We start from the raw sequence: 72,089 nt of genomic DNA on the forward strand, positions 1-72,089 counted from the left end.
ATCCACTCGGCACAATTTAAAACGAGACTCGTCCGACAGGACAACATGTTTCCACTCATAAATAGTCCGGTTCCGGTGTTGAGAGGCCGAGACGAGGAGTAAAGCTTCGTGTCATGTAGTCATCAAGGGTACACGAGTGGGCCTTCGGTTCCGAAAGTCCATATCGATGATGTTTCGCTGAATGGTTCGCACTCTGACACTTGTTGATGTCTCAGCATTGAAATCTGCAGCAACTTACAGACGTCGTGTTACGACTCAAACTGTGCGCAATAGGTTGCATGATACGCAACTTCACTCCCGACTTCCATGGCGAGGTCAATCTTTGCAACCACGACACCATGCACCGCAGTACAGATGGGCCCAACAACTTCTGTCACGGTGAACGATTTTCTTCCCTCGTCGTTGGTCCGGTTCTTGCAGGATCTTTTTCCAGCCGCAGCGATATCGGAGATTTGATGTTTTACCAGATCCCTGATATTCACGGTACACTCGTGAAATGGTCGTACGGAAAGTCCCCATTTCATCGCTATCCCGGAGATGCTCGAGCGCCGACTATAACACCACGTTCAAACTCAGTTAAATCTTCATAACCTACCACTGTAGCAGCAGTAAATGATCTAACAACTGCTCCAGACACTTGTTGTCTTATATAGGCGTTGTCGATCGCAGCGCCGTATCTGCTTGTTTTCACATCTTTGTATTTGAATAAGCACGCCTATACCAGTTTCTTTGGCGCTTCAGTGTAAATGCACAATGAGACGAACAAAAATGGCCTATTGAAAGACAATAATTATATTATTTATGATGATAACTACATTATTTATGATGGTTCTCTGGACATTTCGGAGGGCGGAACGTGATTCTTAATAGGATGCCAACGTTGATAGGTTCTTGTGTTATAATGTTACTCCACTAGCGCTGTTGACAACTGCTGCAGTATGTTTTCCAAACGCATCCCACACGTGCTCGATGGTTAGTAAACGGGCGGGCCCGACCAGTGACCGAATGTCCATTCACTCGAAGAGATCTTCCACCTGCGCATTTCGATACGGTAACGGACTGTCATTCATAAAAAACGAGTCAGGGACGAGCACATCCCTGAAAAGATGAACATGGGGAAGCATTCCAATGGCACAATAACGTTGGTCGGTGAGTGTGCCATGTTCAAATAGTTCTAGGACAGTACGCCTATGCACTTGGAGTAATGCTCTGAGCAATATCAGTCGCCTGGGTTTCACTCGGCACTCTTCGCCATGCTTCCAGTTTCCGGATGATTCCTCCCCGTGTGAAGTCATACAAATGTTGCATTAGAGGCAGGGTGTAATGAAGAACACCACCACAGCGTTCCGTAAGTGCTCGCTAACTGACGCACACTGCCTTTTCCCGTTCTTTCATTTGCATCGTCCAACAAGGCCACCCCCTTTTGGTACAGTAGTAACGCTGACCTCAGGCCATGTGACGTACAGTTCTCTGTGTACAACTGGGAAATCTCTGGCAACATGCTCCCACACTCTCTTTCATTTCCACCTCGTTAATATGTTATGTTACTTTATCGGTTCGTCTTTAAGTGTCTCAGAGGAGTGGACATCACCCCTAAGTCTCAGAATGTTCCTCCAACACTACAAGAGAATTGAAACCGCTTGTGTACGAAAATCACAGGAGATGATTCAAATAGTACGTTTCAGTGGTCCCAGTGGTTCCATGCAGAAATTCGCAGCAGCATAGAGTGAACGTAGACTTGTGACACAACCGAACACGAGAAGAGACAAAGGCAGAATTGCACTACATATGAGCAAATATTTATACACACACAAAAAAAGTTTTGCATTACCCCATTTCCCAGAGCAGCTGAAGATAGACGTTGACTGTGGATATTGTATCACAGACACAGTCCATTTGACTGTTCAGAGATGTCACTAAACCCACCTAAAGATGTAAACAACCATGCATGAGCAGCGCCGATTTGACGGAGGGGGCCGACAGCCGATCAGTTCCAGTCATTCCAACTGGAAGGAGGTTCACGGCTCGTGTGCTCTGTAGTTCAACCACGCCTAGACGGTCAGTACCGCGGTTCGATGACATCCGCATTGTTACTTTGTGCCAGGAAAGGTTCTCGACGAGGGAAGTGTCCAGGCGTCTCGGAGTGAACCAAAGCGATGTTGTTCGGACATGGAGGAGGTACAGAGAGACAGGAACTGTCGATGACATGCCTCGCTCAAGCCATCCAAGGGCTACTACTGCAGTGGATGACCGCTACCTACGTATTATCGCTCGGAGGAACCCTGACAGCAACGCCACCATGTTGAATAATGCTTTTCGTTTATCCACAGGACGTCGTGTTACGACTCAAACTGTGCGCAATAGGTTGCATGATACGCAACTTCACTCCCGACTTCCATGGCGAGGTCCATCTTTGCAACCACGACACCATGCACCGCAGTACAGATGGGCCCAACAACATGCCGAATGGACCGCTCAGGATTGGCTTCAAAATGCTTCAAATGGCTCTGAGCAATATGGAACTTAACACCTGAGGCCATCAGTCCCCTAGAACGTAGAACTACTTAAATCTAACTAACCTAAGGATACCACACACATGCATGCCCGCGGCAGGATTCGAACCTGCGACCGTAGCAGTCGCGCGGTTCCGGACTGAAGCGCCTAGAACCGCTCGGCCACCGCGGCCGGCCACGATTGGCATCACGTTCTCTTCACCGATGAGTGTCACATATGCCTTCAACCAGACAATCGTCGCAGACGTGTTTGGAGGCAACCCGGTCAGGATGAACGCCTTAGACACACTGTCCAGCTAGTGCAGCAAGATGTAAGTTTCCTGCTGTTTTGGGGTGACATTATGTGGGGCCGACGTACGCCGCTGGTGGTCACGGAAAGCGCCGTAACGGCTGTACGATACGCGAATGCCATCGTCCGACCGATAGTGCAACGATATCGGCAGCATATTGGCAAGGCATTCGTCTTCATGGACGACGATTCGCGGCCCCATCGTGCACATCTTGTGAATGACGTCCTTCAGATTAACCTCATCGCTCGACTAGAATGGCCAGACATGAACCCTATCGACATGTCTGGGATAGACTGAAAAGGGCTGTCTATCGACGACGTGACCCACCAACCCCTCTGACGGATATTCGCCGAATCGCCGTTGAGGAGTGGGACAATCTGGACCAACAGTGCGTTGATGAACTTGTGGACAGTATGCCATGACGAATACAAGCATGCATCGGTGCAAGAGGACGTGCTACTAGGTGTTAGAGGTACCGGTGTGTTCAAAAAACTAGACCACCACCTCTGAAGGTCTCTAGAAGAAGAAAGAGATTGAAATACATCCAAGTAATAACTGAAGACGTAGGGTGCAAATGGAGAAGACAGGAAGACGTTGACACAGGAGAGGAATACATGATGCGTCATATCGAATCTTTCAGAAGATTGATGGCTACAAAAAAAATCTACGATTCAAAACAAGAAACTTCATCAGATTCTCTGTAAGCCCTACACAATCCAACTATTCAATGAAGAACGTTTATGAACTGATTGACAGCATTGGAGATAGATCAGCAAGATTTACATCCCTAAGCGTTGTGCACAAAAAATTCCTGTGAATATTGAAAGAAGTAACTCACTACAGCATAAGAAGTTAAGTAACACGGAAGTCCAAGAAATATTGGATTTTATGGCTCTAACATTAGCCCACAATTACTTCATCAACAATAGGAATTCTACATTCAGAGTGATGGGTTAGCAATGGGCAGTAACATAGCTGGTCGGCTTGCAGTCATCTATACTAAATTAGAAATCAGATTTTTTTTAAGTGAGCCAAATGGTCATGACAAATGCATTTATTAAAAATGTTATGTTGATGGGACCTTCGGACAATAATGATGCAGTCACTGAAATAGAGAGCTTAGCCAAGGAACTTAATAATTTACATCCGAAAACACCGAACACAATATGGAATTAATTTTTTCCATTTAAACGTTACATGTCACAACAGCAAACATAGATTCAAAATTTAGAAGAAGCACCTCAGGTCGGAAGACACAAATAACACACCGTCACACCCAAATCAACATAAATTAACGTTCTTTATATCAGCACTGCGCTGTATAAAGAAAACTCAAACTAAACATTTTAGATACAGTAGCCTACAACAGCTCCTATGACGCATCCACAGTTGACGAATTAGAAGAAAAATTGAAAACAATCAGATACCCCATCAACACACAACTCCTCAAAACAGAAGATACTGAATAAGTCTCCATACTTTTCTCAGTAACATGCAGTATTAACTTGCAAAGCTTTTTAAACCACACGAAATTGAAACAGCTTCACACAAACAACGAAATACGAAACAAAACAGTTCACAACTCTAAACTAGCCAATCTGATATATATATATATATATATATGAAACTTTTAAATCCGCTACAAAAAGCATATTGATCCACTCCATTTAAAACAAACGAAATAAATACAGTTTTCCTGCCCACCTAGCACAGAAATCCAACCTCCACATCCCACACGCTGTAGAAAAGAGGATAAAAACGACCGTCTGGAACAATTATAGCTTTTCACTCATAGATCAACCCACACCAACTTAATTGAACAAACTGCCTTAACAAACAACCCGTTCATTCGGAACTTTTAAAAATCTTTATCGTTTCAAAACAACACTTACTTTGAATTCAAATATGCAAAACTAAACCACACACACACACACACACACACATCAATACATATACAGCCCAAATAACATTAACATTAAATTAATTCATCAATATGCTAAGCTCTGATATCTAGCTCATAATCAATTTATGTTAAGCAAGATTAAACATGTTAAATGTAATGTCAGTACCAAAAGCTGTAGAAGAAATGTTTACGTGAAGTCTAGTTTTATAGGCCTTGTAAGTTTGTGTAGTGCTGTGTAATCACCATAACTGTAAAATATGAATTACAATTTCCGAAGTGATTTGTGCATGAAGATTTAACCCGCGGCTGCTAATGTCTGTAATTAAAGCCTTCCAGTCGATCTTATGATGCAAATAATTCCTGATACCTCGCCATAAGCAATGCTTACTTCCTTCATTTTCTTTTGTCTGGCCCCAGCATGAAAAAAGTAATTGCTAAAACTATTTACCATCTGTTTCGCTAGGTGACATGAAATCAGTCGTCATATAATAAAAACTGAATCATCACAAGAGGCTACAAGTTGCAGTTATTTCTGAAAACCTTTGTCATTTGATTTCATTTCACTCATTCCATTACACGTTTTTTACATTTGTAGATGTTCATTTTACAGCCTCTTGTCAAGCTTTAAAAATAATTCCTTAAATGGTCTTTCAAGGCCTTTGCTACCTATGACAGAATTACAGTGTCGACAGCAAACCTCAAAGTTTTTATTTCCTCTCTTAGAATTTTGATTCCCTTCCCAATATTTTTTCTTTTACTGTATACTCATTGTACATATTGAAGAATATCGGGGATAGCCTGCAATCATGTCCAATTTCCCTCGCAATTTTTGTTGCCCTTCTGTGTCCTTCGACCCTTATAACTGAAGTCTGGTTTCTGCAACTTCTCAGTTGTTGCTACCCTTTCATATCGCTCGACTCTTGTAACTTCAATCTGGTTCCTGTATAAGTTGTGAACAACCTTTCGCTCCCTGTATTTTAGCCCTGCTACCATCAAAATTTCAGTTTCTAGTCAATATTGTCAAAAACAACGACAGTTATAGTGGTTAACGTCTGCCATCGCTTCAGTTGTTATAAGTGTGGACACATATTGCGCCTCCTGACGATCTCGATGCTGTCATGCTCATTGCGAGGAGTTCGGCTTGCAGTCCGATAGCGTACAAACTCACATTACTTTCCGAAAGGACGGCTTGGCGGTAGGCATTAGCCCCTATAATGTCGGCACTCTGTAGCGTCGTTACAGGACGTTTCGAGTATTGGATTCAATTCATACCTCTCCGTCTACAGTTCTTCAAAGTTTGTCAGGATCATTTCGTTACACTCTGTATATGCCATCACTTTTTACCGCCAAACGAGCAGTTGTCATTGTAATTGGTTTTGTATTTAACTGGCTGGAATTGATGCTATGTGACTATCTTTCAGTTTTCTTCCATTTTGCACTACCATTAAAATGAAGCTAGCTGTAATAGTAGAGGACTCGCTTCAAATGGCTTTGTGGTCCTAAAATATGTCACAGTATCTTCTGTATTTGTTTGTGTACGGCCTTTCAGAAACAATTGTTTCCTCAAAAAGTTTCTACACATAAATGTGACGAGCAGACGTTACTTAACACAGAGCGCCTGTCACAGAATCATCTTCATCTACGATGTACCAAGACTAGACACTATTGCTCTGCTTGCCATCCGTCAAATGTGCTCGGTTGTTGAGCCGTGTCGCGAACTGACTTATCGCGCCAGGTTTTCGTGTACGCTTATCTTTGCCCTGAGGGCGAGTGCGTCCGCGGGCTGCTTCTGAGAGGTCTCTGACGAGACCACTCTCTCGCAGACAGTTTGTTGAGGAGGTTGCGGTGCACTGGTCAGCTGTAAAACTCGTGCGGCGAGCGGAGCATCGTGGCAGAGTGGTCTTTCCCAACACAGCCTAAGGCCTGGTGCTGCAAACCACCGTCTGCGGCGCAGTTCTACTCTAAGTGCCGCCATGGGACTGCAAGTTGCATGTTAACGTCTCTCCTTTAGTACCCTGTTACAGACCTGAAGTGCTTGTTTACACTTACATTTAGCAGTGCAGCAGCGCTGTTGTGACTGCAATTGCGACACGTTATACCAGTCGAGTGTCTTTCAAGGTGCAGTACCTTGGGTAACGTTCGTTAACTGGGCTGACCTCTGAGAGAAGCCGAAACACGCTACTTATCATCTTACAATTAAAATAATTTTATTTGTTTGACAAGTTGGGAAAACTTACTTCTAATTCCATGCTAACTGTTTATTGCGTTGGTCTTTCGTTGGCACAAGTGTGTAAAGACAAACGATCTTACGTTCAATAAAATTTGTCTCTGTGAACAGCTTGCAGTTTGGTGTGACTTTTAACGCACCGCTTGTGTTCAAGTGGTCATCTTTAAGGAGTTGCCCAGCCCGAGCTCTCTAAGTATTAATGAGATTGTTTATTTAAGACAGGTAGTGCGGGTCTTGCAACCAAAAAGATTTCTTCTAAATGAACCAACATTGCATTAACTTATTGTAGCTCTCTGTTATACCACCTAGTACCAGGAATGTCTTTACTAATCCTCTGCCGGCCGCGGTGGCCAAGTGCTGTCTGTAATAAAAAAAACTGAGTCAAAGAATCAACGATCATCTTGAACGGATGTCTTGTGACGTCCACCTAGACCAAACGCAACGTACTATATCGAACAAAATGGAGAAAAAAAGGGGATCTAGGCGCTTTAGTATGGAACTGCGCGAGTACTACGGTCGCAGGTTCGAATCCTGCCTCGGGCATGGATGTATGTGATGTCCTTAGGTTAGTTAGATTTAAGTAGTTCTAAGTTCTAGGGGACTGATGACCACCGATGTTAAGTCCCATATGGCTCAGAGCCATTTGAACCCTCTATCATATTATAAAACAGAGTGGTATTGAAGAAAGGCGTGCAGACCATCACTAGATCTAATCCCCAGAGTCTGAGTGTCAGCTGTTTGTTACCACGCAGTATTGCAAGAGTTAATTTTATTGTATTTATAATAACAGTATTGTGTATGTTTTACTACCAGTTGATTTGGGCTACATGACAGCGTTCTTTTGGAGTGCCCCCGCGTTGTATCGCCCGATGCGAACTGTTTACAATACCATACCATACGATTGCTCAGATTATTTTATAAAAATGTCACCTTCTAATTTCGTATTACAGTTAGTCTAAACGTAAATGTTTCACCTTCAAGCTCCTTCATACAGATGTCGTATACGTCTTTCCCTAACACGTTCTTTAAATTGATTTAAATGTCACCTGATGTGGCCAGTTAAGGTTCAGTTGGGTGTCACTGTGAGTTTCTGTTCATTATTTCATGCACCGCTAAAAGCTGTTAATTATTTGATTTTGTTTAATCCCGTACCGTTAAGATTATGTAATTTTACTCTCAAATGCTCATTGATGTAAATAATATTTGATAAATTTCATCAAAACTAAATCTTTGCCTTACAGTGCTCTTAATTTATAAATTGGTAACTATACCCTTTGGTTCTTAAGCCATACTTTTAAGCTTGCTGGTTTATGTGGAATCTTGTGATCTTAATGAACTGTAATTCAAATGTACACTAACGAATGATGTTCAGTCCTCATTTGCCGAGGCCTTCCTTGTCTTTCCTAGACGACCGGAGTGACCGAGCGGTTCCAGGCGCTTCAGTCTGGAACCGCACGACCGCTACGGTCGCAGGTTCGAATCCTGCCTCGGGTATGGATGTGTGTGATGTCCTTAGGTTAGTTAGGTTTAAGTAATTCTAAGTTCTAGGCGACTGATGACCTCAGAAGTTAAGTCCCATAATGCTCTGAGCCATTTGTCTTTCCTAGTACAGGCGTATTGTAACATTTCAGTTGTATTTTATTTTACATTACTTCGCGAAACGCAGGTTTATTCTTGAGTATACTATCGAATGAGATCATACGATGAGCAAGCAGCTTTTACGTTGAACGTCATGTACGTGAAAAGCACTCTTAGCAGTCTATTTGCAAACAAGTGTACGTGCATCTGGGCATGACTTCATGCTACGAATATAGATCTTTAAAACGTAGGCGTATGCAGTGCCAGCGAAGAGCTGACACCGCTACGAGGTGCAGATGACTCCTGCGCTTGCAGTGCACGGCCAACAAGGACGTGGACGGTTGAACTGTCACTGCTATTGAGACAGAGCGATTCCTCGCCAGGCTGGCTCACCCACACACGCTTGTCTCTTCACAGTCCGTATCGCCCTCCCAACAGAGAATGGAAATTATGGTACGTGTCGACGATATTTATATATCGTGTCGCTTCCAGGTGCCGTCTGCTTTTGTCTGTACTTCGAGTGTGACAAATGGGACCCACCTTTTGTTTGCTGTTCTATACTTGAGGTGAGGTAACCTTCATGAAAACAAGAAGCCTGTTGTAGGTGGTCTCGGAATACCATAGCTGCTCTGTAATAAGGAGGTTGCGAGATCGAGTCCGTTCCGGGCGTGGGTGATGCTCTTACTGCATCATTATACGTGGTTTGGCAAGTCTGGCAAATTTCCGTAAAAGAGTGGAACATTTTTTGTCCCTTCTGGTTGGTAAGCTTGATTATACGAAGGATAGTACAAAGAATTTCAAAGGTTTGCGCCGTACAGACCATTGCTGACAGCCGTCTGAACTGGTCAGTCTGTCGAGAGCGATTAGAAATTAAGAAATCTCAACTGACTATGTACATAACACAAAAATGGTTCAAATGGCTCTGAGCACTATGAGACTTAACATCTGAGGTCATCAGTCCCCTAGAACTTAGAACTACTTAAATCTAACTAACCTAAGGAGACCACACACATCCATGCTCGAGGCAGGATTCGAACCTGCGACCGTAGCAGTCGCGCGGTTCCGGACTGAAGCGCCTAGAACCGCTTGGCAACTCCGGCCGGCACCTAACAGCATAAAATTTAAATACACAAATTAAATAAATTGATAATAAATAAAATCGTACATTGCTATCAGTTAAAATTGCAACAGCACGAACACGGAAAGCAACAAAAGTCAATTTACCACTTGAATGAAATTTTAAAAATAAGTAAGATTAACGTTATACGCATTCTGTTAATAACGAAACATAGCGCAGATTTTTTCTCATTCAGAAATCGCATTTGATTGTTATTTTTTTGGGAAGATCTTGGTACGCCTCGGGCTGGAGGGAGAAACGCCTACCAGAACATGTCGGAATTCGACTACGATTAGGGCCTGTAGACAGTGGTTAACGTGCCGTGAGGCTGTTGGCATTGGTCGGTAGCCCACGACTGCCACGGGAATATGAAATCATTGGGTTCAGGCGGGTCACTCTCAACGCCGTGCAGGATCTCAAAGCCAGGCGCGACTAGCGGACTGACATATAGCTCAATCGACCGTGCAGGATCGTACAAGCACATCACGTACCCTGAGCGAAGCCAACGGTCTTGCCTTGTTGAATACGCCCATTCTCGCCAGGTTGCAGAAGTTAAACTCCGTTGGGCGTTCTAGTACTTGGACGGTTAACCGCCTTGGGTCAACGCCTCGTGCTATTGGCAGCTTTCCTCAAAGGAAAGCGTCAAAGGGAGGAGGGGTATTGGCGTAAAGTTCCTGATCACCGGACTTTGGGCCAATTTCCTGGATTTAACTCCAGTCCTGTATGCAGTGAAGGCATCGGATAGACACATTTAGCTCAGGGAGGATAGCCCATGTGCCGGTACCGAGCTCTAGCGGAAACATGACGCCACCATACAAGTAACCATAAAAGTCACCTACACCTAAAAACACTACTTTCACACTTCGGAAAGGAAAGCTGCCATTATGCGTGAAGGATAGAGAAACTTTTGCAAACAGGTTGCCCTTTGGGGCTTCCCAGCCAATAGTGCAGCACTACTTTGCTTTGTCTTACGTACCTCGTCCCCAGCAGGACAAGTATGTACATGATCAGCGTGACAATATCTGGGGCACCATTGTTGGGCCTTCACTTGACGTGGCAGCGGAGAGAGATGCTTCCCCACTGTGTTGCGCCCAACAACAACACTGGACGCAGGAGCGGCACGCCTCATATTGTCAACAGAGGCCCAGTTCGGCGTACAGCACCACTTTGGACGAATCAGTGTCTGGAGGCTCCGGGGAGAGCGAGCGTTGCCACATTAAATTTTTCGGACCAGCACCTGGGGTGTCAGAATGAAATGCCGGAGGGAACAGAATGCCATCATCTCTGGTTCGTATAGCCGGTAACTTGAGTAGCAGACGTGACGTGTTAAGGCCGGTGGGAGTGTCCTATCTTCAAGATCGCTATTACATGTCTTGTAGAACAAGATAACGCAAGACCATATGTTGCCCTTGCTGTCCTGACCTACTCCGTTACAGAGGGTACTTTAATTCTACTGTTGGTCTGACCAATACATTCCACAACTCTTTCACCCACTGAAAACATTTGGCCATTAGTTGCCGAGGGACCTTCACCAACTAGCAGCCACTAAAACTGATGATCTTTGGTGCAGACTTAAGGCAACGTGGATCACGCACCCGTATCTGTCATCCAAGCTCACTAGAGCCATTATAGCTGCGAAAGATGGCAGCTTTGTCTACTAAATTTCTATCCCTTTGCACCACCAAATCTTCAAATTTAGTAATGTATTCTTCCTACTATACTGCACACGACTGAACTTTCTATCCTTCTTTGTGTCGCACTGGTCAGCAGTGTATACAGAGTGGTCGACATGCCTAAAATACAATGCTGTTTGAGCCCCACATGGCTCAACATAGCTTATGGAGGGTTTGGCTCCCAGTTCGGGGTTTAGCGATGACTTCAGAAAGATGCTCCTCATAAGCCAATGTCGTATTCATCTACATACAATGCACAACATTCTTCCAAAATTCACATTTGTTTGGCTGGGGGTTCATATAATCGTTTTCAGATTACACCGCCGTATAAAAATATGAAGTATCCAAAATGAGAGGAGGAAAAAAATTGGAACTTAACGGGTTGACAACGTTTGCGATGTTATTGCAATTAAAAAACCGAGCGACGTTCGCAAGGAAAATGACAACCTGAACCCACTTACCGGAATGACATTCCACTCCCTGTGGCCCAGATGCAAACACTGATGCAGTTATAAATGGCGTCATAAAGCCGTCGTATCCTCTCCAATTACCACTTTCGTAATTGGTCCTTGACATCCTGGACTGGGACCAAGCTGACAACTAGCCTTGTCGTACACATGTTCTACAGGGGCAGATCTTTGGCTCGGAAGTACCTCAACATCGCGCAGAAACGTTCCATCTATGGATGAACATTGTCCTGTTGAAAAATGTGACCTTGATACTGTCGCTTTATAGGAAACACAGGAGGACACAGGACCGTTGTAATGTCAGTAATCGCTCATTCACGTCAAGCTGTGATCTGAAGCCATACCCGATGGTTATCCACACCATGACGCAAGGAGTAATGTCGCTGTACCTCTCCATACCATTCGAAGAATGTAGTCTCTACCCAGGTCGCCATTATACTCGTCGATGATGGTCCCCCGCGGTGGTGCAGAACCACTATTCGTCGTGTCGTTTGTCAGCAGCACCCCTTCAAATGCAGCCACTTGAATGGCGATGTTAGAGGTTGTCACACATGTGACGGTAATTCCCTGCTCCGGCAGCTGCTAGGCTCCGGCTAGTGGTGCGGGATGACATAGAATGTAGTTCGCGGCTGTGAAGGGGCTACGAAGTGCTTGGTGCACAATACGGCGATTCTCCCTTGTGGTGGTCAGACGTGGTCGACCAGAATCCATAGGACGAGTCTGCCTTCCCTCACATTCCCGTACAGTCCAACAGCGGGGCAGCTGTCGCATCCAAACGCCCCGCAAATTTGATACTGCGTGATTCGTCCAGTTGGCCAAATGGAGACCCACGGTGAGGCCCCTTTCAAACTGTCTGAGGTGCTGATAACGCTGTCTCACACAAGTGCACGGCGTCTTCGTGTCCTTCACCATGATCACTCGCTATCTGATGCTCTTCACGCCTCTTACGTGCCCTACCAGGCTAGGTAGTAACACTAAACACAAATAACTGCAACTCTAAACATTGACTTATCCACGTGTAGGACGTTGCACGAACACCCGACCGTGCCTTCTGGGTATTTCACCTGTTTTTTCAGGCAGAGTACTTCAACATCGTTCCTCACTTGAATATCGCGTAGGATTAATGAAAATTGTGTGGTTTCTCTCTTATTGTATCATGGGCGCCATTTCTCCCCAAGTAGATGGGAGATCACAAAGTATTTTGACGTTTGGAGGAGAGAGTTGTTGTTTCGTGAAAAGATCTTGCCCGAAAAAAAACCACCAATCATACATTGGATGCCACCGTAAGTCGCTTACCATATCAGGGACACTCTCTCCTCTGTTTTGCAATGATACGAAACGAGACGCAGGTTGATAAAACAGTAATGAAATTGCCAAGCAACCGGTTTTGAATACTTGTTTTGAATGCTTGTTGATATCAGTGCCTTCCAATTTTAATTGTATATTACAGGTATGTTCCTACCAATTGTTATGTTCATACGCAGGTGTAGTTGTGATTTTCTGTTGTATACTCTCTCATCGTTATGTGAAATTTTTAACTTCTAGCACTGAGGATGGTCACTAAGTGACCGAAAATCGATTTTGCCGATAATAAAACAAAAAAATACAGCCTATTCTGATTCTCCTTCCAATACTATCCACTATTTGGTCGTGGTGCACAGAACACTCCATGGAGTCGCCAATCAATTTCTTAAAGTTGCAGTAATTCGGAGGAAAAAGAAACAAGAATAATGTGAGGCAGACAATTGTATACACAGTGCACGCAGATGTAGATTGTCTGGGCAGTATACGAAGTCAGAAATTGTGACGAATTATTCGGGGAGGGGGAAACAGACGATGCGGAAAGCGCCGGTGCAGGCCGGTTGGAGGGAGTAAACACGGAGCGCCGGTAGCAGGGCTAGCCGGGCAGCGAGCGGCGTGCAGCGCAGCGCGGGCCGTGCACAGCGGCCGCGCCGCCCGGGGCAAGGTCGCGCAAGGACAGCCGTTGCCCCGCGAGTGACGTCACGGCCTTTCTCCGGCGCTGCGCGGCGGCCAGCGTGTTTCGAAACGATTATGGGCGTCGTTCCCACACGGCGAGTGTATCCAGCCGGCCGTACAATGGCCGGCAGCAATGCGGGCGGGTGGGCAAGGACGTTGGCAGAAACCGCGGGGACGCCGTGCAGCGAACGCGAGAGGTTCTCGCCGCTGCGCACCGCGGCAGCCCTGGCGCAGACTGATGATTCTTGCTCTACTGCGGAGAGGAAAACTTTTCGGACTCAGACTTTTCGTCCATATTTCTCGACATCGCAGTTCACGTCCTTATTCTATTTACGAACAGTCGGCTAATTTGGAGACAGATCTTAGAATTAGGATTTGAGCTTCGAGCCACGTTGTTACTGACCAAATCATAATTCCAGGACACGAAAAAGGTCTCAATTTAAGTCTCATCTTTTTTTGTGGAAATTTATGAAGCAGACCTACTGAAAGCAAAGTGACCGTATCTCTGCGTGCAGCTATCTACACTACTGGCCATTTAAATTGCTACACCAAGAAGAAACGCAGATGATAAAGCCCCTGGAGGCAGACAATTGCATACACAGTGCACGCAGATGCCTACATCCATACCCGAGGCAGGATTCGAACCTGCGACCGTAGCAGTCGCTCGGTTCCGGACTGAAGCGCCTAGAACCGCTCGGCTACCGCGGCCGGCCGGCACCCCATACCATCAAGCCGGGTGATACGCCAGTATGGCGATGACGAATACACGCTTCCAATCTGCGTTCACCGCGATGTTGCCAAACACGGATGCGACCATCATGATGCTGTAAACAGAACCTGGATTCATCCGAAAAAATGAAGTTTTGCCATTCGTGCACCCAGGTTCGTCGTTGAGTACACCATAGCAGGCGCTCCTGTCTGTGATTCGGCGTCAAGGGTAACTGCAGCCGTGGTCTCCGAGCTGATAGTCCATGCTGCTGCAAACGTCATAGAACTGTTCGTGCAGATGGTTGTTGTCTTGCAAGCGTCACCCTCTGTTGACTCAGGGATCGATACGTATCTGCACGATCGGTTACAGCCACGCGGATGAGATGCCTGTCATCTCGACTACTAGTGATACGAGGCCGTTGGGATCCAGCACGGCGTTCCGTATTACCCTCCTGAACCCACCGATTCCATATTCTGCTAACTGTCATTGGATCTCGACCAACGCGAGCAGCAATGTCGAGATACGGTAAACCGCAATCGCGATAGGCTACAATCCGACCTTTAACAAAGTCGGAAACGTGATGATACGCATTTCCCCTCCTTACACGATGCATCACAACAACGTTTCACCAGGCAGCGCCGGTCAACTGCTGTTTGTGTATGAGAAATCGGTTGGAAACGTTCTTCATGTCAACACGTTGTAGGTGTCGCCACCGGCGCCAATCTTGTGTGAATGCTCTGAAAAGCTAATCATTTGCATATCACAGCATCTTCTTCCTGTCCGTTAAATGTCGCGTCTGTAGCACGTCATCTTCGTGGTGTAGCAATTTTAATGGCCAATAGTGTATATCGAGGACTAATTTGCAATACTGAGCCAAAAAATAATCACAACCTGCTTAAAATCGTTTGGCCTGCGTTTGGAGCAGCGATTCTGTGTGGCTTGGTTTCGACTAGTCTTCGATAGGTGAAATGAAATGATTCCATGGCATTGATGCTCGAGTGTCCCCACATGTTGAAGTCTTTTCAGCTGGCGCCACATTGGGCGACTTGCATATCGATGGTGATGACATGATGATGAAGACAACACAACACTCACCCCCGAACGGAGAAAATCTCCGACTCGGCCGGGAATCCAACTCGGGCCCGCTGCCTGGCAGACAGACGCGCCGACCACTCAGCTAAGTGGGTGAACTTTTTGTAGTTTTCCGTAGGTACGCCACATCAGTTGTCCATAAGGACCGGCGGTTTGTAAGCGCGAAACTGGCGCACGGTAGCGTCCCAGATATGTTGTATCCTGTTCGAATCACTCGAATGTGGTAGCTATCAACGTGAATTCGCTATTGTGCTCCTCAAACTATTGTATCACGATTCTGGTCTTGTGATATGGATATTTCTCCTCATGCAGGAAGGGATGCAGCTAGTCCTCAATAAGGTTCACATAGTCCACAGCGGTCATGATGTTTTCGATTTCTTCTACAGGTCCCATGGAAGCCCTGGTGAACGTCACCTACAGTATAATACTGCCTTCCGTCGGCCTGCTGCCACGGCTCGGTCCACGTTTCAAAAAGCTATTCGTCTAGGTAGCGGCATATCCAGACGCAACGTCCACCTTTTACAACAAGAAACTCGATTCATTCGCCAGGGAAGACGTTCTCCCTGATTCGCGGTCCCATATCGACGATCCCAGGCCTACTGCACCAGTCATTGACAATCTTGTTCGGCCAACAAGGGAGCTCTTACGTATTTTCGGCTGCAGAGTCCCATGTTCAATCTGTACATCGAAGAAGCATTGGCGGAGGCAGAAGAAAAGGTACAGAAGTGAGATCAACATTCAAGGTGAAAGCATATCACTACGAAGATTCTCTAGTGAAATTGCTATCCTCGGAGAACGTGACTAAAAATTATAGTACCTGGATAGAATGAACATCCTAATGAGTACAGAATGCGGGATGAGGAGTTGTAGAAATGGATTAGCAGTAAACTTTATGTCAAAATTAATGACCAGGAAGTGAATGAAGTTCAAAAATAGTTCAAATGGCTCTGAGAACTATGGGACTTAACATCTGCTGTCATCAGTCCCCTAGAACTTAGAACTACTTAAACGTAACTAACCTAAGGACATCACACACATTCATGCCCGAGGCAAATTCCAACCTGCGACCGTAGCAGTCGTGCGGTTCCAGACTGAAGCGCCTAGAACCATTCGGCCACACCGGCCGCCGAATGAAGTTCAAAAATGGTTCAAATGGCTCTGACCACTATGGGACTTAACATCGAAGGTGATCAGTCCCCTAGAACTTAGAACTACTTAAACCTAACTAACGTAAGGACATCACACACATCCATGCCCGAGGCAGGATTCGAACCTGCGACCGTAGCGGTCGCGCGGTTCGAGACTGTAGCGCCTGGAAGCGCTCGACCACTCCGGCCGGCCAAGTGAATGAAGTGTAGGAATGGGTCTGAGCACTATGGGATTTAACGAACTAAGGATGACATGAAAGACACGTTATCACAGGGAAAGAGGGCATTCCTACATAATAAGTCTACCCCTACCAAACATCAGCCTTAATTTGAGGGAAAATTTCCGATAGTGCACTTTTAGAACGCAGTGCTGTATGGAAGCAAATTACGGACCGTAGGAAAACCGGGGAAGAAGAGAATCGAAGCGTTTCAGTTGTGGTGCTGTAGAAGGATGCAGAAAATTAGATGGACTTATAAAATAACTGAGGACGTAGGACTCAAGCGCTACTCTGTACTTTTATATGAAGAGATTGACACAGGAACTCGTGACGGGCCGCATCAAACTAGTCAGAAAACTGATGACCTTTAAAAAAACAGTGTATAACGTGTATAAATTTTGTTTGAGATTTCTTCAAGCGTTCCGAAGTTGTGTTGTAACGTAAACACTTAAACGCCTACATCCACGTACAAAATCCCATTGAGTGAATGTACGGGCCCACATAATACGTTCAGTGTATCTGCGGCCACCTTATACCGAGTAGTGGCTCTTGCACCTTATATTAAGCAGATAACGTTTGCCAGTAAACGTGAGCGTTACATTATGCTAGGGCCTGCACCGATAAAACGCTTAGCCTCGGCCATGATTCGCAGTGGGGGAGTGCGAGCACGCGGTGTCACTGGCTGATCACACTTTACTAACTCAGAGTGCATTTGCCAAGTTGGCCACGCCCCTAACGCGCAAGGTGCCATCGACTGCCGGCCAAGTTTTGTGGCTCCTCCGGCACCCCGGCTGGGCCCCCGCTCCTCTCTCTACGGCCGTATCTGAAGGCCATCCACGATGGCCCGGTGTTTATGACGCTCTTACTGAAAATCACCGACCCCGCCCGCAACGCGAGAAAGACATTTTGACCCCCACGATTAGCGATGCTCAGCGGACCGAAACGAAAAAAAAAATGAAGACCGCACAGACGCCCAGGTAAGCGCTTTGGTCCTCGCCTTGTTCTACACTCCACCTCGAGGCAGGATCGCCGGGCATAACCATCAGTTTACCGTGCCTTCTGATTCGTGGCTAGCGGGTTCTGTATTTTTTCTCTTAACCTTAACTATTAGGACATCGTTTTATAGATTGTAAGAAAATAAATGTTCGCAGTAGGAGGCGATGAACTGATATGTAAACAGAGGTCTTTTGTACCACCTCACCTCCTCCCCCCTTCCCCTAGTTTTCAGAAGTGCATGGTGTCCGCAGCTCGTGGTCTATTGGCTAGCGTTGCTCCCTCTGGATCACGGGGTCCCGGGTTCGATTCCCAGCGGGTTGGGGATTTTCACTGCCCGGGGACTGAGCGTTTGTGTTGTCCTCAACATTTCGTCATCATCATCATTCGTGACTGTTGCTAGATTGGATTTAGTTAAAAATTGGACTGTGTAAAAATTGGGACTTCGTGCGGGCGCTGATAACCGCGCAGTTGAGCGCCCCCAAATTAAACATCATCATCAGAAGTGCGTGGTTCTGGGGGGAAACTTCGGTAATTCAACGAAATGCCACTTGGACGAAGGCGTAACCGTTGCGAAATATTTATCGAACTGCTTGCTCATCTCACCACAAAACTGGAGTATTTATGTGTATGAAGTATTGAATGTATTTAATTAGCATCTTTCCACTCATTGCCCCATTAGTGTGGAACAAGGTCCTGTGTGTGTGTGTGTGTGTGTGTGTGTGTGTGTGTGTGTGTGTGTGAGAGAGAGAGAGAGAGTGTGAGTGAGGGTAAGTAAGTGGGAAGCGGATGGATGGGAAATGATCATAGCTGTTGACACGAAATACGTTCTTCATGCTCTGCCATTAAGTCTTCAAGCACTACAGTGTCCATTTCTTTGTGTCTCCATTAATTGATCATCTGAGTCATGCAGTCCTCCTCTTGAAAATACTTGGCACATGAGATGAAATTCTTTTACTCAACTAAGCATCTCGGCGAAAAATTACTTGGTTTCAGTGATCGGATTATCTGCCGGATACGATGATCAGCCTTATCGATTATTGTGGTAAGTTCCTACGAGACCAAACTGCTGAGGCCATAGGTCCCCAGGCTTACACACTACTAAATCGAACATAAACTAACTTACGCTAAGGACAACACACACACGCACACATGCCCGAGTGAGGACTCCAACCTTCGACGGAAGGAACCGCGCAGCCTTATCGATGCTGTTTTTCATAGCAAATGCACCTCTGTGCCTTCTGGAGGCAATAAGAAAATAATGAAATAATATTAATTATAAAAATAAAGAGAATGTCTTTGAAAGAAGAAGATTTAAATAGACGGCAAATGAGTTTAGTTAAATACCGTCATAAGTTGTTTTATAAGACTAATTTGCAGCGAAGTGTTAGGACGCCATTACAGGATTGTAGTGAAAGCGTTGGATGCAGTTCAGTTATAGCATGATCTTCGTACTTGTCACACTAATCATGAAAAATGACCGTATGGTGTTGATGGCCGGAGTCCTCATCTGGGGAAGTTCGGCCGCCGAGTTGAAAGTCTTTTCTCAGTTGACGTCACATTGGGTGACTTGCGTGTCGATGATGAGGAAATAATTATGAGGACCACACAACATCCACTCCCCAAAGCGAAGTAAATTTCCGAGCCGACTAGAAATCGAACCCGGGCCTAATGAATGGCAGTCAGACGTGCTGACCACTCAGCTAGGGAGGCAGACTATATTAATCACACTTTTTGTATTGAAACTACACAAGGCGAAGGTAACTAGGCAGCTCACACCAGAGGTTGTCAGAAGCAGCAGTATCTATCCACAATGTCTAATATCTACTACATCGCCTTGAGGGAAGATGCTTTACAAACTATTACACTCGATCATCATAACTGTTACTTTTATATTCTTTTGCATCACGTGCTTCTTTGATAGTCCAGGAAGATGTATGGACAGTAGTGAACGCTTCGCTCTCATGAAATTCTGACATTTATTTGTCAAGCATTCTGGAGTCAGTAGTCCGAATTAGTCATAATAGGTGTAGGATCAAACGAGAAATAGCGCGATTGCCAGAAGTGTATTTATAGGCATTTAAAACGTTAGTAGATATACTCCCAAGAAATATTTCTGTGAAACACAGTTAGTGCGTCGCTTGTCCCAGAAGGTTCAGCATGTAGCGTCCCTTACCACTTTGCACTGTGTGATTACTTTTAAGCATAAAAGCTTTTAATTGTTATTTTCCATATGTCTCATCCTTTCGGCCTTTTTTCCGCTGTATGTTTAATGGCACTCCAGTTGTGTCGATGATCTGCATATCTTTCATCTTCCGATTTGCACAGAATATCAATTCCAACATTTTTACAACTTGACTTCTCGGTTATGTGCCCGCATCTCGTGGTCATGCGGTAGCGTTCTCGCTTCCCACGCCCGGGTTCCCGGGTTCGATTCCCGGCGGGGTCAGGGATTTTCTCCGCCTCGTGATGGCTGGGTGTTGTGTGATGTCCTTAGGTTAGTTAGGTTTAAGTAGTTCTAAGTTCTAGGGGACTGATGACCATAGATGTTAAGTCCCATAGTGCTCAGAGCCATTTGAACCATTTTTTTCTTCTCAGTTATGTAACAGAGCGAAGGTTAACATACAGAACTTGTTGACTCATTATCAGATGCAGAGGAGTCAAATGTTCGCTCAATAGGCTTTTCAAGGTTCCTCTAGCATACTGATTATCAGAATGTAAAGTAAAAGTATCGTTTCTCCAACCGTCGGTTGCAGAGCTCACCTTCTAATTTGATTGACACTGACAGAACACTAATCTTACTCGCTTATTTCAGACCTGACAGTGCCGAAACAGTATATCAAACTGCTTATATATAGGGTGAACATTAATAAAACCGACAAACTGCAGGGACATATTCCTGACTGGAAGTTGAGGAAAAAAGATCCAATGAATATACGTCCAGAAATGCATAGTTGCCGCGGGAGATGGCGCTGACAAATAACATTTCCTCGGATCACTTGTGTTCCATGTGGGTTGTAGAGTGTGTGATAGACGCAGCGTACGCAGAATGGTCCGGTATTCATGTCGGGAATAAGCCGAGAAGATGTTTGTGTATGGCCAAGCAGATGGAGACGGTCGAGAGGCAGCACCACAGCTATACCAAAATAAGTACCCTCACATACACCAACCACATCACACAGTATTTCAAGCCATTTTCGGGCGTTTGTGTGTTCATGGGTCTTTTCAGACAGACAAATGCGCAGGAAGGCGGCGGACTGAGCATGCACTGGATTTGGAGGAACACGAGCTCCAGGCAAGTGGCCGGCCAACATGGCGTAAGTGTAACTACGATTACGTGTATCCTCCACAACAGCTGCTACTAATCCTGTTACCTGCAATTCTATGGTGACCACTTTGAGTATCTTCTGTGACGTGGATGCGATGCAGCTCCGTACTTTATTCTGGGACGATTTGTTGTCGTCGAACGTACGCTGTCCATTTCCGACAAATGTCCTTAGGATCTTCTTTCCTTCATTTCTAGTCAGGAACCCGTCCTTCGCTGCAGTTTGTCAAAATGGTTCAAATGGCTCTGAGCACTATGGGACTTAACATCTGTGGTCATCAGTCCCCTAGAACTTAGAACTGCTTAAACCTAACTAACCTAAGGACACCACACACATCCATGCCCGAGGCAGGATTCGAACCTGCGACCGTAGCAGTCCCGCGGTTCCGGACTGAGCGCCTGAACCGCTAGACCACCGCGGCCGGCTGCAGTTTGTCGGTTTAGCTAATGTATACACTAAACTGTGTGTTTATCTCTTCGGATGTTACGTAATTCCTCTGCAATATTCAGAATTAACACATAAAACCATCTCCTTCATGTGTATACCTTTCGTTCTCTACATAGCAACTAGGCTTCGCTACTAATGACACTGCTGCTCCTAGCAGTAGAGCGAGCCGTTGGAGGTCAGGTCCCCATTACACAGCGAGCAAGCGAAACAAACTTAGCGGCACTTACACCCGCTAAGCCCTGTATTTGTTGCAATGTAGGCTCTGCATATCTCAACGGTTTGCACTTGTATCACAACTTCAGCCATGTTTGTATTGATTTCATCCTCATCGAACCATTCATTTCATGTGTGAAAATACACTACTGGCCATTAAAATTGCTACACCACGAAGATGACGTGCTACAGACGCGAAATTTAACCGACAAGAAGAAGATGCTGTAATATGCAAATGATTAGCTTTTCAGAGCATTCGCACAAGGTTGGCGCCGGTGGAGACACCTACAACGTGCTGACATGAGGAAAGTTTCCAACCGATTTCTCATACACAAACAGCAGTTGACCGGCGTTGCCTGGTGAGACGCTGATGTGATGCCTCGTGTAAGGAGGAGAAATGCGTACTGTTGTGGATTGGCAAGACAGCCAACCCACTATGAGAGGAAGCCGAAAGGCACACGTTTTAGCTCACGTAGGCTGGCGTGAGGTCTGAAACAGATCAAGGAAATGAGACTAACAAAAAACGTACGTAGCTGCTGGAATACTTAACTTTAATCCATAATTGGTGAACATCGCTCTTGACGGTACATGTTTTACAGCATCAATAGTAACTGGTAATGGCGCCTTGCTAGGTCGTAGCAAATGACGTAGCTGAAGGCTATGCTAACTATCGTCTCGGTAAATGAGAGCGTAATTTTTCAGTGAACCATCGCTAGCAAAGTCGGCTGTCCAACTGGGGCGAGTGCTACGAAGTCTCTCTAGACCTGCCGTGTGGCGGCGCTCGGTCTGCAATCACTGATAGTGGCGACACGCGGGTCCGACGTATACTAATGGACCGCGGCCGATTTAAAGGCTACCACCTAGCAAGTGTGGTGTCTGGCGGTGACACCACACGTGCCATCAAGTTTCCGACTTTGTTAAAGGTCGGAGTGTAGCCTGTCGCAATTGCGGATTATCGTATCGCGACATTGCTGCTCGCGTTGGTCGAGATTCAATGACTGTTAGCAGAATATGGAATCGGTGGGTTCAGGCGGGTCATACGGAACACCGTGCTGGATCCCAACGGCCTCGTATGACTAGTGGTCGAGATGACAGGCATCTTATCCGCATGGCTGAAACGGATCGTGCAGCCACGTCTCGATCCCTGAGTCAACAGATGGGGACGTTTGCAAGACAACAACCATCTGCACGAACAGTTCTACGACGTTTGCAGCAGCGTGGACTACCAGCTCGCAGACCATGGCTGCGGTTACCCTTGACGCTGCATCACAGACAGGAGCACCTCCGATGGTGTACTCAGCGAAGAACCTGGGTGCACGAATGGCAAAACTTCATTTTTTCGAATGAATTGAGGCTCTGTTTACAGCATCATGATGGTCGCATCCGCGTTTGGCGACATCGCGGTGAACGCACATTGGAAGCGTGTATTCGTCATCGCCATACTGGCGTATCACCCGGCGTGATGGTATGGGGTGCCATTGGTTACACGTCTCGGTCACCTCTTGTTCGCATTGACGTCACTTTGAACAGTGGACGTTACATTTCAGATGTGTTACGACCCGTGGCTCTACCCTTCATTCGATCCCTGCGAAACCCTACATTTCAGCAGAATAATGCACCACCGCATGTTGCAGGTCCTGTACGGTCCTTTCTGGATGGAGAAAATGTTCGACTGCTGCCCTGGCCAGCACATTCTCCAGATCTCGCACCAACTGAAAACGTCTGGTCAACGGCGGCTGAGCAACTGGCTCGCCACAATACGCCAGTCACTACGCTTGATGAACTATGGTATCATGTTGAAGCTGCATGGGCAGCTGTACCTGTACACGCCATCCAAACTCTGTTTGACTCAATGCCCAGGCGTATCAAGGCCGTTATTATGGCCAGGGGTGGTTGTTCTGGGTACTGATTTCTCAGGATCTATGCACCCAAATTGCATGAAATCACATGTCAGTTCTAGTATAATATATTTGTCCAATGAATACCCGTTTATCATCTGCATTTCTTGTTTGTGTAACAATTTTCATGGGCGGTAGTGTAGTTGATCAGGAAGAAAGAACAGAGATTGGTCTACTATAAATACTAGGTAATTAACACATGATGGATTGTATCCTGTAAGACTTAATACTTTTATTATCGGTTTCGCTTTCTACTGAGCTACACTTCTATCGGCGACATGCGTTGTTTCAGTCCTGGTCTGTCACGGACCCACAGGGCGCAATTTGTCGTCTCGGATACCCCGGCGTCTCCCTCGGGCGCAACAGCGGTGTACGTGTCCCAGAGCTCACAGTCGTGTCCGTCTCGTGACCCCCCGAATGACAAGGTGCTTTCTGCGCCGTGCCTGCTATTGTTCGCGGTGCGTTAGGCGTGTCCGCGGACTTGTTCTGCTCACGGAGACCTATCACGCCGCCCCTACAATGGGCGTCTCAGACAGAGATGTCGACATGAATCAGCGCTGTCTGTTGTAGGCAGGCGCTGAGGGCTCTATAAGAGCTGTGTATTTTCATCTACACGTTTCGTGCCGTGTAGTGTCTTATAACTCATTCAGAATCATTTTGAGCTTTTTATTTACAGAATAAACCTGAGAAAGCCGGTTTTGATAACCAATTCAGTAACTTTGGTGTTTTTTTCTTTCCTTTTTCGAAATAATTAATCTTAAATTTATCTATGTTGTATGGAATTTTTGAGGTCTTTGACTGTACTACAATATCTATAACTTCGTTTTCAGCTTCAGTCACTCTTTTTCATGAATTTCTATCTGGCCAATGCGTTTCGGTTGTATGCTACAATCATCAGGTGTTTTACATTTACACGTATATTAATTTTTACTTTAATATTCCTTTGAAGTGGAAATAGATTGATTTTGTCACTGAGACACGAAGCAAATATAAATCAGTGCACTTCAGAGTAGTCTATAATTAAAAGCTAATGTTGTGTACATCTAACTATAAAGCACCTAATGATGGGAGGTTACAGCAGAAATCCATTGTGTTAGTAAAAATCGATAAATAAAAGTGTCTGAATCTGAAAAAGAATGATTTTAAAAATACTTAAATATTATTTGCAATGATCTGAATTTGTGTGGCGGTGTAAAATTCAGACCCGGACACTCATTTGTCTGGTGCAACCAACTGAGCCTCTCTCATACACCAGAATTACAATGTATCCATTTCAAAAGACATGAGGTTTCCCATTCAAAACAGCTCATGAAACAAAAACACTTTTGCATAAGTGAAAAGGTTTCCCCAAAAAAGTAATTAGTAGTAAGTGCAGTCTAAGTCCCTGCTGCTTCCACAATTATCACCTCAGTTCTATCAGTATCTTTCAGCTCTTGTCTAAAAAAGGAGATATTGAAAGGTCCCCTTAGAAAAATTATTGAATTACTGTGCTGGTAAACCCCTTACGTTATTTGATTTTCAAACAGCTGAGCAAAACTGGACGTACTCAGACATTTCTCTCTTTACTTATTCTGATCATCACTAAACTGACACACAATATTTTTAGCGCAACGCAATCTGACTTTCAATAATCCCTACAAAAGAATGGCCCTGACTAATAATAACCTATCCCTATCATGAATCACTTACCTCACAAAAATCTTCGTTATTCGAACTACTGCAATACAGCGAGCGCCAATACTGCCAGCTAAATAAAGGATTCTAACTACTGAAGGCACTAACCACTGATAGGCATAGTTAGCAAATGAGAGATTTTGATAGAGAACAAACAATGTATTTACCTTAATAGTGTTCAAAAGTCAGAATATATATATCAGTTCGTGACATCCAGTCTTACAAATTTACTGTCTCTGATGGACACAGGTCCAGATCATCCGCTCTCAAAACTCCGCCATCTCTCTCCCCACATCCACCACTGCTGGCGGCTCACCTCCAACTGCGCAACGCTACGCGCTGTTAACAGCCAACTGCCCAACACTACAATAGCGACTATTCCAACAATGCCAACGAGCCACAGACTGCACACAGCACAGCCAGTGAGTTTCATACAGAGCGCTACGTGGCGTTACCAATATAAAAACCTAAACAGCCTACTTACAACATTATTGAATTTCTCATAGATTTATTATTATGGCTGACCCCTGGAAACTAGTACAATGTTCTGACTAAACTTTGGTGTAATAACGGAGAGCTTTTCTCGATTATCTGCCAGTCATGATTTTTTGCAGTTTCTGTAACGCTATCTTACTATTCACTCATGGCAGGTATTAATGGAGGGTTTCTTCTTTTCCTATGATCGATGTTTTCTGCTTAGTCAAAGTGCTGCAGGTACCACACATTCCAGAACGCCTCGTATAAGCATTTCGTAATCAGTTTGTTTAAAGGAGAAAATGTATTGTCCCATTATCTTGCCGGCATAGTAGAGCCGACCAACTGATTTCCCAACGAACCCATTACACAACGGACGATTTTTACTGCTTGTTAGAAAACTGTCAAAATATGTTATCCGTTGTTGACAGCAGGCCGAAAATCTTAAGGTTCAGAAGTTTGCAGGTGGTAGAGAATACCGAACAGGCTTCTTTGAGATATGAAAGTAACAGTCCGAAATAAATATTTGTAGTGACTTAAGCTAAAATATGTCTCAATAGTAGCATGAGTTCATTTATCAGTACGACGATGCGACCCCTCTGGTCTGGATGCATGAACTGATTTGGCTGGGAAAGTTGTCATACAGCGGTTGCATCCCCTCCTGAGATAAGCTAGCCCGCAACTGTTGTAACTGGTCCTTAATATCCCGCGCACTGGTGCTGGGACGGAGATGACGTCCGAATTGGTACCCCACATATTCTATCAGGGGCCGATCTAGGGATCTTGCTGGTCGAGGGGTTACCTCACCAGCAAGCAGACACGTGGTTATGCGTGGACGAGCATTGGTCTGTTCAAAAATGGTGCCACGATATTGGGGCATGAGAGGTAACACATGAGGGCATAGAATGTCGGTAACGCTTCGAGTTGCAGCAGTACCACCAGACGTGACCTGAAATCATAGCCTATGGCTCCTCACATCGTGACGCCAGGAGTAATATTGACGTGCCAATCCAAAACATTGGAAGAACGGGATCTCTACCCAGATAGAAGACATACTGGCTGACGATGGACATCCAGAATAGTGCAAAATAGTGCGATTCGCCTCTGACCACAATGCGATTCCATTCATCAACAGTCCAAGCTTTCCTGTCACGGCACCACTCCAAACGCAGCCACCTGTGCTTTGGTGTTAACGAGAGCCTACGTATGGTGTGGTGATTCCTCAGTCTGGATGCTCCTACTCTCCGACCAGTTGTGCAGAATATACAAAATGCTACTTGTTCTCCGATAGCACGCTCAGATGTGAAGAGGTTATGTGCTTGGCGCATAATACATTGGTCTAATTTTGTGGGGGGTGAGGCGTGGTCGACCGGAACCTGACGACGAGTACGCGTGCCTTCAAGTTCGCACCCAGTCGAACATCAGGCCACTGTCACAGTGAATGCTCCAAAAACCTGGATACTGGGTGATTCGACAAGCTGGCCAAATGGAGACCTTTTTCAAACTCTCTCAGGTTCTATTAACGAAGTCTCAAACGAGCACGCTGCATCTCCGTGTCCTTGACAGTGCTCACTCTACATCTGACGCTCTTCAGATCCCTTATGGAACTACCTGCCTAGATACCAACATTAAAGACGACCAACAGTGACGCACTCTGGTGGCTGTTCTAACTGTGACAGAGAGTTGCAATTCTAATCCTTTACATACTCGTCTAAGCCGCATAGGATGAGTCACTAAGTATTGGCCGGCCGGGGTGGCCGAGCGGTTCTAGGCGCTACAGTCTGGAACCCCGCGACCGCTACGGCCGCAGGTTCGAATCCTGCCTCGGGCATGGATGTGTGTGATGTCCTTAGGTTAGTTAGGTTTGAGCAGTTCTAAGTTCTAGGGAACTGATGACCCCAGAAGTTAAGCTCCATAGTGCTCAGAGCCATTTGAACTAAGTATTGCCACCAAGAATAACTCCGAAAGTATGAAAGTAGCTGAAAAGTTTGTGGGACAAATGTTGCATGGGACAATGGGGGGCATAATATGACGTTGGTTTTTTGTTGCTAGGTGGGGTCGCGTCAGAGATATCAAGGTCAACTTTATTTTTTTAAATGGGATACTATAATTTGGTGCTTATTTTCTGATAGCGGCTATCGAGACGAATCAAATGATGTGTAACACTAAGGTCTTTGAAGGTCAACGAAGATAAAAAAGGTAGCATGAACGTTCATTTTCAGAAGATGTTCGAATTGATGACCATTGGTATCAATGCAGTGCTGCAATCTTCTTATCATGGATTGAGTGGTAATCCTTATCACTTCAGCACTTATCGAAGCACACGCTCTGACAATTCTCTCTCGTATATCGTGCAAATAGTAAATATTTGCCCAGTACAGCGTATCCATCTAAGGTGCCATTGACATGTAAACACAATTCTACGGTTTCGCAATACAACACTGATAGGTACGTTAAGACTAGTATCGTCGAATCAAGCGAGTGTGGATGATGTATTCCTTCGAAGAACAAGTCCATATGCTTCTCGTGTACGGAAAAGCCAACGAAATTCAGTGACAGCTATAGATTTATGCTCTGAAAGATATCCTCAGTGTACTCACCCTACCCCGGCATGTCGTACATTTAAATATGTGTATGATAAATTGGAAACAACTGGATCTTTAACGCATCGGAAACATACGCGGCAAAGGAAAGTTACTAATGAGGAAACGGAAATTGGTACTCTTGCCATTGTGGTTCGAGATCCTTGTGTTAGTTCGTGTCAAATCGTAAGGCATGAGCCAGAGTAGTTTTGTTCGTATTCTGCACCGCCATAAATGTCATCCTTACCATATCAGTCTCCACCAAGAATTAACTGGCACGGATGAGTCGCATTGAATTCTGCCGATGGGCTCAACTTCAGATTCAAAGGGATGACACATTTATTAATTTGATTTTATTTGCTGTCGAGGCTACAGTCAATAACCATGGAAATGTTAATTTGTATAACATGCATTAATGAGCAACTGAAAATCGTTGTTGGCTGTGGCAAGTTGCACACCAAAAACCATGGTCGGTGAATGTATGGTGTGGGATTCTGGAGGACAGAATTATAGGCCCCTATTTCATCGAAGGAAATGTTAATCGTACGAAGTACACCACATTCCTGCAAGGAACATTAGGTCTGTTATAGGAAGAAATACATTTAGGAACAAGGAACAGAATGTGGTATCAGCACGTTGGATGACCGGCACATTTTTGGCTGATGGCTAGAAATGAGTTGCAGAGACAATTTCCAAATCGATGGATTGGACGCGGAGAAGATGTGTCGTGGCCGGCTTGTTCACCAGACTTGACGCCTCTGGATTTTCTTTTGTGGGGATTCGTAAAAGACATTGTTTATAAAGACGTTCCAACTACACCTGAAGATATGAGGGAGAGAACTGTCAGAGCATGTGCTTCGATAAGTGCCGATGTGATATTGAATACCACTCAATCCATGATAAGAAGACTGCAGAATGCATTGATACCGGTGGTCATCACTTTGAACACCTTCTGGAAGTGGAAGTTCATGCCACGTTAGTGATCTTCGTTGACCTTCAAAGACCGTACTGTTACACAATACTGAATTCGTCTCGATAGCCGCTATCAGAAAATAAGTACCAAACTATAGCACCCAATTTAAAAAAACAAAGTTGACTTTCATATCCCTGAAGTTACGCCACCTAGCAACAAAAAACCGACGTCATATTATTGCCCAAGGTGACCCATGCAACTTTTGTCCCACAACGTTTCGTCTCCTATCATACTTTCGGAGTTATTCTTGGTGGTAATAGTTAGTGACTCACCCTGCATATTTGTGTGTGTGTGTGTGTGTGTGTGTGTGTGTGTGTGTGTGTGTGTGTGTGAAGTTACATTGACATCGGACAACGTCTTCTGGGTGCTTCACTGTTTCTGTGAAGCAGTATATTCTTTTTTTTTTATTGATTTAACCTCGCACATATTTTACTTTACACATTGCGGTAAACATGTTATAAGTTATTTCTAATAAACAGTGCAATATGTAGAAGTTACTATATTGCAGAAATAAACAATTTTTTACGGTTCTTTCATAAAAAGTACAGAAATAGCTACTGATTACAGGAACGGAGATGTAAACTACGAATGATAGCACCAATGGATGCGAGAGAAAGAAAATGGTAAAGGGAATGTGCTACAGCAAAATTAATGTAGATGGGGGAAAGCAAGTGCCCTGATGATTGAGAAGTGGAAAGAAAAAGGAAAGTAAGTGGGAACAGTTGAGAGCATTTGCTTTACTGCTTGACAGTAAACTGACCATCTTATGTCAATTCTTGGGGAAACGTTGTGAGAGTGACGTAAGGAAGTGTTGGAGCTTCTTCTTAAAAGCAACCGGGTGTTCCGGTTGTGCACAATGTGCAGGATAGTTTGCTCCAGCGGCAGACAGCAGAAACACGGAATGAGTTTGCAGATGTTAACGTTTTATGGAAGGACACAGCTATAATACTAGATAAATTAGAACTTGTATCTCGCTTATGACGGGAAGTCAGCTACATAATCTCTGATACGAGGTGCTTGGGTGCAATACCACCAAGGATCCAATGAAATAGACATACCGTGCTTTACTCAGGTCACTTGTCTGGGCGCAACCACCTAATCGACACGTAAGGGGCAGTCAAATCAAAACCGAAGAATCGCCACAACAGGACGATGCAATGGTTCCATTGTAAGGTATTCACCACGTGCGTTAAGATATTATCCCACTGGGGGACGAGACCATTAGTTCCTGTTTCGTAGAGCGTGCTCAGCCGCTGACGAATCCACAACGGCATCCGCTCTCGTTCTTCTTCTTTCGGTTGAATGCCGTTCTTCAAGCCGGCAAAGATGTGATGACGCGGTGAAAGACACTGGCTGTACGAAAGATGTTGGAGCGTTCCTCAGGAATATCGCTGAAGCGTAGCCTTCATGCGATTGGCAATGTGGGAGCGGGCGTTATCATGCAATAGGATAAAGAATTTTGGACATTTGTGGTAAGGTCTTACGGGACCAAACTGCTGACGTCATCGGTCTCCAAGCCTACACAGTACTTAATCAAACTTACGCTATGGACAACACACATATACTCATGCTCGAGGGAGGACTCGAACCTCCGACGGGGGGGAGCCGCACGGACCGTGTCAAGGCGCTTCAGACCGCGCGGCAGTGGGATAATTCCGTCCGACAGCATTCTTGGGTTTTTGCCTTCGTGGTGCGTAAATGTTCCTGCAAAGTGTCCTCATGTTTCTGCGCATTGATTGTGGCTCCACACTGGAGGAAATCGACGAGCGCGGTTCTAGGCGCTACAGGCAGGTTCGAATCCTGCCTCGGGCATGGATGTGTGTGATGTCCTTATGTTAGTTAGGTTTAAGTAGTTCTACGTTCTAGGGGACTGATGATCAAAGAAGTTAAGTCCCATAGTGCTCAGAGCCAATTGAACTGTTTTTGAACTCGACGAGCAGAGTAAGCATACTTTAGCACGATAACGTCCGCCCCCACATTGCTGGATGAAGGCTACGCTTCGGTGATTTTGTTGGGAAACACTGCAACATCCTCCGTACAACCTGGAATATCGACCTTGTGATTTTCACTCTTTGGTGACCTGAAGAGAGGAATGCTTCGAGTTCTGTTTCAGTCGGACGAGAAAGTGCGAGAGCGGGTGCGGTTGTGGATCCATCAGCTGCCCACTTGCTCTACGAAACAGGAATTGATCGTCCTGTCTCCCAGCGGGATAAACGTCTTAACGCTTGTAGTGATTACATTTGAATGGAACCATTCCATGGTCCCGTTGTGGCGGGTGTTCAGTTTTCATTTGACTGCCGAATGTTGCCGACATAACAGACACAAGAATTAATGGTTAGTTCTGGCAGTTTAGAGATGTGACTACTCCTGCCTTTGTGGATTACATAGAGATGCTGCAGTTCGGTAGAACGACTCATTGCACAAGTTTACGTTTCCTGTTTTGTGAAATCATGTGCCAATTGTTTTTGCGGGCCTAAAGCTAAGCGGAAGTCTTCCCCGACGTGGCAACAGTGCACTATCTGATCAAAATCATCTGGACACTTCTGTGTGATGCAGAACTGACCGCTGCATGGTGCGAGGGACAGACCTCGCAGTACAAAAGAAGGTGGGGAGTATTGTGTTGTCAGTAGAAAAGCAGCAAAACCAGAATAGGTCGGTCAAGAAAGCTCAATGACTTCGTTGACTGGTCATTGGATGTCACCTGAGTGACAAATCCCTCAGGGACATTTGACCCATCAAAAGCTGCCTAAGGTGGCTGTTGGTGATGTGATTGTGAAGTGGAAACGCGAAGGAACAACCGCAACTAAACCAAGATCACCCAGACCTCATCTACTGACGGATAGGGACCGTCGAGTACTGCGGAAGGCGACTGTAAAAAGTCAGCGGAAGACCTAGCAGCAATTCAGCTGGCACAGTGGCCGTACACAGTGAGTTAAAGCGAACGGCGTACAGTTGTCGAGTAGCCACACATTTGTGAGGTCAGTGCTAAGCAATGCTTGGTGTAAGAGCGACGTCACTGCACAGTGGCTGACTGGATGTGAGAGATCTGATGCTACGAATCACGCTACAACCTACCTGTATGGCAATCAGATGGAGCTTCTTGGGACTTAGGAATGCCTGGAGAACATTACCCGCCGTAATCTGTTCAAATGGATCAAATAGTTCTGAGCACTAGGGACTTAACATCTGAGGTCATCAGTCCCCAAGCACTTAGAACTACTTGAACCTAACCAACCTAAGGACATCACACACATCCATGCCCGAGGCAGGATTCGAACCTGCGACCGTAGCGATCGCGCAGTTCTAGACTGAAGCGCCTAGAACCGCTCGGCCACTCCGGCCGGCGCCGTTATCTATAGCGCCAGTAGTGGCGTACAGCGAAGTTCGGAGGAGGTGGTATTACGGTACGGGTGTGTGTTCCCCGGTTAGGGTGTAGTCCCCTTATTATGTTTAAGAAAACGCTGATAGCGGAAGGTTACGAACACATTGTGTAACGGCTGCAGTAGAGGAACAAAATGGTTCAAATGGCTCTGAGCTCTATGGGACTTAAGTTCTGAGGTCATCAGTCCCCTAGCACTACAACTACTTAAAGCTAACTAAAGACATCACACACATCCATGGCCGAGGCAGGATTCGAACCTGCGACTGTAGCGGTCGCGCAGGTCCAGACTGTAGCGCCTAGAACCGGTCGGCCACTCCGGCCGGCCGTAGAGGAACAGTTCGGAGGCTATGATTGTTTGCATCAGCATGACAATGCACCCTGCCATAAAGAAGTATTTATGAGGCGATGGTTTGTGGACAATCACATACAAGAAATGTACTGGGCTGCCCAGAGTGCTGATCTATACCCATTTGAGTCCGAAGGTAGCCTTCGCCCCGGACCCTAGCGTCCAACATCACTAACTTCTTTGCTTTTGGCTCTTGAGGAAGAATGGGCTGCCGTTCCTCCACAGACATACAGTTACCTCGTTGAAACTGTCCCCTGCAGAGACGACGCCGCTGTCAAGGCGAAGGATGGACTCAACATGTTAATGTTCACTAACACATGTACATTTAGTGTATTTTATGCCCACATACGCACGCAAATAGGACGTATACCTCACCGCATGCATCAGCGATCTATTACAATGTGTAAAGAAACTGCAGGCTTAAGATATGTGCTTGAAAATGAGCCACGGTTGAAACTGACCAATTGCAAGGACAATAAAAAGAATACAGCCTACTTGGGCCATGCTTCCATTCTCAAAACACGTTGAGGCTGTGAACACCCACAAGAAAATGGTCATTCAGGGCTACACTCAGCGTTTCACTGTCTTCTAGTGCGGCATTGGAATACGGTCGAGATGTCCGCAGTGGCCGCGGACCGCATGGCAGCAGGTGGAGAGCAGCAGCAGAGACGCGGGTGTCGACGACCCGCAGCGGCACGTGAGCGACGTGTCGCGCCTGCCGGAATGAAACGGGGCCGGCTGTGCCCCGTGTAAAGGGGCGACGCCCTGGCGCAGCGCCGTGCGCACGATCCCATCTCTGGCCGCCGTACCCGCTGCACTCCTCCACCTGAGGCACAGAGCGCGCCTTACGCCGGAGGCGATGGCAGCTACGATTTGCAGCGCGCCCTCTACCCTCCGCCGCATCCGGTCGTCTTCTGATGTATGAGTATTCCCTACAAAAAATGTTTAAAAAATCTGTAGAGCTGGCGATGTAATTCCTCTGAACATGCCGCTCTGTTCACAAATCCGAGGTCGACTGCAAATTCTCGACCTACATATAATACATTGTTTCGGACAAACTAGCGAAAAAATGCTCTCTTCATCTCAGAGTAGCATTTCCAACCTACGTCGTCAATTATCGGCTGGATGTATTCCAATCTCTTTCTCTACAGTTCTTACCTTCGACAGGTCCCTCTAGTATCGTGGAAGCCATTTCCTGATGTCTTCACAGATGTCCTAACATCCTGCCCTTTCTTCTTGTCTGTCTTTTCCATGTACTCTTTCCTCTACATTCCTGCGCAGAACCTCCTCATTCTTATCTTATCAGTCCACCTAATTTTCAACAATCGCCTGTAGCACCACATCATAAGTGCTTCGATTCTCTTCTGTTCCCTTTTTTCAACAGTCCATGTTTCACTACCATACAATGCTGTGTTACAAACGTACATTCTCAGAAATTTCTTCTTCAAATTAAGGCCTATGTTTGATACTAGCAGATTTCTCTTGGCCAGGAATGCCCTTTTCCTCAGTTCTTGTCTGTTTTTTACGTACACCTTGGTATGTCCGTCATGGGTTATTTTGCTACCTAGGTAGCAAAACTCCTTGACTTTATCTGCTTCGTGATAATCAATCCTGATGTTAAGTTTCACGCTGTACTCATTTCTGCTACTTCTCATTACTTTCGTCTTTCTTAGATTTACTCTCAATCCATATGCTGTACTTATTAGACTGTTCATTCCATTCAGCAGATCACGCAAGTCTTCCATCACAGCACTTCGTTCTTGGACTTCCATTCTTATTATTCTCTCTTGGCTCCTGTACATATTGCATATTATCCGTCTCTCCCTATAGCTTACCCCTATTTTTCTCAGAATTTCGAAGGTCTTACTCATTTTACAATGTCGAACGCTTTTCCCAGATCGACCAATCCTACGAGTGTATCTTGATTTCTCTTTTGTCGTGCTTCCATTGTCAACGTCAACGTCAGAACTGCCTCTCTGGTGACTTTGCCTTTCCTAAAGTCAAACTGATCGTCATCTAAAACATACTCAGCTTTCTTTTCTATTCTTCTGTATACTATTCTTCTCAGAGATTGCATGTATGAGGTGTTAAGCTGATTGTGCGATAGTTCTCACACTTGTCAGTTCTTGCTGTCTTCGGAATTGTGTGGATGGTATTTTTCCGAAAGACAGATGGTATACCGTCATACCCATATATCCTACACACCAACTGAATAGTCGTTTTGTTGCCACTTCCCCCAATGATTTTAGAAATTCTGACATAATGTTATCTATTCTTTCTGCCTTATTTCTTCTTAGGCCTTCCAAAGCTCTTTTAAATTCCGGTTCTAATATTGGATCCCCTATCTCTTCTATATCGACTCCTTTTCCTTTTTCTATCATATCAGACAAGTTTTTCCCCTCATAGAGGCCTTCACTGTACTGTTTCATCCTATCTGCTCTCTGCTCTGCATTTAACAATGGAATTCCCACTGAACTTTTAATGTTATCACCTTTGCTTTTAATTTTACTAGAGATTGTTTTGCTTTTATTTATCCTGAGTCAATACTTCTGACTATCATTTCCTTTTCGATCTTTTCACATTTTTTCATGCAGCCATTTCACCTTTGATTCCCTGCACTTCTTATTTGTTTCATTCCTAAGCGACTTGTATTTTTGTATTCCTTAAATTCCCTGAACAGTTTTGTACTTCCTTCTTTCGTCGATCAGCTGAAGTATATTTGTTTTACCCACAGATTCTTCGCTGTTATCTTCTTTATACCCACCTTTTTCTTTCCAACTTTTGTGATTACCCTTTTTAGAGGTGTCCATTCCTCTTCAACTAAACTGGGTACCGAGCTACGCCTTATAATGTCTACAGCCTTAGAGAACTTCAAGTGAAACTCTTCATTCCTTCGTACTTCCGTGTCCCACTTCTTTGCATACTGGTTCTTCCTGACTAGTCTCTTAAACTTCAGCCTACTCTCCATCACTATTAAATGGTAATCTGAGTCCATACTTCTGCTGGGTACACCTTACAATCCAGTATCTGATTTCGGAGTTCACGCCTCACCATAATGTATTCTAACTGAAATTCTCCCTTATCTTCCAGTCTTTCCCAAGTATTCCTCCTCCTCTTGCGATTCTTGAACAGAGTATTCACTATTAATAGCCGATATTTGTTGGAGAGCTCAATTAGTCTTTCACTTCTCTCATTCCAAATACCGAGCCCATATTCTCCCATATTCTTTTTTTTCTACTCTTTCCCTTACAACCGCATCCCAGTTCCCCATAACTATTAGATTTTCATCTTCCTTTACGTACTGAATTTCCCATTCAGTATCCTCATGTGCTTACTCTATCACATCAGCTTGCGATGTCGTCATGTATACCTGATCTATCGTTGTCGGTGTTGGTTTGCTATCGATTCTGATGAGAACAAACCTACCACTGAATTGTTCACAGTAACTCACTCTCTGCCCTACCTTCCTATTCATAATTAATCCTACTTCCATTATACCATTTTCTGCTGCTGTTGATATTACCCTATACTCATCTAATCAGAAATCCTTGTCTTCTTTACATTGCACTTCACTGACCCCCAATATATCTGGACTGAGTATCAGCATGTTCCTTTTCAAATTTTTTGGCTTCCCTACCACCTTCAAACTTTTGATATTCCACGCCCCGACGTTATCCTTTCGTTGATTATTCAATCTTTTTCTCTTGGTCATCTCCCACTTGGAAGTCCCCTCCTGAAGATCTGAATGAGGGAATAGACCAGAATCTTTTTTCCACTGGGGATGTCATCATGACAGTTTTTCAGTTACAGGCTGTACTTCGGATTCACATTACTGCAGTGGTTTCCATTGCCTTCTGCTTCTAATGCCATTTATAATTGCTGATTCTCCCACCTTTAGGGACAGTTTGCCACAAAGGCAAGAGCGTGTCCTGAACCTCTCTCTGCTCCTCCGCCCTCTTTTACAAGGCCGTTGGAAGAATTAGGGTTACTTCTTATGCCGGAAGTCTTCGACCGCCAATGCTGATGATTTGCATTCAAAATTGAAGCGGCGGTGGGGTTAAAACCTGGAACCGAGGACGTTTCGATTAGTAATGAAAGACGCTACCCTAGACCACAAGAGAACAAAAATGCGAATATGCTCCTGTTTAAAAGAGTCTGAATTAAAAGTGAGGTACCAGCTACCTCATTCTATCATCCTCAGCACCTTTTTTTCCAAAATTACGGCGTAGGAATATATATCCTGCTCTTTTGACATGCAACTCACCTCTCCCCCACAAGTTCCTCTAACTTTAACTCGCTCATACCCCCTAGTCCATCGCTGTAAATTGCTCGTTCCCATCCACTCCCACTTGCCCATTCTCATTCACTCATTCAGACCAACTCATTACTTCTTTGAGTCACTCTGTCACTGCCTCCCGTGTCACAGCTGCAGTCTCCTCCGTTCCGCTCTACTACTATGTTCTCCTCTAACTGTCACCGTCTCCCTCTTGCTCTCTCTTAGTGCTGTTGTCTTATTCATTCGTTCCAACGGCTCCTTTCTCATTGTGAACATTTATCTCTTCCTCGTTGCCTTTGTCATAGACTCTAGCTCTCATAATCATTAGCTCTCACTCACATACACTTTCACCTTTTCTGTATTCCTCTCCCAGAGACCCTGTCTCCTTCACTCTTTTCCTAACATTGTTCTGTCACTGCCAACTACCTTCCATTGCCGTTATGTCCCACTCTTTCACTCACACTGCCATTGTCTCCTTCACTCTGACAACCACTGTCTACGATCGTTCAGTATTTCTTATTCTTCTGTCTCTCCCCCACTGTCACTGTCTCCTTCTCTCTCGGTATAAAAAGGCGCTTGCCAAAGTATCAACTGGTTCTTGTTCTGGGCTGTAGAAGTCGTGATGGTGGAGCCGTACTTCTAGAGGTCAGGGCGGCATGCATTTCTCCAGCCTGGGCGTCGTTGCAACAGGACGGTGAAACCAACTGGATGTCCAGCATCCAGTCATAAATGACACAGACACGTTTATTCCAAGTGAAACGTACAACCATCACAGTGTTGGTTCAAATGGCTCTGAGCACTATGGGACTCAACTGCTGTGGTCATAAGTCCCCTAGAACTTAGAACTACTTAAACCTAACTAACCTAAGGACATCACACACATCCATGCCGGAGGCAGGATTCGAACCTGCGACCGTAGCGGTCGTGCGGTTCCAGACTGTAGCGCCTTTAACCGCTCGGCCACTCCGGCCGGCCCATCACAGTGTTGCCAAGCGGTTAGAGTCAGGAATCGGGCCGGGATAGCGTTGAATGTTCTGATCTCAGCGAGCAGTCTCGGAGGCACGGGTGGCCCTGGTGTGAGCAGCCATAGCAGTGCGACCGCATCAGCAGAGTGGCGGCGAGGAACTGCCATGTCAGGGCATCAGTCTGGCGGCATGCAGCTGAGCCGGCCGTCGACAGGACGCCCACACTTGCTGTTGTTGGACGCGTTTCAGTGCGAGGCGCGAAGGTGCGCAGAGTCGAACTTGGGATTCCAGTAATGATGGCATCATCAGTGTGAAGACAGCCAAGGAGTGTGATTGCATAGGGTGATGAGCAGCAACAGCGGTCGCCAGACAGAGCGTTGAGTAGCATAAGTCTGTTCACACAGGGTGATGATGCCTCTGCAGCTAGGTGGCCTGGCATGAACTGCGTACCCTCAAGTAGGCACTCTGAATGGAGGTCGGCCAGCATGTGGCTCTTAGGCTGGAAGGCACCATGTAAGCAGCAGTTGGACAGGCGTAGCTGTTCGACCCACAGCTAGTAGTGTAGAGAAGAGACAGCTTGATGATCCATTTCCCCTCGTAGTTCCCCCTGTTTCTGAAACAGCATTCCTTTTCTTCCCGCAAGTCACATCAGAACCGAGGCGCGACGTGTAATTGATGGCCAGTCGTGACATCACCACCTCAGTGTCGCAATCTTTCTGCTGTGTGAGCGGTATACCACATGTGCCATGATAGTGTAGCAGCTTCGAGTTTCAGGAGGCCTGGGTGGTGACTTCTGGATTATCAACAAAGCACATACTGGTTCATCTCCCTGCGGTTTCTTGCGACACCATGCTGTGACGCATTTCTGCTAAGTCTGCCATGGGACACGTCCAATAGGCTAAGCGAAGCCTTGCGCTGTAGGGCGATATTTCAGATCACATCCGCAGCTGACAAGTCATCCTGAATCTCAGTTATTCATAGACCTCACGCTTATACTTACTGCAGCCCCATTCTTTGGAAGCGTAGATCTTCCTGCGACCAGGGAATTTAAATTTGGCAGAGGACTCAGTCACAGCAGCCCTTTGACTGTCACTTCCCCTCAAACTCATTACTGGCTGTCCAATTCTTACTTTATACATCAGTACCCTGAGGTTTCCTAAAAACACTACACTTTCCAGTAAGGAGACTATGAATAATGAGGAAAGGATGAAGCCACTTTTGAATTTGAAATGGGTCTTTAGCATAGTTTTTGACCTTGAACTTATTTGCAAATTTCCTACCAGCTTCAACTGCTTCTCAGGACAGTTGTTCATTTCCACACGCAGTCTGAAGTCTTCAGCCCTTCCTTTTTCTTTCCCATGTCAGATATTCTGATTTTTAGATCAGGAACATCTTTTCAGACGTTTGACTTTGGATACGGATTGTTATGAACAATAGCATTTCGATCGTCACCGATCATCTTGATCACCGACAGTCATGCGTCCCCACAGATGAGAAATAACGATAATGAAATTGTGGACAAACAAGTGGGGTTGTGATCCAGCATACTTTCTCCTGTAAGACCAGTGCCTTATCATTGTGCCACATCACGCTAACACTGAGCCAGGGAGCAACAATGAAATCGGCCCTATTACACAGAAACTGCCAATGGTGTGTATGCATTGAATAAAACACTATAGCTAAAGGACACTGCCTAACAAAAAAAGTGCGACACCCATAAAATATGGTCAAATGTTAATGCAACTTAGTACACATATACACCATCGGCAGGTACGCTATGTGTATTGGCTGAAAATGACTTACAAATTCGTGGCGTCGTAAATGCTGGAATTCAATATGGTGTTGCCCCACCCTCAGCCTTGGTGACAGCTTCTACTCTCGCAGGCATACGTTCAGTCAGGTGCTGGAAGGTTTCTTGGGGAATGGCAGCCCATTCCTGCACTGAGGAGAGATATCGATGTCGGTCGGTGAGGCCTGGCACGAAGTCGACATTCCAAAACATCCCGAAGGTGTTCTATAGGATTCAGGTCAGGAGTCTGTGTAGGCCAGTCCATTAGAGGCATGTTATTCTCGTGTAACCACTCCGCCACAGGCAGTGTATTATGAACAGGTGCTCGATCGTGTTGAGAGATACAATCGCCATCCCTGAACTGCCCTTCAACAGGGGGAAGCAAAAAGGTGCTTAAAACATCAATGTAGGCCTGTGCTGTGATAGTGACACGCAAAACAACAAGGAGTGCAAGCCCCATCCGTGAAAAACGTGACCACACTATAACACCACCGCCTCCGAATTTTACTCTTGTCACAACACACGCTGGCAAATGACGTTCACCGGGCATTCACCATACCCACACCCTGCCATCGGATCGCCACATTGTGTACCGCGATTAGTCACTCCACACAGCGTTTTTCCACTGTTCAATCGTCTAACGTTTAGGCTCCTTATACTAAACGAGGCGTCGTTTGGCATTTACCGGCGTGATCTTTGGTATATGAGCAGCTGCTCGAGCATGAAATCCAAGTTTCCTCACCTTCCGCCTAAATGTCATAGTACTTGCAGTGGATCCTGATGCAGTACGGAATTCCTGTGTGATGGTCTGGATAGATGTGTGCCTATTACAGATTACGACTCTCTTCAACTGTCGGCGGCGGTGGTCTAGCGGTTCTAGGCGCTCAGTCCGGAACCGCGAGACTGCTACGGTCGCAGGTTCGTATCCGGCCTCGGGCATGGATGTGTGTGATGTCCTTAGGTTAGTTAGGTTTAAGTAGTTCTAAGTTCTAGGGGACTGATGACCACAGATGTTAAATCCCATAGTGCTCAGAGCCATTTGAACCATTTTTTGAACTGTCGGCGGTATCTGTCAATCAACAGACGAGGTCGGCCTGTACGCTTTTGTTCTTTACGTGTCCCCTCAAGTTTCCAATTCACTATCACATCGAAAACAGTGGACCTAAGTATGTATAGGAGTGTAGAAATCTCGCTTACAGACGTATGACACAAGTGACACCCAATCACCTGACCACGTTCGATGTCCGTGAGTTCCTCGGAGCGCCCCATTCTTCTCTAAAAAATGGTTCAAATGGCTCTGAGCACTATGGGACTCAACTGCTGAGGTCATTAGTCCCCTAGAGCTTAGAACTAGTTAAACCTAACTAACCTAAAGACATCACAAACATCCATGCCCGAGGCAGGATTCGAACCTGCGACCGTAGCGGTCCTGCGGTTCCAGACTGCAGCGCCTTTAACCACACGGCCACTTCGGCCGGCCCATTCTTCTCTCTCACGACGTCTAATGACTACTGAGGTCGCTGATATGGAGTACCTGGTATTAGGTGGCAGCACAATGCACCTAATATGAAAAACTTATTTTCTGGGGGTTGTCCGGATACTTTTGATAATATAGTGTATGTAAGTGATCAGTGTTTTAATTCTCTGTGACAGGTAGGATGGCCACCAGAGGGCAGTAGTTCTGTTTGTGTTTAGTATTCTTACCAGGACTGGTAGGATATATAAGGGGCATGAACAGGAGTCAAACTCTCATCAGTCTGGAGGACACGGAGATGACGCGTAGTTGTGTGGCACAGATATATCAGCACCTCACAGAGCTTGAAAAGGCTGTCATTGTTAGTCTCCATTTGGCCAGATATTTGAGTCGTCCAATATGCGGATTTGTAGAGCATTAGAATGCGACACTGGCCCTACGTTGGACTGCAAGAAAAAATAAGGGCAGGTATACTCGTCGTCAAAATTTCAGAAGATCGCCGTACTGTGAACCAAGCACTTCGTGACACCAGCACCTGCCAACCGAAAACAAATAACGGAGTCGCTGCAACATTCTGTCTCATCCTGCGCCATTACTCAGAGACCAGTAGGACCTGGACTAGGGAATTACTGTCCCATGGGTAGGCCGCCGTTAAGATCACAACAAAGACGACTGCGTCTGGAGTGGCTCCTTCACCAGGAAGCACTGACTGTCGATGAATGGTGTCGCATTGTTATCAGTGATGAATACCGGTTCTGCTCCCCCTCGAATGACCGTCGCCGGCGAGTGTCGCGGCGACCTGAGGGGAGACACCACTATTCTGATGTTTTGGAGTGCGGTGTTAGTGAAACCTGGTAGTCAAGGGAAGACAGTATTCGGCTACGATTGTGGACGGGGACGTAATCAGTTACTATTGGTTGCCTTTTACAGTTACACACAATTTATTTTCAACCAGTAATTCCAGACTCAACAATAAATAAAAATACCACCCGTTATTAATGAAGGAATAAACAACTGTGTAAATAATAGTGTTTTCAGTGAGTTACAATTTAGCAAATAACCATTAAATATGGATACAGCAGATAATATTTTGAAAGCAAGCCACTGTGATCTGGGCAGAAGGCCTTACACTCCAGGAATGGCAAGAAATTAAAAATTATTTAAAACTCGCAGCAACTTACAAATAACAGGTATTGAAATATTAAAGGCAAGCGGCCACAAACAAAGCAGAAAGCATGAGACGCCAGGAATGGCAAGTAAATAAGGTTTTAAAGGCTTACTGCGTAAATACACTCCTGGAAATGGAAAAAAGAACACATTGACACCGGTGTGTCAGACCCACCATACTTGCTCCGGACACTGCGAGAGGGCTGTACAAGCAATGATCACACGCACGGCACAGCGGACACACCAGGAACCGCGGTGTTGGCCGTCGAATGGCGCTAGCTGCGCAGCATTTGTGCACCGCCGCCGTCAGTGCCAGGCAGTTTGCCGTGGCATACGGAGCTCCATCGCAGTCTTTAACACTGGTAGCATGCCGCGACAGCGTGGACGTGAACCGCATGTGCAGTTGACGGACTTTGAGCGAGGGCGTATAGTGGGCATGCGGGAGGCCGGGTGGACGTACCGCCGAATTGCTCAACACGTGGGGCGTGAGGTCTCCACAGTACACCGATGTTGTCGCCAGTGGTCGGCGGAAGGTGCACGTGCCCGTCGACCTGGGTCCGGACTGCAGCGACGCACGGATGCACGCCAAGACCGTAGGATCCTACGCAGTGCCGTAGGGGACCGCACCGCCACTTCCCAGCAAATTAGGGACACTGTTGCTCCTGGGGTATCGGCGAGGACCATTCGCAACCGTCTCCATGAAGCTGGGCCACGGTCCCCCACACCGTTAGGCCGTCTTCCGCTCACGCCCCAACATCGTGCAGCCCGCCTCCAGTGGTGTCGCGACAGGCGTGAATGGAGGGACGAATGGAGACGTGTCGTCTTCAGCGATGAGAGTCGCTTCTGCCTTGGTGCCAATGATGGTCGTATGCGTGTTTGGCGCCGTGGAGGTGAGCGCCACAATCAGGACTGCATACGACCGAGGCACACAGGGCCAACACCCGGCATCATGGTGTGGGGAGCGATCTCCTACACTGGCCGTACACCACAGGTGATCGTCGAGGGGACACTGAATAGTGCACGGTACGTCCAAACCGTCATCGAACCCATCGTTCTTCCATTCCTAGACCGGCAAGGGAACTTGCTGTTCCAACAGGACAATGCACGTCCGCATGTATCCCGTGCCACCCAACGTGCTCTAGAAGGTGTAAGTCAACTACCCTGGCCAGCAAGATCTCCGGATCTGTCCCCCATTGAGCATGTTTGGGACTGGATGAAGCGTCGTCTCACGCGGTCTGCACGTCCAGCACGAACGCTGGTCCAACTGAGGCGCCAGGTGGAAATGGCATGGCAAGCCGTTCCACAGGACTACATCCAGCATCTCTACGATCGTCTCCATGGGAGAATAGCAGCCTGCATTCCTGCGAAAGGTGGATATACACTGTACTAGTGCCGACATTGTGCACGCTCTGTTGCCTGTGTCTATGTGCCAGTGGTTCTGTCAGTGTGATCATGTGATGTATCTGACCCCAGGAATGTGTCAATAAAGTTTCCCCTTCCTGGGACAATGAATTCACGGTGTTCTAATTTCAAAGTGTACAAATAGCAAATTAGAATTTTAAGGCAAGTGACCACAATCACGGCTGAAGGCCTTACAGGCCAGGAACGGCAATAATATAAAAAATTTAGAAACCTGCTGTAAAACAGCAAATACAACAGCAAAGGTTAATAAAACAAAGCAAGCAACTGATCACCAAACGGGTGAAATAAGATGGTGGTCAACTTTGTAAGACAACCCTTAAAATCCACTGAACATTACACTGCCAGATTTATTCCAGAAGGCGACCAAAACTATTAACTAGAGATATATAACCTTTAATTTAGGCATTACAAGGTATTGTAATAAATAATTCAATAATAAAACACAAGGACCAGTGCATAAGTTCCTTAAAGTGTACTGAAGCATATTATACCCGCACAAGGTGTGGGCTCAACGAGCGTTACACTGAACTACTGGCCATCAGACCTCCTTTTAGAACACACATGTCTTACAAGAACCAAGGGACTTCAGGAATCGACCTCTGAGAAGGTGCAGCAACAAACACTTCCGCGAGCGATAGGCAGCCAAGAGTTGCATTCACTTCACAAATAGTAACTCAGATTAGTGGCAGTCTAACGAATGAGTAATGATAATCTTGCTGAAGCTACCTGGCGTCCGATAAACCAAATGCAACGATGGAACAATACGCCAAAGCCGGAAACGGCGGTATGCACTACATCCCCAGAATACTGTGTTTAGAGCGCCCGGAACGAGACAGGAATCACTACCACGAGAGTAGAAGAATCACCAACCGACTTACAATAGAGAAAGCTGTCAAAACTACACGCCTTACCAGAGAGTAGCGGCAAGGCGAGGAAACGAACACTGCCGTTACATAGACTCACCCCCAGGGCAGCGACCACCAGGCAAGAGAAATTGCCGCTGGTTGAACTTAACAAACTGTAACAAGTTGAACGCAGTAAATAGTAACAAGAAGTCGAGGAAAGCCAATCAGATCCGCCTTCCCCAGCCACTCCACTCCCTGCTCTTCGTCTCTGTGACACTGCGAGCAGCAACTCGAACCCAAGTCACTGGAGAATCGCGAGATTTCGCATTGGTGGAGGTTTCTCTACTTGGGTTGAAAAGCACTCATCTGGAAGCTTGCTGGATCCGGTTTACGGCTAGGTCGTGCACCCTCGTGACCACAGCCCTTCCATCCGGCAGTCCACGCGTGCCGCCAGCGGTCCCGGCGTGTTCTGGCACTGCGCGGACCTGGCTCCTCCTGAGTCCCCAACCGAACTGGCGCACTCACACACACGACCCGGAAAAACAACGACATCGCCCCAAAGATAGGGCAACGGTTACTACATATCGGTAACCGCCGCTGCTGCCACTAGCGGACAGGCAACGCTTACGAAACCGAGTGGCGCCAGTCAACACCAAAAAAAGACAAACAACAGCAACCATGCCAACTAAACGATACCGTCAGGCCGCCAACAGAGGGCGGAAACCTACAAACAGCCCCAACGCGATCTGCAGTACGGCTCAGTTACTTTTAGCATCATGGTATGGGGGGCGATCGGCTATGACTTCAGGTGACAGTTGGTAGTGATCGAACGAATACTGATGGTACAACGGTACGTCACGGACGTCCTGTGTCTTTATGTTGCACCGCTCATACGACAGTATCATAGTACCAGTTTTCAACCGGGCAATGCTCGCCCGCACATAGCACGTGCCCTCATAAACTGTCTGTGTGGTGCTGAGGTACTCTCACGATCCCCAGATCTGTTCCCGACAGAACATGTGTGGCACCATTTCGGACGTCAACTGCGCCTCAGTGCCAGTATCCAGTATATCAAGGACCAGCTACTACAGTTGTTGGCCGTCTTACCTCAGGAGAGGACACAACGGCGTTGCGACACCATTCCCGGCAGTATCAGTACCTGCACCCAGGCCACAATATGTGCAACGTCATACTGATAAGTCGGCTAATACTTTCACGTTGTTTGTGAATTTGAGTCAGTTTTTCGATCAGTTAAAGAAAATCACATACCGTCTCAAGTAGTGTAGTTTCAGTCTATGTTGATTCGCCGTGCTTACAGGACTGCGGCCGGTCAGATATTTACCACAGAAAAAGCACCAAACAGCCGTATGGTTTCAGCAGCTATTTTATTTGGACGACCAATTTCGGCATCTCATTAGTGCCGTCTTCGGGACATTGTGCGCTGCATTTTATTTCATTTCATCCGTCCCTTCTGTATGCTTCACTTTTTTTCTGGCAGTGTACTTCTTCGTTACAACAGGTATCAGTCTCCAGAACATCCTCCAGTACCTCGAAATCCTTTAACAAACCTTACATGGTGATTATAAACCCGTCGCCTCAAATAGCATGATATTCACCGTTATATCTTTGCAGTCAAGTAGTACGAGGGTCACTCCAAAAGAAATTCACACAATTTTTTTAAAACTCATCTTTTATTCCACATGTTTCAAAGTTTTACAGTGTGTAGATACATCCTTTAGTGACAATATTTTCATTTCTCCGCATAATTCCATCCCTCTCAACTGCCTTACGCCATCTTGGAACCAGCGCCTGTATACCCGCACGGTAAATTCCGGACCAACCTGTTGCAGGCACTGTTTAGCATGCGTGCACAAGGGAGTCATCATCTTCAAACCGTGTCCCACGAAGAGAGTCTTTCAGTTTCCAAGAGATGATAATCACATGGAGCCAGGTCAGGACCGTAAGGCGGGTGTTTCAGTGTTGTCCATCCGAGTTTGGTGATCGCTTCCATGGTTTTTTGACTGACATATGGCCGTGCATTGTCGTGCAACAGCAAAACATCCTGCTTTTGCCGATGTGATCGAACACGACTCAGTCGAGCTTGAATTTCTACAGTGTCGTCACATATGCATCAGAATTTATGGTGGTTCCACTTGGCATTATGTCCACAAGCAAGAGTCCTTCGGAATCGAAAAACACCGTAGCCATAACTTTTCCAGCAGAAGGTGTGGTTTCGATTTTTTTTCCCTTGGGTGAATTTGCATGATGCCACTCCATTGACTGCCTGTTCGCCTCTGGTGAAAAATGATAGAGCCCTGTTTCATCACCTGTCACAATTCTTCCAAGAAATTCATCTCCACCATTCTCGTACTGTTCCAAAAGTTCGCTGCATACCGTTTTTCTTGTTTCTTTGTGAGCCACTGTCAACATTCTGGGAACCAACCTGGCACAAACCTTTTTTAACGCCAACACTTTCAGTATTCTGCAAACTCTTCCTTCCCCTATCCCAACGTAGCGTGACAATTCGTTCAATGTGATGCGTTTGTCAGCAGTCACCAATTCGTTAACTCTCTGCACATTGTCTGGAGTGTGTGCAGTACGAGGCCTGCGGCTGCGAGGACAATCCTCAATATTGCCGTGTCCGCTTTCATCACGTAACTTGCTTGCCCACCGACTAACTGTACTGCGATCGACAGCAGCATCTCCATACACCTTTTTCAACCTCTTGTGGATGTTTCCCACTGTCTCGTCTTCACAGCACAGGAGTTCTATGATAGAACGTTGCTTCTGACGAACGTCAAGTGTAGCAGCCATCTTGAAGACACGCTGTGACGGCGCCACTCACGGGAACAGATTGAACTAAGTTTGAAAACAAGTGGGAAGGATGTATCTTCACACTGTAAAACTTTCACACATGCAGAATGAAAACTGTATTTTTACAAAAATAGTGTGGTTTGTTTTGGAGTGACTCTCGTATATTACATAAAATGTACCAAACACTATTGATCTTCGTTCTGTATTGACAGTGTGGTTCCAACATTTCGTGTGGATATTATGCCATAGGTTAAATATCGCTGTGTAAGCTGTTTTGTAGGACTTTATGATATATGAGAATGATGTTAGGATTGAAACAGTTTGTAAGAATGAAGTATTTATTATGAGCTCTTGGCAGTGAACTAGAACGTTTTTTTTTAAATATTTACGAGCCGTTTGGCACCGCCTTCAAAAAATTAGATTCGTAACAAAAATCAGAACGAAATATCTCTTACCTCGGTTATTCCAGCACATAAAATCGTTTTTGCAAAACGCTTCTTCGTGTCTTTGACGGTTGTGACTTGTGTGATTCACCCTTTAGATTGCTGAAATCTTTTTGTTCTGCAGTAGCACAAACAAAACAGATCTGGCCATGACCTGGGACTCGAGTAGAATTTGTAATGTCCCGGAAGCCTCCGCGCCTTCCACTGCCTGTGCCTCTCGTTTAGACCGGCAAGAGCCGCTGCAGCCGCCGTGTGGTGCAGGGACGCGTGCCTCCCAGGGGCACACCGGCGCCGCGGGACACTCTAAATGCAAATGCGTGCGCCTTGGCGCGCGGTAATCAATTTGATTATCCCTGCAAACGACTGCTGCAGGACATATATCTTTTATAGGCAGTAAACATCGCGCGGCCGTCAGGCAGACTGTACTTTGTGCCGCCTACATGTGGTCGGAGCAGTAATCTGGGAGTCCTGACAGGAGATGCAGCACATACAATTAGGCTGACGAAATGTAGTCCATTCATATGCGTTGTGTTCAAGTCAACGACGTTTAATGTATACTAGAATAATTTCAGTCGCAGAAGCTTTACATATCTTTGCGAAATTTTCTAGTGATGGTGTTTTGTTGTGTTAAGGAAACACTGGTCGTTAAAGTTCATTACCGTTACTAACTGTAAGATAATTGCACTCGAGTGCAGTATTTTGGAATTAATAACAATTTAAGTGATTGCATGGGCCAGGTGTAGGAATTTAATTCGAGTGAGTTCGAATCATTTATTATCACAAGGTGTTGTATTTGAAAATCAGCTTTAGAATTTTAGACAAGCTTTCAAAGTGCTGTTACAAAACAATTAAAGTCATTCAGTCAGCACTATTAAAATAATAATATTTGATCATTGTATCAATGAAAATCTGTCGGGGTAATTTTTCTCGGTTTATCACTTGTGCCTGCGGCAAGAGGATCCTGCCTGCTCTTCATCACTGATTTCGTTCAAATTTATGGCTTATGCAGGTCTCCGCTAGAAACTAAAAAAGGGGAGGGGAGAATGGACTTATAAATGGCCAGTCGTTTAGAAGAAATAGCATTCTTGGCGTGCGTCGGGCGAGGCATGAGCCCTTTTATGTGAGTGCTGTTTCCAGCCCAATTGAAGGAGTAAAGAACGGTAGTCCGAGAGTCGTGGTGTCGAGTCCTTAGGGGGAGCTTTTTATATATTTTTAATTTTTGAGTTACTTACACTTCCATAAAAATAGTGATATATACTGTATTCATCAAAATTTTCATAAAAGGCATGAAAAGGGAAGTCAAAGGAAAATTTAGGATTGCAAATAAGTTTCCAGGAAGGGACTGCAATACGCGTACGCGAGCTTCGTTTACAAAATTAGATGTTTTTATTGTTTCACAGTTGATGATTTAGGCCTGCAAGTTGTAGGGTAATATTCATAGTAAAAACAGGGGAAGTAGTAATTTTCTCCTTATCTTACACACGTTATAAACGCATCAGTTTTACAACTACGACGTGTTTTAAAATGTCTATAGAAAAATGGACATGGTTTACATTCATTGTACAGTATGGTAGCAAATCAACCGTCAATTCAAAAAATATTGGCGAGGATGTGTAGTATACACAGTCGAATATAAATTGATATCGCCTTCTCGGGATGTGATTTCTTTTTCTCTCCCGACGAGATAAGATGAATTTCGAAGTTTCGGACCAAGTTCTTTACCTGACGACTAAAAATAACTTAGCAACATGGCACTAGCAGGTCTCAATTGGGAGGAATCACTTTAATATCGCACGATGGCAAGCCTTCTTCATCTTGAAAAATCTCGTCGCGTAATTGTCGATTTGTTTGTCCTACCCACGACTCAGTTAACAGAATAAATTTGTCCTTCTGCACGTAGAGCTTCGTAATGTAAGCAAAATATTTTTTGTATTAGGCTGTTTTAAGTTCTTCAGAGGTACACTTGCATAGACTGTCGGCAATAACTTTTGGAAAGGGTTGCAACATATAGCGTTGTATACGAGTGGGTTACTTTATTCACATCCTGTTGTTTCACGAAAGCTACTTTTACCTCTCGATGGTCCAGAATTCGGTTATAAGTCGGTTGGTACGAGCAACCTGGAAAGAGAACATATGGATGTAAATATTTTATCACAGATGAAGTTAAAAAGACTATTTACATTGACGTCGACGAATGTAAATTCTCGACTTACATGGAAAAGTCTCTGGTTCGAGACCTGGTTTTCATCTGACAGGAAGTGTCAAGCTAATAGATGTTAAAAACTGCTCTAATATCTCGTATTTATTAACTTCAAAAGTTAAATTTTCCGGATTTATTTTACGCTTACCAATCATATTCATACTCTAATTCTTTTGTTCTCTTCTTCCTGTAGTTTAATGTATTTCAACGTGTAGCTTACTCAACATATCGAAATGGGTATACAGCAAATTTTATCAACATTTAAAATTTTTGCTCCTGAGTTTTGTTCGCAGGGCCTTTGAAACAGGAGTTCTTCTTGAAAGGGGCAGGTCACCTTTGAGTTCTTTATCGATGGACGCACAGTGACACTGATGCAGATGGTGGCTGAGAACTGTGTGTCACCGCCTCTCGTCGCCATTTGGCGATGAAGTCTTCTTCAAGGGCCAATATACGGACCAGCCATCCTCATAGAATGTGTGCGCTGGTGACGCGACTTCGAAACGAGCGCAGACTTGTCGATACTAACATGAACAAAATGCGAATCTATTATAAGAAATACAACTACCTGTTGTTTTTAAAATGTATATAGGAATAGGATAGTATTCTTTTCGTAAAAGCCAAGAAAGAGCGGCGATCTACATCATAGCATATTTCCCAGAGTAAATTTGATATTTAAAATTTTGTATTTCCATGTCGATATTTCGCTATTGGAAGTTACGAATTTATTTAATAATGCTCTTAGTTACTTGCTTGTATCGAATCTGTAGAGAGAGAGAGAGAACAGTTAAAGCTATAAATTAGCGTGAGTGACCAACGCACTATGAGTGTCAAATTTAACACAGTCGTTCCTTTTGTACAGTTTGACATCGACGATCCTTGTCCCGTTAACATTACGTCTAAAACGTTTTCGGGCATTTACATCTACATCGCATACTTTGCGATCGAAAATAAGTATCGAGAGTTCTTTTCGTAGGAGCTGGCAATCAGAATGTGTAGAATCTTGTGTTACATATCGACCGGAAAAGCAATTAGGTTACAAACCGCAGAAAGCGATGGTTGTAGCAACTACGGTAGGCAACACCTAGCCAATAAAGGAACCACTATTGTAGATGCCGTAGCTGTATGTGTTGCATTGCCTTTCTTGGCTTCCGGAAGACAAAGTCCGCAGCTCGTTGTCTCACGGAAGCGTTCTCGCTTCCCGAGCACGGGGTCCCGGGTTCGATTCCCGGCGGGGTCAGGGATTTTCTCTGCCTCGTGATGACTGGGTGTTGTGTGACGTCCTTAGGTTAGTTAGGTTTAAGTAGTTCTAAGTTCTAGGGGACTGATGACCATAGATGTTAAGTCCCATAGTGCTCAGAGCCATTTGAACCGGAAGACATCCAGGGCAGTTCTGTCTTACAGTAAACTAGATACGAGCTTACTTAGTATCGCACAAGATGGTGCCTGGATTCAGTACTCCCTAGCAGATAGGATTTGATGTGTTGTTTTAAAAGGGACAAAATCGACAGAAATAAAGAAAATTTGGATAGTACAACAAGGGCCGCCACTGTGATTAAGAAACACGAATGATCTAGTACACGTCAGAATCTCCTTGAACCAGTTCGCTGACGATGCAGTTGTCTATGAGAAGACAGAAACGCCAGACGACTGTGGCGGATTGAAGGAAAACATGAAGAGGATCAATTATTGTTGCAGAGATTGGCCGCTGACCCTGAATGCAAGTCAATGTTAAGTACTACGCATAATAGGCAAAGATATGCTTTGCAATTCGATTGCACTATTGGCGATAAGTAACAAGTAACGGTAATTACACTACAAAACCTCGGAGTAACTGTTCGGAGCGAAGTGAAATGAAATGGTCACATAAAAATAGTTGTACGAACGGCAGATGCCGGGCTGGATTCAACGGAAGAATCTTAAGGAAATGTAATTCACCTAGGAAAGAAGTGACTTACGAAACATTCTTAAATACTCGAAGTCAGGGATCCTTATTATGTTGGACTGATAAAAGAGAAGATCCAACGAAAAACGCCGCTTTTCGTCACGGGATCGTTCAGTCGTTGCAAGAACGATTGGGAGATGATCAACAAACTCCACTCCCAGACGCCACAAGAGAAGTGTTGCTCATCAGGACGGGCAGCATTAGTGTTGACATTCCTTAGCACACGTTGCTAGCAGAGTCGGGTGATATAACACTTCCTTCCACACACACGCCTCGCGAATCCATGCCAACGAGAGGAAATTAGAGAACACACGGACCTTCACTAACTGTCAGAATAAAATATTTGCTTTAATCTATAGACACACTTCAGATTTTTCAAAAGACTACCAGTTTTGGTATCAGGTACCCTCGTCAGGTCATCCTAAGACGAAAAACATCACACTGCATAGTTAAAACATGTTTTAGAAAAGATTTCAATACAGAATTTGTATGCCACAGCACGGTAAAATGGAAACCACGACATAGCCGTATAGATCGGTGTTGTGGTGTTTTGTGGTGCGATGCTGACCTGATATTACGGCCCATCAATGCAGCCTCTTATGATTTGCATGTTGCTTAAGGCTATCAGGGCCGTGCGGGTTAGTGAGCTGCGACCCGGAGTGGAGCAAGTGTGATGCTACGCCACTGAGAGCCCCACGCACATATGAACGCTGCTGGAACAAAGAGAAAACTGGAAAGGAGACCAAAGGTCGTCAACTAAGAGTTATGCAGTAAGATTTATCCACACTGCACCACTATTCGCTCTTATTATGCCAAGTCTACTTGATTATAAGTACTCATGTTCTGCTCGACGTTTTACACTGAGGTGAGAAAAGTCATGGAATACTTCCTAATATCGTATCGGACCTCCTTTTGCCCAGCTTAGAGTGGCATCTCGATTCGTCATGGACTCAGGAAGTTGTTGGAAATCTCTCGCAGAAATATTGAGCCATGCTGGCGCTATAGCCGTTCATAATTACGAATGTGTTATCGGTGCAAGATTTTGTGCAAAAACTGGCCTCTCTATTGTCTCCCATAAACGTTAGATGCGTTTCATGTCGGATGATCCGGGTGGCCAGATAATTCGCTCGAATGGTCCAGAATGTTCTTCAAATCAGCCTCTAACAATTGTGGCACCGTCACATTGTACATTACCATCCATAAAAATTCCACTGTTTGGGAACATGAAGTCCATGAATGGCTGCAGATCGTCTGCCGAACATAAGCATTTCCACTCAATGTTCGGTTCAGTTGGACGAACATCATTATGGAGCCGCCATCAACTTACACAGTGACTTGTTGACAACCTGGGTCCATGGCTTCGTGGGGTCTGTGCCACACTCGAACGCTGCCATCATCTCTTACCAAGTGAAATCGGGACTCATCCTACCAGACCATCGTTTTGCAGTCGTATAGAACCCAACAGATATCATCACGAGCCCAGGAGAGGCGCTGCAGGCGATGTCGTGCTGTTAGCAATTTCACCGCATTGTGCTAATGGACACGTTCTTCGTGATTTCTGCGGTTATTTCACACAGTGTTGTTTGTCTGTTAGCACTGACAACTCTGTGCAAACGCTGCTGCTCCCGTTCGTTAAGTGAAGGCCGTCGGCCACTGTGTTGCCCGTCGTGAGAGGTAATGCCTGGAATTTGGTATTCTTGGCTCAATCTTGAAACTGTGGATCTTGGAGTATTGAATTCCCTAACTATTTTTGAAATGGAATGTCCCATGGGTCTAGCGCCAACTACCATTCCGCGTTCAAAGACTGTTAATTTCCGTCTTGCGGATGTAATCACGTCGGAAAAGTTTTCACATGGCTCACCCGAGTACAAGCTCCGTCAATGAACTGCACTTTTACCTCTTGTATGTGCGATACTATCACCATTTGTATGCGTGCTTATCGCTATCCCATGACTTGTGTCACCTCGCACCGTATAAAAAAGTAGATAGAAATATAGCAACGGAGATGTATTATCCCTCTGATGTTTTGCTACAACGAGTATTGTTTCATTCGTTATATTTTGTTATTTATCTTCTTAAAGTGGAAATATATTACACGATTTTTATTTTCAGATACCTTTTATGTTGTGACTCTTAAACTTCCAGTATCGATTTGCATCTATTTACACCATAGGATTGACCTTTTTTTTAAATATATGTTATACCTAGCGAGGATGGATAAAAATATAGAAACACCAAAAGCACAATATATAACCATGCACAATACGGCCTAGGAGAAGCTTTCGCAATCAACACAGTTTCCAGTCGTGATTAACTGGATAACTACAGGTCTTGTGTGGTTTCCAAGGGAATCTCATACCATTCTTCTTGCTAAATAGTGTCAAGTTCAGGTAAGGATGATGGAAGTGGGTAGCGATCACGCATCCTCCTCTCCAAAACACGCCACAAATCTTTAATAATGTAAGATCTAGAGACCGTGGCGGCTAGCTGAGATGTGACAATTCATTCTCTGGCTCACAAAACCAGTCCTGCACGATGCGAGCTTGGTCCAAATGGCTCTGACCACTATGGGACTTAACATCTGTGGTCATCAGTCCCCTAGAACTTAGAACTAATTAAACCTAACTAACCTAAGGACATCACACACATCCATGACCGAGGCAGGATTCGAACCTGCGACCGTAGCAGTCGCGCGGCTCCGCGAGACCGCGAGACCAACGCGGCCGGCACGATGCGAGCTGTGCGAACAGTGGTCCTGACGTCTTGGAACACAACGTCACCAAGAGGAACCACGGGATGGAATCTGTTGTTGTTGTGGTCTTCAGTCCTGAGACTGGTTTGATGCAGTTCTCCATGTTACTCTATCCTGTGCAAGCTTCTTCATCTCCCAGTACCTAATGCAACCTACATCCTGTATCTGTTTAGTGTATTCATCTCTTGGTCTCCCTCTACGATTTTTACCCTCCACGCTGCCCTCCAATACCAAATTGGTGATCCCTTGGGGCCTGAGAATATGTCCTACCAACCGGTCCATTCTTCTAGTCAAAGTGTGCCACAAATTTCTCTTCTCCCCAATTCTATTCAATAGCTCCTCATTAGTTATGTGATCTACCCATCTAATCTTCAGCATTCTTTTGTAGCGCCACGTTTGGAAAGCTTCTATTCGCTTCTTGTCCAAACTAGTTATTTTCCATGTTTCACTTCCATAAGTGGCTACACTCCATACAAATACCTTCAGAAACGACTTCCTGGCACTTACATCTATACTCGATGTTAACAAATTTCACTTGTTCAGAAACGCTTTCCTTGCCATTGCCAGTCTACATTTTATATCCTCTCTACTTCGACCATCATCAGTTATTTTGCTCCCCAAATAACAAAACTCCTTTACTACTTTAAGTGTCTCATATCCTAATCTAATTCACGCAGCATCATCCGATTTAATTCGACTACATTCCATTATCCTCGTTTTGCTTTTGTTGATGTTCATCTTATATCCTCCTTTCAATACACTGTCCATTCCGTTCAACTGCTCTTCCAAGTCCTTTGCTGTCTCTGACAGAATTACAATGTCATCGGCGAACCTCAAAGTTTTTATTTCTTCTCCATGGATTTTAATACCTACTCCGAATTTTTCTTTTGTTTCCTTCACTGCTTGCTCAATATACAGATTGAATAACATCGGGGAGAGGCCACAACCCTGTCACACTCCCTTCCCAACCACTGCTTCCCTTTCATGTCCCTCGATTCTTATAACTGCCATCTGGTTGCTGTACAAATTGTAAATAGCCCTTCACTCCATGTATTTTACCCCTGCCACCTTCAGAATTTGAAAGAGAGTATTCCAGTCAACATTGTCAAAAGCTTTCCGTAAGTCTAAAATTCTAGAAACGTAGGTTTGCCTTTCCCTAATCTAGCTTCTAAGATAAGTCCTAGGGTCAGTATTGCCTCACGTGTTCCAGTATTTCTACGAAATCCAAACTGATCTTCCCCCGTGGTCGGCTTCTACCAGTTTTTCCATTCGTCTGTAAGGAATTCGCGTTAGTATTTTGCAGCCGTCACCTATCAAACTGATTATTCGGTAATTTTCACATCTGTCAGCACTTGCTTTCTTTGGGATTGGAATTATTATATTCTTCTTGAAGTCTGAGGGTATTTCGCCTGTCTCGTACATCTTGCTCACCAGATGGTAGAGTTTTGTCAGAACTGGCTCTCCCAAGGCCGTCAGTAGTTCTGATGGAATGTTGTCTACTCCCGGGCCCTTGTTTCGACTTTCAGTGCTCTATTAAACTCTTCACGCAGTATCGTATTTCCCATTTCACCTTCATCTACATCCTCTTCCATTTCCATAATATTGTCCTCAAGTACATCGTCCTTGTATAGACCCTCTGTATACTCCTTCCACCTTTCTGCTTTCCCTTCTTTGCTTAGAACTGGGTTTCCATCTGAGCCCTTGAGATTCAAACAAGTGGTTCTCTTTTCTCCAAAGGTCTCTTTAATTTTCCTGTAGGCAGTATCTGCCTTACCCCTAGTGAGATAAGCCTCTACATCCTTACATTTGTTCTCTAGCCATCCCTGCTTAGCCATTTTGCACTTTCTGTCAATCTCATTTTTGAGACGTTTGTATTCCTTTTTGCCTGCTTCATTTACTGCATCTTTATATTTTCTCCTTTCATCAATTAAATTCAATATTTCTTCTGTTACCCAAGGATTTCTACTGGCCCTCGTCGTTTTACCTACACTCCTGGAAATTGAAATAAGAACACCGTGAATTCATTGTCCCAGGAAGGGGAAACTTTATTGACACATTCCTGGGGTCAGATACATCACATGATCACACTGACAGAACCACAGGCACATAGACACAGCCAACAGAGCATGCACAATGTCGGCACTAGTACAGTGTATATCCACCTTTCGCAGCAATCCAGGCTGCTATTCTCCCATGGAGACGATCGTAGAGATGCTGGATGTAGTCCTGTGGAACGGCTTGCCATGCCATTTCCACCTGGCGCCTCAGTTGGACCAGCGTTCGTGCTGGACGTGCAGACCGCGTGAGACGACGCTTCATCCAGTCCCAAACATGCTCAATGGGGGACAGATCCGGATATCTTGCTGGCCAGGGTAGTTGACTTACACCTTCTAGAGCACGTTGGGTGGCACGGGATACATGCGGACGTGCATTGTCCTGTTGGAACAGCAAGTTCCCTTGCCGGTCTAGGAATGGTAGAACGATGGGTTCGATGACGGTTTGGATGTACCGTGCACTATTCAGTGTCCCCTCGACGATCACCAGTGGTGTACGGCCAGTGTAGGAGATCGCTCCCCACACCATGATGCCGGGTGTTGGCCCTGTGTGCCTCGGTCGTATGCAGTCCTGATTGTGGCGCTCACCTGCACGGCGCCAAACACGCATACGACCATCATTGGCACCAAGGCAGAAGCGACTCTCATCGCTGAAGACGACACGTCTCCATTCGTCCCTCCATTCACGCCTGTCGCGACACCACTGGAGGCGGGCTGCACGATGTTGGGGCGTGAGCGGAAGACGGCCTAACGGTGTGCGGGACCGTAGCCCAGCTTCATGGAGACGGTTGCGAATGGTCCTCGCCGATACCCCAGGAGCAACAGTGTCCCTAATTTGCTGGGAAGTGGCGGTGCGGTCCCCTACGGCACTGCGTAGGATCCTACGGTCTTGGCGTGCATCCGTGCGTCGCTGCGGTCCGGTCCCAGGTCGACGGGCACGTGCACCTTCCGCCGACCACTGGCGACAACATCGATGTACTGTGGAGACCTCACGCCCCACGTGTTGAGCAATTCGGCGGTACGTCCATCCGGCCTCCCGCATGCCCACTATACGCCCTCGCTCAAAGTCCGTCAACTGCACATACGGTTCACGTCCACGCTGTCGCGGCATGCTACCAGTGTTAAAGACTGCGATGGAGCTCCGTATGCCACCGCAAACTGGCTGACACTGACGGCGGCGGTGCACAAATGCTGCGCAGCTAGCGCCATTCGACGGCCAACACCGCAGTTCCTGGTGTGTCCGCTGTGCCGTGCGTGTGATCATTGCTTGTACAGCCCTCTCGCAGTGTCCGGAGCAAGTATGGTGGGTCTGACACACCGGTGTCAATGTGTTCTTTTTTCCATTTCCAGGAGTGTATTTGATCCTCTGCTGCCTTCACTACTTCATCTCTCAAAGCTACCCATTCTTCTTGTACTGTATTTCTTTCCCCCATTCCTGTCAATTGTTCCCTTATGCTCTCCCTGAAACTCTGTAGAACCTCTGGCCCAGTCAGTTTATCCAGGACCCATCTCCTTAAATTCCCACCTTTTTGAAGTTTCTTCAGTTTTAATCTACAGTTCATAACAAATAGATTGTGGTCAGAGTCCACATCTGCCCCTGGAAATGTCTTACCATTTAAAACCTGGTTCCTAAATCTCTGTCTTACCATTATATAATCTATCTGAAACCTGTCAGTATCTTCAGGCTTCTTCCATGTATACAGCCTTCTTTAATGACTCTTGAACCAAGTGTTAGCTATGATTAAGTTGTGCTCTGTGCAAAATTCTACCAGGCGGCTTCCTCTTTCATTTCTTAGCCCCAATCCATATTCACCTACTACGTTTCCTTCTCTCCACTTTCCTACTACCGAATTCCAGTCACCCATGACTATTAAATTTTCGTCTCCCTTCGCTATCTGAGTAATTTCTATTATTTCATAATACATTTCTTCAATTTCTTCGTCGTCTGCAGAGCTAGTTGGCATATAAACTTGTACTACTGTAATAGGCATGGGCGTCGTGCCTATCTTGGCCACAATAAGGCGTTCACTATGCTTTTTGCAGTAGTTTACCCGCACTCCTATTTTTTCATTCATTATTAAACCGACTCCTGCATTACCCCTGTTTGAATTTGTATTTATAACCTTGTATTCGCTTGACCAAAAGTCTTGTTCCTCCTACCAGAAAACTTCACTAATTCCTACTATATCTATCTTTAACCTATCCATTTCCCCTTTTAAATTTTCTAAACTGCCTGCTCGATTAAGGGATCTGACATTCCACGCTCCGATCCGTAGAACGCCAGTTTTCTTTCTCCTGATAACGACGTCCTCCTGAGTAGTCCCCGCCCGGAGATCCGAATGGGGGATTATTTTACCTCCAGAATATTTTACCCAAGAGGACGCCATCATCATTTAACCATACAGTAAAGCTGCATGTCCTCGGGAAAAATTACGGCTGTAGTTTCCCCTTGCTTTTAGCCGTTCGCAGTACCCATACAGTAAGGCCGTTTGGGTTAGTGTTACAAGGCCAGATCAGTCAATGATCCAGACTGTTGCCCCTTCAACCACTGAAAAGGCTGCTGCCCCTCTTCAGGAACCACACGTTTGTCTGGCCACTCAACAGATACCCCTTCGTTGTGGTTGCACCTACGGTACGGCCATCTGTATCGCTGAGGCACGCAAGCCTCCCCACCAACGGCAAGGTCCATGGTTCTTGGGGAGAGGGGATGGAATCTATCAGCAAAAATTGTCACATAATCCTTCGCAGCAACGTGACCTCGCACAGTATCCTGGTGCCCATGGAATACCACGAAATGACCAAATCATCACCGAACCACCACCGTGCATTAATCTTAACACCAAGCAGACTGCACCATAGGCTTGCGACGGCGAATCTCAGACGTAAATTCAGCGAGAAGTTGGAAACGGGGTGAAACAAGACTCAATCAACCAAATGGCTTCCTTCCACTGCTCCATAGTCCAGGTGTGGTTTCAGCACCACCTTTTCCTGTTACCAGCATTTGCATCACTCATGTGTGGTTTTGGAATTCCAGATGGCCCGCAATTCGCAGCTTAGGACTTTCCATTCGCAATTTTTATTCCTACAGTGACTTTTTCAGCTGTTATACTCTTATTTTTCGTCACAGTCTTCTTCTATGACCATCCGTCTCAAAGATTCTTCCGCGTTGTGGTTAGAGGATGATGTTTTCCTGCTCTCCCTGTATGTGATGCCTCTTGAAACACCGAACTCTTCACTCTCTTGGTTTCGAAAAGCCCCACCACACAAGCACCAACAATTTGCGCATGTACTGATTCACTTAGCACCGACATAACACACTCACAACTACGCGGAACACTGTCCTGAGCACGACTGACATTTGACAACGTATTGAGGGCATTGCGCAAGTGCCACACGTGGTCATGTACAACAGCGCAACCTGCAGGCTTGGCTAGCATTTTCATTCATAACTTATTTCAATACACACAGTCTTGATGGCACTAATTTTTTTTTTTTTTTTAGACGATCGGTTTGATCTTGAGAACACTGTGTTTCTTGAAATAAGTTATAACATTACAAATACTGCCGTTTTTTCTATAACAGTATTCCAAAAAATTTTCTGCATGCATGAAGCATGCATTTCTGGCGGTGATTCCATATTTTTGTCCAACCCTTGTACTTGAGGGGCGAGCTTGACACCTGCTTAACAGGAGTGAGGGGCTGCCTACGTTGTAAAATTGTACTTTGTACCATACAACAGAGAAAAACTTTTTTGATTGTTTCTTAAACAATATTTTCACTGACATCTTGGGTTGTCGGGTGTTCTGCCGGATATCAGCGTCGTACTTGCACGATATTTCGGTCACATAGCTCGTGGCCTTCATCAGGTGCGACCTGAGACAGTCTCAGGCCGCACCTGATGAAGGCCACGAGCTACGTGACCGATATATCGTGCAAGTACGACGCTGATATACGACACAACACCCGACAACCCAAGATGTCATTAGATCGCCGGGAAAGCCTGAAGAGTTACAACATTTTCACTGTGAGACCTGAGTTTCTCCTGGCGTATACAACTTTCAAATAACTTCCGGGAATTCAGCCAGGTAACACTTTCAGCGACCGCCGATATTTCGGCGGGAGAACACCCCGCCATTTTCAAGGCAGTTTGCCTTGAAAATGGCGGGGTGTTTTCCCGCCGAAATATCGGCGGTCGCTGAAAGTGTTACCTGGCTGAATTCCCGGAAGTTATTTGAAACATTTTCACTGTCCACTCTGATGTTTTTGTTTGTAGAATAGCCTGACGTCTTTTCAAAAAGGGTAAGATGGATGCAGTGTGTAACTGTAGATGTAAATATATCAAACCTATAGTTGTCTCAAGGTCATGACGTCACAGAAATTACGAGTAATTTACTAACCGGGCCCGGGTGTATTGTGGTGAGGTCCAACACTCCAAAATGGTGATGGTGTGAGCTTGCTAGCAATGCGGACCGCAGCAAACACCAGTAATTGCAGCCTCAGCTGTGGCTGAAATGTGTGACTGCCCAGCGAGCCCGAGCAGGCAGTCTCGGCTGCGAAGGGGTCCCGGGTTCGCTTCCCAGGGCCGCGCGTGACCGCCGCCGTGCGGCCGTCTCGGCTCGGCTCGTCGCTTATTACGCGCCGCGGAGCCGCTAATGGGCTGCCCTAATCGCGCCATTAGATCGCGCCTGCGCCAAGCGAATACTAATTTTTCCATTACGGCGCCGGCAACAAATGCTGCCCGGTCGTGCACTCGGCGCGGCGCTCCGTGTGCGTCAGCACACCGCCTCCTGAGGCCCACGAGAAATAGGGGCCCCACAACGAACTTGTGACGTCACACTAGTCACCCTGCCCGCCATACTTCACAGACGCTCTGCTCCAGGCACATCAACGGGAAGTCAATACGTCTTAACATTTTCTGTGCTATCGTGAGCTTTAATGCAGTCAAGCATTGTTAAACTCGTTTTAAATGCTTACTCGCTCCCTGCTGGAGATGGCTGTTGGCACTCATAACACCTGCAGCGTAACGTGCTGTGACGTAAGCGACACGGCATGTTTCTCTCGTGCGCCTTGACTGCCTCACAAAGGGCAGTGTTGCTAGCTCAGCAGTATCACATCTCACTGCTGCAGCCTCTGCATCTCTCTCTTGACACAGGTGCAAATCCACAGAGAGGTGTTTGGCAGAGGAAGGGGGAGGCGGAGCTCATGGGTATCATGGGGCCCCAAAACAACATTTTACTAAATGCATATATGTTTTTACACATATCCATTTCCAAATTTCTCAGCCTACTTTCATAGAGAATGAAGTAGCATCAAAAATCTATACTCAAAATAGCACAGATTCTAGAAAATTAAAAGCTATTTTGAACACACGATACAATTGCTAGCCCACGTCAATGAGCTTGCAGCCTCAACTGCTGCAGGGAACATTCCAGCCAATGAAAGGCTTCCATTCCATTCCTGTTACTAACAAGTACTACACCGTCCTTGTCCATAGAGCAGAATCCCCAAACCACAGCCGAGTGAGGCAAGACAGAAGGGAAAAGACCCACTGCAAACAAAATAAAATAAAATAATCACTTAAACAAATGTTGGCAGGAAGAACTGAAATAGGTAGCATCACCTCACCTCTTGCTCTTCTCCCCCTCCTTCACCCATTTACTTGCTCACATGGCCACCGTCTGCAAATTATTTTCTCAATGATAGTGCTAAGTGAATACTTACAATACTGTGTACTCACACTCATTTTAATTTTTAATAATATATACATTATGACGTTGAAAGTTCCTGGCAGACTAAAACTGTGTGCCAGACCAATATTCAAACTCGGGACCTTTGCCTTTCGCAGGCAAGTGCTCTACCAACTGAGCTACCCAAACACAACTCACGACCCTTCATCACCGTTTCAATTCCACCATTACCTCATCTCCCACCTTCCAAACTTCACAGAAGCTCTTCTGCAAACCTTGCAGAACTAGCACTCCTGGAAGAAAGGATATTGTGGAGATATGGCTTAGCAACAGCATGGAGGCTGTTTCCAGAATGCAATTTTCACTCTGCAGCGGAGTGTGCATTGATATGAAACTTCACTGCAGATTAAAACTATGTCCCTGACCTAGGCCTGATCTCGGGCTCTTTGCCTGTCTTGAGGGAGTGCTAGATCTGCAAGGTTCACAGAAGAGCTTCTGTGAAGTTCGGAGGGTTGGAGATGAGGAACTCACGGAATTGAAGCTGTGATGACAGGTTGTGAGTCATGCTTGGGTAGCTCGGTGTTTAGAACACTTGCCAGCGAAAGGCAAAGGTCCAGAATTCGAGTTTCGTTCCGGTACACATTTCTAATCTGCGAGGAAGTTTCATATCAGTGCACACTCCACTGCAGAGTGAAAATTTCATTCTGGAATTATGACGTTGTCAGAATGGAGAAAGTTCATTGTTGTAGTTTTTAAATTAACTACATGACACACTTAAACCTGAAATTTTCCGCCGTATACATTTCAGGCAATGTATCCCTCGTATTATAATGTCCTGGAGGTTTTGGTAAAGCGGTGTGCTAGAGTACATTGTAGGCCTCTTTGAGGGGGAGGACTTGCCTGATGACGTGGTAGAAGAAGGAAGAGAAATTGAGAGGAAAGAGAGAGGTGATCCAGTATTAGTGTCAGAAAGTAAAAGTGCTTTCGACGACTTAAGGTCAAATAAGGCAGAAGGGATGGATTACATTACACCGCAATTTCTAAAATCGTTGGGCGAAGTGCCAATAAAACGATTATTTACGTTGGTGTATAGAATGTATGGAACTGGTAAGATGCCATAAGACTTTTGCAGGTACATCATGCACGAGACTGCAAGAGCTGACAAGTGCGAGAATTACCGCACAATCAGCCTAACAGCTCATGCATCCAAGTTGCTGACAAGAATAATATACAGTGTCGGATAGACAGTCAGTGGAAAATCAACTCGAGTTCCTGCTGGTAATAAAGCGAATACACTGTTCGTTTTTTATATATTTTTACGAGCTTCCAATAGGAGTGACTTATATGTACAGATAACTGTTTGGTTACTAATTTATTTTTGTAATTTCGTGCGTCTTCGAGTGCTTGCTAGGCACAACCTTTTATTCTAATAACAGTGTAGAATATAGTACCACGGTTGTTATCGACCATTATATCGACCCTCGTATCGTACAGGCTTTTGTTTGTCTTGGTTAGTGTAGCTCAGTGTCGCATAGACCGTCAGTGAGAGAGCACTTCGAATTCCTGCTGCTAATAAGCCGACAATGTTCGTTTGTTCACATATTTTCACGAGCTTCTAGCAGGAGCGACTTCAGTAATGGATAGGGATTGTGATTGCTATGTACAGATGTGAGCTGAGTTGGTGACCCTTTGCTCACATTCCAGTCTGTGTTGGTTTTCGTCACACAGCTTGAGGCTGCTGCCAAGAGGCATCACTGTGGAGGGCCGGACGCGGGGATGCGAGGGACGTCGAGCAAGTCCCATGTGTAACCCGATCGGTCCACTGCTGTGGCCACCCCGGGTACAGCCTGCACTGATGTTGACCCCTCACCTGTGGTCGAGTGGGATACCATTCCAAAGTCTCGCAGGCAGCGGAAAACTTTCCGAGGGGTCGATCGTAGGGCCTCCTCGGTTCGTTTGACAAACAGGTTTCGGGCGTTATCCGTGGCTGACGAATATCTAAGCTGGACGTAGTCCTCCAGCCCTTTCCAGAGGAAGCTTCTCGCCCCCCCCCCCCCCCCCAGGTGTGGGAATTCACAGAGGGTGGGTTTGCTGGTAGTTGGGAGCTCTAGTGTTAGGCCCATAATGGGGCCCATTAGGCCCATAATGGGGCCCCTTAGGAACATGGCTGCCAAGGAGGGGAAAAAGCCAGTGTGCACTCCGTGTGCAAACCGGGGGGAGTCATTCCAGATGTGGAAAGAGTGCTTCCAGATGCCATGAAGAGTGTAGGGTGCAGCAAACTGCAAGTGGTGGCTCATGTTGGTACCAATGACGCGTATCACTTTGGATCGGAGAAGATTCTCTCTGGTTTTGGGCGGCTAGCGGAAATGGTAAAGACTGCCAGCCTTGCTTGCGAGATTAAGGTGGAGCTCACCATCTGCAACATAGAACCGACTATTGTCCTTTGGTGCAGAGCCGAGTGGAGAGTCTGAATCAGAGGCTCAGGTGGTTCTGTGACCATTTGGGCTACAGATTCTTTGACTTGCACCATCGGGTGGTGGGTTTCCCGGTTCCATTTAATAGGTCAGAAGTCCACTACACACAGAAAGAGAATCAGAGCTCCAAGCCCTAATAGAAAAGCACTGAAGCTCAAATAGTTATTGTGGTGTCACCGCCAGACACCACACTTGCTAGGTGGTAGCCTTTAAATCGGCCGCGGTCCGTTAGTATACGTCAGACCCGCGTGTCGCCACTATCAGTGATTCCAGACCGAGCGCCGCCACACTGCAGGTCTAGAGAGACTTCCTAGCACTCGCCCCAGTTGGACAGCCGACTTTGCTAGCGATGGTTCACTGACAAATTACGCTCTCATTTGCCGAGACGATAGTTAGCATAGCCTTCAGCTACGTCATTTGCTACGACCTAGCAAGGCGCCATTACCAGTTACTATTGATGCTGTAAAACATGTACCGTCAAGAGCGATGTTCGCCAATTATGGATTAAAGTTAAGTATTCCAGCAGCTACGTACGTTATTGGCTATTATAATTACCTTGTCCTGTTCCAGACCTCACGCCAGCCTGCGTGAGCTTAAACGCGTGCCTTTCGGCTTCCTCATAGTAACTTGGCTGACTTGCCAAGTGACAACAGTTATAGGTACAGAAAGCTGGCCAAAGACGGAAACAAGTTTAGCCGAAGTTCTTTGAAACAATCTAACAGTGTTCAGGAAAGATAGATTAAGTACAGTTGGTGGTGGAGTATTTATTGCTGTCAGAAGAAGTTTATATTGTAGTGAAATTGAAGTAGACAGTTCCTGCGAAAGAGTATGGGTAGAGGTTACACTTGACAATCGGACTAAATTATTTGTTGGATCGTTTGCCGACCCCCCCCGCCGCGCGACTCAGAAGATATAGTTCCTGAGCACTTTAAAAAAAATTTTGATTCTCGTTTCAAAAACGTACCCCACTCATACAATTATAGTCGGTGGTGACTTCAGTCTACCCTCGATATTCTGGAAAAATTATACGTTTAAAGCCGGCGGCAGGCGTAAAACGTCATCCGGAATTGTACTGAATGCTTTCTCAGAAAATTATTTTCAACAATTAGTTCTTGTGCACAGAGTAATAGGTTGCGAAAGCAACAAATAACCCTGGACAAATAGGGAGTATTGTGACGAACACAGGGATTAGCGACCACAAGACAGTTGCTGCTACGCTGAATTCCGCAACACGTACAACCATCAAAAAGAAATGCAAAGTATACCTATTTTAATAAGATAATAAAAATGCTCTTAACGCCTTTTTAAGAGATAGTCTTCACTCCTTCCGATCTGATCATGTAAGCGTAGAAAAGACGTGGAATGATTTCAAAAAGATAGTATCGAAGGCAGTTGAGAGATATATACGACATAACTTAGTAAGTGATGGTGCTGATTCCCCGTAGTACACAAAGAGAGTCAGAGCGCTGCTGCAGAATCAACGAAAAAAGCATGCCAAATTTAAAAGAATGCAACATCCCCAAGATTGCAAAGTTTTGCATTACTTCGAAATATAGCCCGTACTTCAGTGCGAGATGCTTTTAATAATATCCACAACGATACTCAGTTTCGGAATCTGGCAGAACACCCAAATATATTCTGGTCATACGTAAAGCATTTCACTGGCAAGACGCAATCAATACCTTCAATGCGCGATAACAATGGTGAAGTCACTGATGACAGTGCCACTGAAGCAGAGTTATTAAACATGGTTTTCCGAAAATCCTTCACCAAAGAAGACGAAGTAAATATCCCTGAATTCCAATCAAGAACAACTGCCAAGATGAGCAACATAGAAGTAGATATCCTCTGTGTAGCAAAGCAGCTTAAATCTCTTAGTAAAGGCAAGGCGTCTGGTCCAGATTGTATACCAGTCAGATTCCTTTCCGAGTATGCTGATACAATAGCTCCATATTTAGTAGTTATATACAACCGCTCGCTTACAGGAAGATTCGTACCTAAAGACAGGAAAATTTCTCAATTCACACCAATACCCAAAAAGAGAAACAGGAGTAATCCGCTGAATTACAGACCCACATCACTAACGTCGATATGCAGTGGGGTTTTGTAACATATACTGTATTCGAACATTATTAATTACCTCGAAGAACACGATTTATTGACACATAGTCAGCACGGATTCAGAAAATATCGCTCTTGTGAAACACAGCTAGCTCCTTATACTCATGAAGTAATGAGTGCTATCGATAGGGGATGTCCAATTGATTCCATATTTTTAGATTTTCAGAAGGCTTCCGACACTGTTCCTCACAAGCATCTTCTAAAGAAACTGCGTGCCTATGGAATATCGCCTCAGTTGTACGACTAAATTCGTAATTTCCTGTCGTAGTAATAGATGGAAAGTCATCGATTAAAAGAGAAGTAATATCCGGCGTTCCCTAAGGAAGTGGTATAGGCCCTCTACTGTTCCTGATCTATATTAACGACGTAGGAGACAATCTGAGTAGCCGTCTTAGATTGTTTGCAGATGATGCTGTCATTTACCGTCTTGTAAAGTCATCAAATGACCGAAACGAATTCCAGAATGCATTAGGAAGTGGTATGTATGGTGCGAGAAATGGCAATTGACCCTGAATAAATAAAAGTGTGTCCGTCTGCTTAGTTGGGTGATAACGTGCTCGCCTCCCTTGCAAGCGAGCCCGGGTTCGATTCCCGGCCGCGTTGGAGATTTTCTCCGCTCGGGGACTGGGTGTTGTGTTGTCGTCATCATCATTTCATCCTCATCACCGGGGCGCAATGAAATAAGACTTGCTCTTGGTGGCCAATTTCCCCGAATAGGGGCCTCCCGGCCAACGTTGTCATGCGCTCATTTGCATTTCTTTTTAAAGAAAAGTGTGAAGTTATTCACCTGAGTACTAAAAGAAATCAGCCTGAATTTCGATTACGCGATAAGTCACACATATCTTAAGGCTGTAAATTCAACTAAATACTTAGGGATTAGAATTACAAATAACCGAAATTGAAATGATCGTATAGAAAATGTTGTGGGTAGAGCAAACCAAAGACTGCGATTCATTGGCAGAACACCTGGAAGGTGCAACAGGTCTACTAAAGAGACTGCTTACACTACGCTTGTCCGCCCTATTCTGGAGTATTGCTGTGCGCTGTTGGATCCGCATCAGTTGGAACTGACGGATGACATCGAAAAAGTACAAAGAAGGGCAGGTCTTTTTGTATTATCGCGAAATAGGGGAGATAGTGCCACAGACGTGATACGCGAATTGGAGTAGCGATCGTTAAAACAAAGGCGTTTATCGTTGCAACAGGAACTTTTCATGAAATTTCAATCACCAGTTTTCTCCTCCGATTGCGAAAACATTCTGTTGGCACCCACCCCAGGTGGGGAGAAATGATCATCAGGGCTCGCAGAGAAAAATTTAAGTGCTCGTTTTTCCCGGCAGCCGTTCGAGAGTGGAACGGGAGACAAACAGCTTGAAGGTGGTTCATAGAACCCTCTGCCAGACACTTTATTGTGAGTAGCAGAGTAATGACGTAGATAGAGATTCTAATTGTGAGTTACTATTTATACACTATATAAGATGGCTGTAATTCTCATATGTCTGCTTGCATCTACATCGTTTTGATTGTCTTTTATATAATTAACATCTGACACAATTACACAAAACACCCCTATATCAGAGTTTGTTCATTTTTATGTGCTTAAAAATATTGTTCGTTAATTTGGAATGTCACTATTTCTATACGATATGTACGACTTATTGAATTCACTACCGAAGGAACGCAACATTGCCCCCTGGCATGTCCATAATAAGTGTAATGTCGTTGTGGACATATAACTTGCGAGGGTATCACACAGTAAATAGGTTTATTGATCACAGTTCGTGAATGTCACACGTTCACTATACAGTTCATTTTTTCATAGTTTTCACACTTTCAGTTTCTACAAATCATTTACAGTTCTTTGTACTCAATTTTGGTGCTTAGTTTTTGATTAAATTGTTTGCAGTTTTAATTACCCTTAACTTCATGGAAAGGTGGCCCAATAACTTGAGCAATTAATCGCGGTACACAAGAAAAACGGCTCTATAAGAAACCCTGCTTAGATCAACTGTGAGGTAACGGGCGAACTGTGGCGCCCTAAAAATATTCTAAGCTCGGCGGGAGCGGACCACTCAGCAAGCTGACCATGTGGTGCCGGACATTGGCCAAAGCAAGATGGGTCCAGCCCGAGTGCGTGGCTGGGAATTCCATGGTGACGCTGTGTCGATGAAAGAGACTTGTATGCCTTTCGCGGGCAAGTGCTCTACCAACTGAGCAAAGGTCCCGAGTTCGAGTCTCGGTCGGGCACACAGTTTTAATCTGCCAGGAAGTTTCATATCAGCGCACACTCCGCTGCAGAGTGAAAATCTCATTCTGGAAACATCCCCCAGGCTGTGGCTAAGCCATATCTCCGCAGTATCCTTTCTTTCAGGAGTGCTAGTTCTGCAAGGTTCGCAGGAGAGCTTCTGTAAAGTTTGGAAGGTAGGAGACGATGTACTGGCAGAAGTAAAGCTGTGAGTAGCGGGCGTGAGTCGTGCTTCGGTAGCTCGGTTGGTAGAGCACTTGCCCGCGAAAGGCAAAGGTCCCGAGTTCGAGTCTCGGTCGGGCACACAGTTTTAATCTGCCAGGAAGTTTCAACGCACAGTAGTTAGTCACGAATCTGATCTATCAAGGTCAGTTCCGGTTCCTTGGCGATGCGTCTTCCATATCATCTTTACTTTCTATCAGTTCACTGCGGCAGGCGTTACAAAGTTCATGTATCTCACGTACACGCCCTTTACTCGCAAACGAAAACTTTATTCTCTGGCGGCTGCCCGCTGGTACTAAGCGTTCCACAAATATTGATTTCGAGACGGTACACTGTTTTTGACAGTCTCTCTGACCGTTAGCGAATATGCTGGATTGTTTCCTGCAGATAACTATCAGCAGTTCTACATACATTCGGTCTACGTTCGTGGTACATCACCACTGCTTACAAAATTGTGACTGGTCCTAAGGAAGAGACTTGTACACACGCAAAACACAACATAGTTGGGTTTTACGAGTCTTCAAATTGTATTGACGTTTTAAAAAACGTTGAACACTGTCTTGTTTCCTCCACAAACCGTTTCCCTTTCAAGTAATGTGCTTTCAGTTACTACAGTTAGTGCCATAAACATGCTTTATGGTGTACATCTTTGTTACATGACACACAGTTCTATAACATGACACCTTGTCACTATACATTATTAATGCTTTACTAATTTACATTGGTCGCAGGCCTTTACATTGCTTACTGCATCTGCCTTCCACTTGCTAATTGCTGAAATACAGGTTTTCATGATCCTGGCTGCAGATACTCGTTTGACTCTACAGTTCGTAATACACTAATACATATTTACATTTAAATACTCTCATTGACGTTAAGAATGACAGTGTATGTTCTATTAACACATACCCATATATCCTGAAACTAAGTTTCAATAAAACCCCAAGTGTGGAAAGGAATTAAATAGCAAGATAACTTTGTGTATGCTGAGGTCATACACCGACCCTCCACAATTCCTGATAGTGCAATACGTAGTAAGCATTATTCACACACTTACACTGAGCTAATCTTCAATTTATTTGCACCAATCTCAAATATTCATATCTCACTGAAAAATTGGAAAATACAGTAAAACTGTTACAGAAACTTAACAATGAAGCAACAGCTCTTTTCCATTTCCCTCACTACTAATTACATCACTTTAAACATTACGTCATTCTTGAAATATGGCTTTAAAGTGTGTGAATCTTTGCAAACTTATATACACAGAAAGTCTTCAGGTGTTCACTGTACAACCACCAATTTATACTGAAGCGCCAAAGAAACTGGTTTAGGAATGGGTATTCAAATACAGAGATATGTGAACAGGTAGAATACGGCCCTGCAGTCGGCAGGACCTATATGAGACAACAAATGCCTGGTGCAGTTTAGATTGGTTACTGCTGCAATGGAAGAAAATCGTTCAACGGGACAGAAATGCAACCCTTCCGCAAACTGTTGCAGATTTCAATTCTGGGCCATCAACAAGTGTCAGTGGGCAAACCATTCAACAAAACATCATGGATATGGGCTTTCAGAGTCGAATTCCCACTCATGTACCCTTGATGACTGCCTGACACACAGCTTTACACCTCGCCTAGCCCTGTCAACACCGACATTGGACTGTTGATGACTAGAAGTACGTTGCCTGATCAAACGAGTCTCTTTTCAAGTTGTATCAAGTGGATGGACACATCCAGGTATGGAGACAATCTCATGAATCCATGTCCCGTGCATGTTAGCAGGGGACTGTTCAAGCTGCTCGATTCAAGCTGCTGGAGGCTCTGCAATGGTGTGGGACGTGTGCAAATTAGAGAGATATGGAACCCCTGAAACATCTAGATACGACTCTGACAGGTGACACGTACAAATCATCCTGTGTGACCACCTGCATCCATTCATGTCAATTGTGCATTTCGACTGACTTGGCAAGTTTCA

General features: G+C 45.4%; 1 non-coding gene and 1 pseudogene across 1 annotated transcript; both read right to left on the minus strand.

The window, feature by feature from the left end:
* Window positions 1-38,382: 38,382 nt before the first annotated feature.
* On the minus strand, window positions 38,383-38,466 carry Trnas-gga. Its single transcript is given in 2 exon segments — window positions 38,383-38,417; window positions 38,427-38,466. It is a non-coding gene; the product is annotated as a tRNA-Ser (tRNA).
* Window positions 38,467-39,359: 893 nt separating this feature from the next.
* On the minus strand, window positions 39,360-39,920 carry LOC124554936 (annotated as a pseudogene).
* Window positions 39,921-72,089: the final 32,169 nt, after the last annotated feature.

This window comes from Schistocerca americana, chromosome 1 (genome assembly GCF_021461395.2).
Source record: "Schistocerca americana isolate TAMUIC-IGC-003095 chromosome 1, iqSchAmer2.1, whole genome shotgun sequence".
NCBI classification, from domain to species: Eukaryota; Metazoa; Arthropoda; class Insecta; order Orthoptera; family Acrididae; genus Schistocerca; species Schistocerca americana.